The sequence below is a fragment of the Cricetulus griseus genome, chromosome 7 (assembly GCF_003668045.3).
Source record: "Cricetulus griseus strain 17A/GY chromosome 7, alternate assembly CriGri-PICRH-1.0, whole genome shotgun sequence".
Taxonomy (NCBI): Eukaryota; Metazoa; Chordata; class Mammalia; order Rodentia; family Cricetidae; genus Cricetulus; species Cricetulus griseus.
The window spans coordinates 110792304-110860741 of record NC_048600.1 but is presented as its reverse complement, the minus strand read 5'-3'; the positions used below and the strand labels follow the sequence as shown (position 1 = coordinate 110860741).

The window sequence follows — 68438 nt, the reverse complement described above, 5'->3', positions numbered from 1 at the left end:
GGACTCCAGCTGCCCTACTTAGGCCCTGCCAGCCTGGTGTGAGGGATGGTTCCTTGGTTATGGGAACTTCTCAGCTCCTTCCTCAGGAACAAAAAGGATGAAGAAAACATTTCAACCCTCAAAGTGCCATCTTGGGCAAGTGTCATAATTATATCCAGTGACAGGCTTCAGTTCCTCCATTGTAAAAGAAAAAGGAGCTCTGCTTGGTTCAGGTGTGCTTCTCAGCAGCCTGAGATGTCCTGCATGACCCACAGATATGTCAAAACTCAACCCATCCAATCTCACCAGCCCCCTCCTCAAACCAGCCCCCTCTCCTCAATTCTCCCCCTTGGGACTCACTGCCTCAACTCTGGCTGCCCTCCTGTGCCCAGTCAGGACCTCAGCATCTCCTAGAGATGAGTGAACACAACCCATCACAGCAAGCTGTAGCCTGGATCCCTCAGGGTCCTTCCACCGAAGGAAAGCATGTAAATATTGCGTGTGCTCAAGGTCCCGTCTTACCCTTCATCTCCAGCCTCACTTCACCACAGCTTTCTCCTACTCACAGGTACTCTGGCCCTGCCTGTACCCCAGGACGGGCTGTTCTGCTGGCCCCCAGGCCTGCTTTGTCCTCTTCCCCCTCTTCTATGCGTGTGAACAGCCATTTGAATGACTTCCCTTGTTAAAGGCAGTAAGCCTCTGAGGCCACTTTGGACTTGGCTTCACCCAGCCTGCAGAGCAGAAGAGTGCATTCAGTACCTCCCTATGAGGCGCAGCTCTAGTTTCTCATTCCCTCTCAGAGGAATGGTACCATTCACAGCTGAGGTAAATGGAGAGCAGAACAGAACGTCATCAGTCAGAAGAGGACTGACACACTTATGTAAGACTGGTTTCGACCCAGCACTTGGGAGGCAGAGGCAGGTGGATCTGTGAGTTCGAGGCCAGGCTTGTCTACAGAGTGAGTTCCAGGACAGTCAGAGCTGATACACAGAGAAAACTTGTTGCTGCCAGTCATAGGGGAATAGGGGAGGACCCCGGAAACCCAGTAAACGTGTGACCAGGGTGGGTCAACAGAGGCTGCTCTCCTCCTGGCGGGCCAGCCCAGGTGGAAAGGCTGGAAACTCTCAAATGGAGGGAGCAGCAGCTGTGGCCTGCCACGCCTTCCCCTCCACTTCCTGCTGCACAAACACATGTCTATGAAGGCTCGGGTTCAGAGGCCAGCCTTGCTGGGTGTTGCTAACTCACCATGTTGGGCTCCCAGAGAGACTCGCACATCCCATACATTTGTTCAGAGCAGGTACCACTGACTACAAAGTCATCAGTCACCATGGGGCAGCCGATGAGGTCTAGAGAGCAAATGAAGGGCTTAAAGGTCTTCGGGTCCAACCCAGCAATGACAGGCTCTGTATAGTAGGGACCAAACCTGTGGCCAGGGTGAGAGAGAGTCCAGAGTTCAAGAGAACTGGTTTTCACACACTCATCTGTTCAGACAAGGGAGGCTACTGAGGGAGGGGCTGGCCCTGTGCAGCCCATTCCCCTTCTCCCGGCAATGTTGTAAGGTATGTTCACCCCCTCTGACTTCTCTTCCTCCTGGCCCTCGATGCCCCCCTAGTATTCCGTTGGGAACTCTGCCTCTCATCTTCACTACCACCCGAAGTCCCACCATGATTGTACTCCCGATCTGAGCATTTACACCTCTGCGTCTATAGAAAAAGGATTTGAGACTGGGCCAGGGTGTGGCTCACTGGCAGAGAACATACCCAGCATACATGGAACCCAGTGTTGGAGCTCAACCCAATACTGCAGGAAAGTTTAAAAAACCAAAAGTAGCTGGGTTTGGTGGCACATATCTGGTCCTGGTACTCAAAAGAGGCAGGGGGATCGAGCTGGATACCAGCCTGGACTACTAACAAAACCCTCTGGGATCTTAATGAACAACTGCAAGTTGGGCATGGTGCCACACACCTTTGATACCAACATTTGGGAGGCAGGAGCACCTCTCTGAGTTTGAGGCCAGCCTGGTCTACAAAGTGATTTCTAGTTCAGCCAGGGCTACACAGAGATCCTGTCTCAAAAAGAAAACAGACAAAAAACAAACAAACAAACAAACCAAAAACAAAACAAAACAAAAAACCAAAACCAAACAAACAAAAAATACTGAATGGAGTCCCAGTAGAAACTACCTGTGTGTCCTCTCCTGGGTTTGTACTTTTTATTTATTTTTTAGGGGTTTTTTTGTTTTTGTTTTTGTTTTTGAGACAGGGTTTCTTTGGAACTCATCAAGCTGGTGTCAAACTCAGGGACTCCCCCGCTGCCTCTGCCTCCCTAAAGGCCTTTGTCACCACATCCCGCTGCAAACTTATTTCTTTTATTAAAATTTGAGTTTCTTAAGCATCCTGAGCATCAATTTTACAAGATATTTAAACTTGTATCATCCTGACATACGATGATCTTCAACTTTTTTTTAGATTTTATCTTTTTAAAAAATATTTTTTATTTAAATTAGAAACAATCTTATTTTACAATTTTTTAAAATCTTTATTTGATGTGTGAGTGTTTTTGCCTGCATGTATGTCTTGTCCACCACATGCATACAGTACCCACAGATGCCAGAAGAGGGCATCAGATCTCCTACAACTAGAGTCACAGACTGTTGTGAGCTAGTCTGGGGGTGCTGGGAATCAAACATGGGTCTACTACAAGAATTACAAGTGCTCAGCCAGTGGATGGTGGTGCACACCTTTAATCCCAGCATTCAGAAGGCAGAGGCAGGTGGATCTCTGTGAGTTCGAGGCCAGCCTGGTCTACAGAGTGAGTTCCAGGACAGCTACCACAGTGAAACAAAACAAACAACAATAACAAAAAAGGGCACTGTGCTGCAAGCGAGAATGAATGGGACAGCAGGCCTCAAGGCGGATAACCTCGAGGAGCCTAGTGTATATGAGTTCCAGGCCAGCCATGGCTACAGTCAGACTGTCTCAGACAGGACGGAATGAGGCGGGGAGGGAAGGTGAGTAAGGGGAGAAACTGTCCCCACAATAACACTCCACAGCATTCTGCCTAATAACTAAGCGTCTGAACCTCCCCCACCCCCAGCCACCCCACCGCCAGTCTTGCTTCACTCACCGTTTCTCATACAGGAGGTTGGCCACCATGCTCATGAGGGTGTAAGGCTTGATCTGCCGACCTTCCTTCAGCTCATACAGGTTCAGCCGAAACTTGAGGCGCTGGGCACTAGGGTAGGAGAAGCAGGGGGTGAATCATTGCTAAAAGTTCTCTAGTCTTCAACCTGTACAGTCAGGAGTAACACAGAGAGATACAGGATCTTTGTCCCTACCAGGGGACGCTGGAGCAGGTGCTGTACTCAGGGATGAGAAGGTGCCTACAAAGGACGACCTCGTGTCCCCCAGGGCCACCTCAGAGTTCCGGGTTAGTCCCAGCATACAATCAACCAATGCCACACCTACTGAACAAAGCAGGGCTTCCGAAGACACAGGATTGGAGGTCTTGCGGTGAACCTGACCTCATCTTATAAATGAGGGAGCCAAGGCCTAGAGAATGAGGACTCGCTGCCCACAGCAAGCAGACAAACCTACCTCAGCCTCCATAACGCTGGGATTATAAGCAGAAACCACCCTATCATCTTTTTTCCTTTCCTTAATGCTAGAGATTAAATATGCAGGGTTTTATGCTCGCTAAACATATACTCTGCCACCAAATTACAGCTCATTCCGCAGAGTAACTTTCATTCAAGTCAGTTCAATCTGATGCAGAACCTTCAGACACAGAGGACGGCCTCCATTACATTTAAAAAAATAAAAGCCAGGCGATGGTGGCTCACGCCTTTAGTCCCAACACTCGGGAGGCAGGAGGATCTCTGTGAGTTCCAGGCCAGCCTGGTCTACAAGAGCTAGTTCCAGGACAGCCTCCAAAGCCACAGAGAAACCCTGTCTCGAAAACCGGAAAAAATAAAATAAAAAGGCCTAGGGTGGGGGTTGCCTGGGGAGATGGCTCAGTGGGTAAGAGCACTGGTTGTTTTTCCAGAGGACCTGGGTTCAATTCCCAGCATCTACATTGGAACTAACACCCTTCTACAACTGCAGTTCTGGGGAATCCAACAACCTCTTCTGGCCTCCGGAGCCACAACATGCAGCTGGCGCACAAACATACAAGTGACAAAACACCCATACATATAGAATTAATAGTAATAATAATAAAAGGGTATGAGGACTTGGGCATGAGGATGGAATTCAACAAACAGCACATCACATGCTCAAGCATTTAAAATCCTGGTCTCAATTTCTAGTACCAAGAGGGAGAGCAGGGAGAGAAAGAGGCTTGACTCAACCTCAAGGCCACCAAGGCTAGTCAGCAACAACTCGCAAAGTCCCATCTTTGAAGACAGTAAGGTGGTCAATAGGCAAAAACACCTAATACCAAGCCTGACCAGAACCAACTCCTGCAAGGTGTCCCCTGACCTCTACACACACATGTGGCACCTGGGCACACAAGCACAATAAAATAATAAATGTAGGGGCTGGAGACATGGCTCAGCAGTTAAGAGCACTGACTGCTTTTCCAGAAGAACTAACTTCTATTTCCAGCAACCACATAACGCTTACAACCATCTACAACTCAGGTGTGTGTGGGGGTCCACCGCCCTCTTCTGGCCTCTGCAGGTACTGCACACTTATGGGGCACAGACATACATGTAGGCAAAACATCCATACAAGGAAAAAAGTAAATGTATTTTACTTTTTAAAAGTTCCACCCTTGGGCTGGAGAGATGGCCCAGGGGTTAAGAGCACTGACTGCTCTTCTAGAGGTCCTGAGTTCAATTCCCAGCAACCACATGGTGGCTCACAACCATCTGTAATGTGATCTGGTGCCCTTTTCTGGCATGCAGGCAGAAGACTGTATACATAATAAATAAATCTTAAAAAAAAAAAAAAAAGTTCCACCCTTGCTTTCTCCAACACTAATCACAGCAATCATAACCCCCTGTTAGGGCCATCATAAACCACGACCTGTCTGCTTCCCCTTTCAGATTCTCAATCTCTCAAATCACTTAAGTACTGTCAACTAGGTAAGTGGGCAGCTAAAACCTACCAGCTCAGCAGGGTTAGTTATCACTCTGTATGTCTGCTTTGTCAGCCACCTAATGCTTTAGGGGGTGCGCACACACAGCCTCTGGCTTTAGAGAGACCTGCACTGGGATCCTGGCCTGCACTGGGATCCTGGCTGGCATTCATTAATGTGCATCTTTTTTGTTTTTGTTTTTCGAGACAGGGTTTCTCTGTGGCTTTGGAGGCTGCCCTGGAACTCGCTCTTGTAGACCAGGCTGGTCTTGAACTCACAGAGATCCACCTGCCTCTGCCTCCTGAGTGCTGGGGTTAAAGGCCTGTGCCACCACCACCTGGTTTAATGTGCATCTTGAAGAAAAGGTTCTCTGAGACTCTCAGTGGGACAGCTAACCAGTAATATCAAGACCATGATTAATGGATTCCCTGACAAAGATGCTTCCCATAGAGTCCAGCACAGAGTAATGCTGGAAAACGTAGCTTGGGACTTATCTCTGTATTCTTTTGTTTTGTTTTTCTGAGACAAGGTTTCTCTGTGTAGCTTTGTAGACCATGCTGGCCTCGAACTCACAGAGATCCGCCTACCTCTGCCTCTGCTGGGATTAAAGGCGTGGGCCAACACCCCCTGCCTGGGACACATCTCTGTCCAGACATGATGGTGTTTAGCAGATGGCTCATATCAGGCTGCTCAAGACAACTTGATCAACGAAGATACTAGGGTGAAGGTGGAGCCCTGGGTGACTTACACCGTCTGGACGTCGGTAGCCAGTCCGGCCAGGCCTATGTAGAGTCTGTCACCCATGGGAAAGATCTTCTGGAAGTCCGTGGTCACCATCTGGGCCTGGATCCCGAAACGCCTGTCGGCAGCGATGGCTACACAATTTTTTCCCTTCATGGCCATGACGGCCCCTCCGTTATAGGACATAATAGACTGGAGACAGACAAATCAAGGGGCTCAGTTGGTGGAGCTAAGTGCTGCCATAACCTTCGCCCCGGTCTCCCGAGGCGCCTGGACGCCGGGCCGCCCGGAGCTCCAATCCTAAAATGGGCCCGGTGGGCACCCAGGAACCGCACTCATCCGCACGGCCCTGCCACGCTCCTCCTGCGGCCACCAGGCCCTCTCCGTCCCGTCCATGCTTTCAATTCCCAACCCAGACCTCACTCCCCACTCTCACCATGATTGCGCTCTGCTGGGACTCCGACCGCCACTGCGATTCCTGCAAACCGGCTCTGGCTTTCTCGGGGCCAACGCGCTCGCCGAGTCTCCCTACTGGCTGGTGGGCCGTCTCTGCCTGACCAGTTCAGCTTTCTATTGGATAATCGTCCCGTCAGTCACAAACTTGCATAGTTTGGTTGAGAACCAAAACCGAGGTATGGAAAGCGGAAAGTGAAAAGTCACTGTGAGTGCGGAAGAGCCTGCGGCCCGGGGCATGTTGGGATCTTGGCGGACCTGGACTCCCGCGCCCCGCCCCCGGGGGGGCGGAGCTGGCACCACGTGGGCCGGGGACGCGGCCTGGTAGGATTCGGCTGTATTGGGCGGCTTACTGGGGCGCTGTAGGAGTTGGGCATTTTACTCAAGCTAGCTGACTTGATGTATTCATTCACAAATCCCTACAACTACTGTGTTCCGGGCGCTTTTCGGAGCTACGAATACCCACTGGCGCCGAGTATACCTAGGGCGCTCATCCACTGCAGAAAGGGAAGACGACCGAGGTTTCGTGGCTGCGATGGTTCAGCCGCAGAGGGGAATTTTTTGGTTGGTTTTTTTTTTTTTTTTTTTTTTTTTTTGCGGGGGGTACAGATTGTTCACCTTTTGGAGTCCCTGGTCCCCGTCCCTGCAGGTCAGCTGACATAGCCCTTAGTCTCTCTTCACTCGACAAAGGAATGTTCTGTGTCCTTCCACATCTAAGTCACTAACCGAGGATAACCCGGGCCAACCGCTCCGGGGCAACCCAGGTGGGACGTGCGTGTCCCTCGCCTTTCCTTCCCGAGCTAGCTCACCTTGGTTCTTCGGGATCGGATTTCTTTCGCTGGAAAAGCTTCTGCGACTGCCTGCGTAATCGCTGCTCTTGCGCCATATCGCGGTCGCTTCTATTGACTCGGCTCTCTGTCTCGCAAACAACTGTCACCGTCTCTGTGGCGCAATCGGTTAGCGCGTTCGGCTGTTAACCGAAAGGTTGGTGGTTCGAGCCCACCCAGGGACGGTCTAAGGCTATTTTTTCTTTTAAATCACCAAAGCCAAATTCTGTACCGAGAGTCATTTATATTTAGAAATTCATTGACAGGATTTCTCCCTAAAGTCTCGCTACTTCCACTGGTCACTCTTGCCCTCCATCTGGACTACAGGAAAGCCAAAGACAGGTTTCTGTCTCGCTGCCATGTTTCACAATGCATTTTTCCTAGCATTAAAAATGAATGTGCTGTGGAGGCTGGACAGCCTTCCATTGTCTGTGTCAGTGGACGATATAAACTTGAAATAGGACATCTGTTCCGGAGGACAGAGGCAGGAAAGAAACCTCGGGGACAAAGTGAGGGGAAGAACCTGGCTGTGATCGGCAGAGAAAGGCATACAACAGGGGGATCAGAGCAGAGGAAAGGAGGCGGATGAGGAAATAGATGGACAAAGGGTATTGTTTGCAGGAGGGAGAAGTATAAAGGACACAGAGGTAAAGCTGCACTTAAAAGCAATGGTCGTTGTCTCCATATTAAAAGGGATCACATCTTTGCATAACAATAGTATGCACTGGAGACTGTCCTTGCCTCGATGTCCCTCCCAGGTTCCTGCCCTTTGGGAACCTCTGATTTATGACCCTCCCTATGAGTAGCTACCAGCTAGAGGACAGGGTAGAATACACACAGACAAAGTGAAGGGAAGCAAGGTTCTTCAAAGTTTGCAGAGGTGCATTGGCTGAGGTGGGCAGGACGCCTCTACCTTCCTTAAAGAGAACGTGCAAGGGACTCTTTCAATCCGTTCTCTAGATATTTGGCTCAAAGGAAGTCTCTTCTGGACTTCCTCTCCCACGTTTGCACACCCATATGAACAAGCCTAAAAGACCACCTGGCACTTCAAAAGATGGATAGAGACGGGTCTTTTCAGGCTTCCCCTCACTGGTCCTGCCCTAAGTCAAAGCCCAGCGTACCTGCTCTGCCTAAAGCAATGCTTGACTTTGGCATATGTCAGGTGCTTCTAAGGTTAATAGAATAAAGACCACAAGACCAGAGAACTTCAGATGTGGGAAGGGTTGAGTCAGGGGTTCTTCTGATAAACCAGGGAAGCTAAAAATGTCCCAATATAGATGATTTATTGGAGTTTTAGTGGGGTCTTCGGCACGCTCCTACTCTCCAGCAGTTTACTCCGGACTGGAACTTAATAGCTGTTTGGGGAGTAAATGGATACCCATTTAATAAGCAAGGTAGCCAGGGGCAGCCAGACCTTCCTGGGTGCTGGTGTTTGATGGAATCGAGATTTCCGAAGCCCCTTCAGTTTTCTCTTGTTCGGAGACTTCCAGTGGAAAGGAAAAGGCAGAGACGAGGGTCCCTGTTGCGGTACCCTTCGTGTTGAGCGCCTGTGTTCGCTGTAACAGAGTTCCAGATGCCGGGACACATTGGCCCTGATGACAGTGGGCGTGTCTAACCCGAGCCCCCTTTCCACAGTAACCTGTGAGCTCGGGGTGCCCGATGTAGGGTCTGGGAAGCAGGTGACCGATTTTCCCGGGGCCTCTCCCGCTCCGTCTAGGCAGAAATTTCTCCTACCTTCCTCTCCCGCTCCGTCTAGGCAGAAATTTCTCCTCCCTTCCTCTCCACCATCGGCCAGCGCGGGCTGAGGGCTGAAACTGGTGGGGTCACTGGACGGCCAGCGTTCACAGGGCTCCTGGTGCTTAAGTCGGCCAGTGTGGAAAAGCACTCAGGCCCCCAACTTCGGGGCTGCTTTGGGCTTGGGGACAAGGAGAGGAGGTGGGCGCTCCGAAGCTGCAAGAATATTCGTTCCCTATTGGAGCCAACCCACCGTGCCGGAACTTAAAGGCCAGAGAATCCTGCTCTTTGAAGGGAAAGTCAGAGTGCCCACCCCCAATAAATCAGATGTAACGAATAAGCGAAATCAAGAGAACTAATGAGGCCCACGGTTCTCGTGGTAACGCAGAATCGATTCGTTTCCTCGGCGCCGTCTCCTCCAGCTCTCCTTCCTCCCCTGTCTGGGGCCGGGGCCGCAGGGGACCCGAGAGCAAGCGCTGGGTGGAGCCGGGGGTGACCGTAGGAGTCGGCTCGCACCGTCCGCCTTCGCGCTCGCCCGCTCCTCCGCGGTGGCGAGGGAGGCGCACCGGCGGCGAAAAGGCGCCCGTCCTCTCTCGGCTCGCCGCTTCCTACTGCACCCGGGCCTCTCGAATTCGGCTAGTTATTGTGTCTCTGGCTCAGCGCCTGAGTTCGTGTCTCGGGCTGCTCTCCCCGCCCCGAATTGCGTTCCATTCTTCTCCGCCCGAGCACGCCGAGCGCGCCAGCCTCGACCACAGCCAAGCCCCGCGGCCACCGTGCACTCCCTGCGAGGTGCGGCGTCCCCGAATCGGCGGGGAGGGGGGGGTGCACGCTCCGGGTCACACACGCACTTGGGATTCTCAAGGGAATGTCAGCTGGAGTGAGTAAACCTCGTTCGGACGCGTGGCCCGCGGCGCCGTGTCCCCCGCCCAAGCGCCCTTTGGTGGCGGCGAGGCATCGGGTGCTGCGAGACCCATTTCCGCCCAGTCTGCATCTCACCATTTTCCAAGCTCCCCAGCTAGAGTAGGAATCGCAGGGTTGGTGGGAGAGGGGGGGGGACACACTTATTTTAGGAGGAGGAGGAGGTATCATGACTGGAGGTAACACAACCGATTTTCCCTCCGGGTTCAAGGGATCTGCTTGGCAAAGAGGGGTCCTCGGGTTTGGGGGAAGCCCGGGGCACGGCGGTGGAGAGCAGCTGAGCTAGGCTCTCCCCCTCCTCTTTCCCTCTCTGCAAACATCCTGAAGGAATGAGGTCACGTGGGTGAGTAGTGGGCGGGGCCTACTCTTGTCTGGAGGAAAAAAGCCATTTTGTCGGTGTCCCCCCCCTCCACGGCCCTCCCCTCCCCTCTGGTCCCTCCCCTCCCCACTCTCCCTCCCACCCCAAGCTGCTCTTACAAACTCCTTTCTTACCATAGGTTTCTCCCCTCCCGCCGACCGAGCGAGCGACAGGGCTGTGGCCCCCCTCCCCTCCCTTCCCTCCCTCCCTCCCATCCCCCCTCCCCGAGACCCACCGGACCCCGAAGCCAGGTAAGCGGACGCCGACTCGCGCCTCCTCCTCGCTATACCTCGTAAGCGTCTGGGGCTGGCGACCGGGGCCGGTCCACCTTTCCCCGCAGACCCCAGTGGGAGCCGGGAGCCCGGGCCTGGCCTGCCGATCGCGCCCCCTTCCCGCCCCGCCAGCCGCTGTCCAATCTCGCCCGGTCCGCCTTTCTTTCTCCGGTTCCCGGTCTCTTTTTTTTTTTTTTTTCCTTTCCTCCCTTCCAAGATGGCCGAAGTGGATTCCCCCTCTTAACGATTTGGCGTCTCCCTCGACCACCTCTTCTTTGTGCAGCAGCCCCCTGCTAGGACCCTGCTGGCGAGGTATCGAGGGGGAGGGTCCGGGCGGCCACGAGGGCTTTGGGGACACACGCTAGGGTGGGTCTCACCCCCCCAACCCAGTGTCTTCACCAGCCGGAACCGACTGTGGCTCTGGCCGATCGCCCCCTTCGAGTCGGGCAAGGGTCGCCCCTCGAGTGAGCGGTGAGCGTGGGGGAGAGAGGCGCGAGGACCCGAGGCCCGGAGCAAGGGGACTTGGCTTTCTGGCGGCTGCGAGGCCGGGGGAGGGCGCCCTAGCCGCTGGGGTCCGGATCTCGGGCACCTCCCCCAGAGGTCCCTTTCCCCAGTCCCGGTGCGAGGCGCCCCGCCCCCTCCCTGAACCACCTCGGCAGAGCTTTCCCTCCGTCCCTCCCGGGGCCCCACCAAAGTTTGGCTCTAGGGAAGGAGGGAGTGGCTACTCGGTCACTGGGGTGCCTGATCCTTTGACCTGGGCTCCGGGGGAAGCACGGGTGGAGGGGGTAGAAGGGGAGAGAAGAGAGATTTAGCATGCTATTCCCTTTCACCAGTAGTGGCCAAAAGGTCTGACGAGCTGGCCCTTCTCCCATGGTGGTGGTGGGGGGTGGCGAATGGAAGCGGCTACTCTTTCTTCCCTGAGCCCTGGCGCAGCTAGCTCTGAATGCTGGGGGACTCTGGGCCTGTAGACGCCCCGCGCCCTTCCTGTCCCCCAGGGGCGTCTAGACAAGCCCCTTCTCTCCCTCCCCCACCCCCCGGATCTACCCAAAATTGCTCTGCTTGGCTTGAGGGAGGAGGAGGGTGTGCATGTGTGAATTTAAATGTTTAAGTATATACAGGTGTTACCTCCAGTTTTCCCTGCGTCTTTTGTTTCATAGCCCCCAGCCTTGCTCGCGCCATTCCCCCATGCTGCCTCAGTCTCTCTTGGGCTCCCTGTCCCTGAGGGAGGGGTTTCTCTTAGCCAGCTCTCACAGTCCTGGGCCTCCCGCTCTGTACTTCTTGCAGTTGTACTGTTCCTGAAACTCATGACACCCCCCCCCCACACACACACACACACATCCCTAACCCTGCGCCAAGGTGTTATTACTGTAACCGGAGGAGCATAAAGCCAGCTCTGTTGCAGCGTTTTAGTGGAGAGGCTTTCCCAGGGGTTCCCCTGGTTTAAGGTTGGGGCTTGTGCGCTTAGAACTGTGTTTGGAATGAGGCAGGAAACAGCCTACACGATACAGTCCGGCTGTCGCCTGAGTCTGTTCAAGTTGAAGTATTGGGATGTGCGCAGGGAGGAGGGAAAATGACTCCTTGAGATCTTGGTTGATGGAGCTGTTGCCATGGGAACGGAGAGAGCCTGAAGTGGAAGAGGTTACATATTGTACAGGTCAGATGTCAACTGTAGCCCTCCAACCTCTGGCCCCAGAGTGGAGTTGGGGGCTGAACCGCCTTTGTTGCTGGAAGACTTGAATTATAATTTACCCTGAGAAGACCAAGGGTTCATAGAAGGTTAATGTTGGTGGCTCCGGTTTCAGGCTGGATGTGATGCGGAGGGTGGGGATGGTTTCTACATCTGTGGAGTGGGAGCCAGTCTAGCTTTGTGTGTGGTGCTGTGTGTCTGGCCAAGAGTCTGTGTGCCTCCTGTGTGACCACCCTTGTCTAGCTGTGGATGCTGTAAATGTGAGAGACAAGGGGGTGTGTCTAGCTCTGGATATGTGTGTTCTTGCAGTGTTGCCCTGTGTGTAGTCTTTGTTTTTTTATTAATTTCTTTCCTTTTTAAATTTTTGTCTTTTGGGAGCTGAGTGGTGGGTAGAGGAGCTTCCAGCCTTTTTCCAGTGTCAAAGGTTAGGAAAAGAGAGATTTCACCATGTCCTAGTGCAGACTACTGTGGCCCATGTGTAAACACGTGAGGGGCGCATAGTTGGGTCTCTGAAGCTGGAAGGGAGCCAATGCTACAAATCATGTCTATACACTGTGCTCTGGCTCGCTCGTTCCATGGTGCCTCAGTTTCCCCCATCTATACTGTGGAAATGGTGTAGGCATTAGCTTTTGCCTCCCTTTCAGCAGGCCCACTGTAAGGGCTTCCTGCCCTCCCCCCTTCTACCCTCTGGCTCAGCTCTTCAGCTGAGTAAGGAGCACCTACTGGGTGCCAGCATTTGAAGAGCATTAGAACAGGAGGTAGGCAGAATTTGTCTGAGCATTGCCCCCGTCTCGCTGCGTGACCTTGGACAAGTCACATCTAAGTTTTTCATCTGTCAAATGAAAAGAGTGCAGATGATGCTTTCAAAGACCACATCCACCCCTGCTAGTCAAATTAGGGTGTGACCTTGAATGACCTCGCATGGCCTGGGGCTTGATTTGATTTGGTGCACAAGTAAGGTAGAGAGGGCTGTGGCTGGTGTCCCTGGGAGCATCAGGACCCTCTCTCTATGTTGTCAGAGGCCAACACCTACAGGAGAGAAGGAAGTCTGGCTCACTAGAGAGATGTGAGGTGTCTGTGGACAGGGGTCTGGGAGCATGGGGAGAGGCAGATGAGCTTCAATGGCAAGGGACTGGGTGCTGACCAAGCCCCTCTCCTGTCCTGTCTGGGGCCCCTGGGAGCCAGGAGCTAGGGACAGAGAGAGCAGAGAACAAGAAAGGCTTCAGGTAAAAACTGTGTGTGCGTGGGGCGGGGGGGTGTTGGAGGGATGTAGTTAGCCTCTTCCTTAGCTGCACTGAGACCAGTCCAAATGGCCTTCCCCCCTTTTCTGCTTCTTGGGACCTGTGTCTTTCACTTTTTCTTCTACGGGCCCTTTGTCTATCCTGACTGTCCCTTCCATAGTGGTGCACTGAGTCCTTTTCCCTCTTCCCCCAGCACCACAGCCCTCTGCAGAGGAGGAAGGAACACAGGTCCTGATCCTGGGCAGGGAAATGGGGAGGGGATGCGCTGGGGATGCCAGCTCCTGTTTACAGATACTCTTGGCACCTGCTGACAGGGCCCTGCAGGTAACCATGGCAATCAGGTGAGGAGCCAATCGGTGCCTCTCCCCACCCCCAGCACCAGCGGTGGCTTCCTGAGGCCCCTAGGGATGGGGAACTGGGAGGCTCTCTGCTCCCAGGGGAGACAAGGAGCTTTTCAGTCCATAGCATGCCCTTCCCTTACTACCTGAGCCCAGGAAGGGACCTGGGGGCTGCTTTTGTGTGAAACCTCAAAAGTGATAGGCTGAGTGGGGCTCCTGTGGCTTCTTAGGAACCGGCATCTATTTGCAAACTAAGTGAGATGTGACTGAAGGGGCTGAGGCAGTGTGAGGAGCCCCGGTGTGTGTGTGTGTGTGTTGCACGTGTGTAGCTAAGAGCCCCAGTGTGTGTGTGTGTTGCACGTGTGTAGCTAAAAGGGTAACGGACAACTTATCCTAGCAGCCTAGATTCCCTGGCTGAATCCTACTTGGATACAGTTTACTTCTGTTTCTGTGTGTGTCTCTGGACACAGACACACACAAGGCAAGTAGTCACATGAAGTACCTTTGGAAGCCCAGACAGCATGTACACACGGTGACTATTACCCGCGCTCAAAGAGACAGCCACTTGGAGTTTCTACTACCCTCTGGATGGTTGTAATAATATTTGGGCTTCTTGCCAGGGACTATGTTACCATGGAAACAACTAAACAGTAGAGTAGCCAGCAGCCTCTTTGAAATTGTAAAGGGGGACCCATGCAGGGAGGACCAGCTAGGGCCACCTATAGGGGCAGAATCTTTGCGGGCCAGGGGTGCCTCTGGCTGGCTTGTTCCCCTCTTTCTTTTCTGTCCCAAGTGTGGCCTTTTTGTCTCTCCATCTATCCCAGTCTCTGGCCAGGTGCCCTGGGGCCTTATTGGCTGGTTGGGTCCTGGCCAGGCTCATCCTGGGGTCTCTATAGAAACTGCTGATCCTGGCTGTGAATTTCTTGTCCAGTGTGGTGGCTTTAGAAATCTTTCTGGAAAAGAGAAAAGGTTGTATGTTATAAAGGAGCAGTTGGGGCTTGGCCAGCCTCTCAAGCCCAGCTCCTGGGCTTTTGCTGTGGGAGAGAAGGAGAGAGACAGTCTCCTTCAGCCCAGAGTCAGAGCCAGCTTTGAAATGACTTTGGCCTGCTAGGGCCTGGCCAAGTGCATTGGGGAGCTGGGGACAGAGAATGCTGTCTGCCTAGTTTTGGCAGGTGTCTAGGAGAGCCTGTGGTTTGTTGGTGGATAGCCTGTGAACAGGTGGCAGAAGTCACCAGGTTGGAACATGATGGGATCCCAGTAGCAATGAAGCAATTCTGTGTTCATAAAAGTGGGCTTCTGGACCATGTGCACAGTAGAGAGCACTCAGTGTGGTATTGGGGGTGGGGCACCATGGGGTGGCTCTCACCACGGGGCAGCAAAGGTCTTTTGGGCAGGCTCTTGGACTACACATAGAGTACAGCCAGGCTGGGCCTGGAGTTCCTTCATAACTTACGACATAGTGAAAACCAGCGTCAGGGTTCCTGGTCGGAAGGCCAAAGGGTCAGCACATGGTAGATTGCAAGGGGCTATCTGTATCCAGGGACATCAGAGGAGTGAGTGTTCTGAGGCCTAAGTGGGACACAGCAAAAAGGACAAGTGATGGGCCTGGGTCCTAGTATCTCTCAAGAAGGCCTCTCTGTGATGAATCTCTCTCTTCAATGGAGCGGTGATAATTTATTCTTCACTTTGGTCTGTGAATTGGGTTGTCTGGATGATTTCTCATACCTGTTAGTACTCAGTAAATATTTGACCACTTGAATGGATATGGTTGGAATCAGGAATATTGTTAAAATTTTTTTGTTACATTGTGTGTGTGTGTGTGTGTGTGTGTGTGTGTGTGTGTGTGTGTACAAGTAGTCAAAAGACAACTTGCAGCCATTGTTTTTTTCTTTCCTTCCACCATGTGGGTCATTAGGCTTGGCTGCAAGCACCTTTACCTGTGAGCTCTCTCACAGGCCCATGGGTCCCAGGAAGATCTTTTTAGGGGGTGAGGGGGAAATTCTGAGACAGGGGTTCTCTGTGTAGCTTTTGGAGCCTGTCCTGAAACTCACTCTGTGTACCAGGCTGGCCTGGAACTCAGAGATCTGCTGCTTCTGCCTCCCCCATCTCCCAGGAAGATTTTAGTAAAGCACTGTTTCCTTCCATTTTCCTGCCCTCCCACATCCATCTTCAAGAGTTGGTTAGTGTTTCTTATGGTCTGACTTCAGTTTTTCCTGCTTCTGAGATGGTACACAACCTTGTTTGTCAAAGCTGCAGAAGCCTCCTGAGCCCCCAACACCCAGTGAACACTCAGAGGGAGGCCCAGAAACAGCCAGCCTCAAATATGCGCCTGGTTCCACATCTAAGACAGAAGAAAAAAGGGTGGTGTGCTCACGAAAGCTATTGACAGAGGCAGTGGGGAAATGGCTGAGGGTGGCTGGGTTTCTGATCCCATTTCTATTTCCCAGGGTGACGCTTCCCAAGTCTCCTCAGTCCTGACCCCTGGCATCATGCATCGGACCACACGGATTAAAATCACGGAGCTGAACCCTCACCTCATGTGTGCCCTCTGTGGGGGTTATTTCATTGATGCCACCACCATTGTGGAGTGCTTGCATTCCTGTGAGTTTAGTACAGGGTGCTTGGGGACACTGGTTGGGGAAACTGGAACAGCCTTTGCTGTCCTAGAGAGCAGACCCTGGGTCACTAGGAAACTGCCAAGAAGGGACAAAGTGGGGGTAGTCCTGGGCCCAGAAGTTCATTCCAGGATAGCATCAGAAACCTCTGCTTTCTTTGGTATCTCTGGCTTAAGTTTGACCCCTGAAGATTTGGGGTCACTCATTTGCCCTGTCAGATTGGTTACAAGAGATCCAGGACTGATGGGGTATCTTACCAGGCTGGCTCAGAGGAGCCTGGGACTTGGTGCACTTTGTATGTTAGGCAGAACACCATCCTGTCTCACACAGGGAGAGACACTGGGCCTAAGGGTAGACAAGGTGCAAGAGGCCGGATGTGTGAATGTGCACTGCCATATTGGGTCTTTGAGCTAATCCTGTGCTCCTGGGTCTTGTGGGAAAGGAAGGGCGAATATAAGCACAGGCCTGGGCAAGAAAGGGTTCTCACTGTCATCTCTGTCCACACCCCAAGTCTGCAAAACCTGCATCGTGCGCTACTTGGAGACCAACAAATACTGCCCCATGTGTGACGTCCAGGTCCATAAAACCCGACCACTACTGAGCATCAGGTGGGCTTGTGTCCCCTTACCCTGCCTCCCAGGGGCTTCCAGCTTGAAATGCCAGACCGAAAACCAGCATGTCTGGGTGCTGGGCTTAAAGGGGGTACAATGTTGATCCCTGGCGGGAGAGGTAAAGGTACCATGGCTGCTCACATCCTGTACATTCTTTCCCAGGTCAGACAAAACCCTTCAGGACATTGTCTACAAGTTGGTGCCTGGGCTTTTTAAAGGTATCCCGAGCCCCTGTGTTGTCCTGCTCACCTCCCCCATTTCCCAGCTGTTGCCTGCTCATGCCTGTCGCCTTCCTCTAGATGAGATGAAACGGCGGCGGGACTTCTATGCAGCATACCCCCTGACGGAGGGTGAGTGTGTTCATTTTCAAGCATGCTCTGGTTCCCAAAGTAACCTGAGTGCCTAGGGCTGCCCCACCTGTGAGGGTTGAATGTGCCAGCTTTGGTCCTCCTGTCTCTCCACCAGATCTCCTTGCTAGACAGTGTTGTCCAGAGGGGTGGGGCTCAGCCTCTGAGCCATCTACTCCCACCCCCTAGGTCCTCAGTCCCTTGCTCTATCTTTGACCAATCCCTCTGAGCTGTCTCCCTCTACAGTTCCCAACGGCTCCAACGAGGACCGAGGCGAGGTCCTAGAGCAAGAGAAGGGAGCCCTGGGCGATGATGAGATTGTCAGTCTTTCCATTGAGTTCTACGAAGGAGTCAGGCAAGTTCACCCTAAGCCCCCCAAGACCCCGTCAGATATGTGTGTTTGGTCCAGAAACTCCGAAATCTTTCACTTCTTTCCCCCAGGGACCGAGAGGAGAAGAAGAGCCTCATGGAGAATGGGGATGGGGACAAGGAGAAGGTGAGTGTTGGGGGCCTTCCCAGGAGTGAGCTGTAACCTGAGAGAGACTGCCACAGGATAGACCTTCTCACTGGGACCTCCTCCCCAACAGACAGGGGTGCGCTTCCTGCGATGCCCAGCAGCCATGACTGTCATGCACCTCGCAAAGTTCCTCCGCAACAAAATGGATGTACCCAGCAAGTACAAGGTGAATAAATGCCTGCGCCACGCAGACATCAAGGGTCCATCAGTGTGTTTGGTTGGGGGGCATCCAAGCCATCACATAACTGGACCTGCTGGAACAGGTAGGCTAGCTCAACTGTTTAGGATAAGACACTCTAATTGTTGTAGTTGGTGTGCAAAAGGCCTGAGACCAGGGAGGTGTGTGTACAAAAAATGTCAGGCCTCCAAGAAGGCCAGGGAGCCTGGTAGATGTAGACTGGTAAACCCTGTTGAACACAGCAACACAGGATTCCTTGTGGGTGTCTGGTTCTGTTGACCCTGCTTCTTTGACAGGCTCCTAGCTGCTGCTCGTGTAAAGGTGTCACTTAGCCTATACTTGGGGTAGGGAGACAGGCCTTGCTGCTTTCACCAGTTAGGTCAGATGCAAGAATGGGGGTATCAAAACTGCTTCTGAGGTTCCTTTGAGGCACAGGCAAGGGCCTGGGGCAAGGGGTTCCCTTGGCCTTGCTGGCTCTCTAGGGGACCTAGAAAGAAGCTTCCCCCTCCTCCTCATCCGCAGATTGGGGAATTTTGGACAATTCTGGAAGGGAAGTCACATCTACAGTAAGGAGGGGCCTCCTGCAGACTGCGTTTAATTTCGCTCACATCCAACCCCCAAGACTTCCGGCCATGGCAGCCAGGGGCGCAACTGCCAAGTCTCATGGTGTCATTCCTTCCCTCCAGGTGGAGATCCTCTATGAAGATGAGCCCCTGAAGGAATATTACACCCTCATGGACATTGCCTACATCTACCCCTGGCGGCGGGTGAGCCTGTGAAGCAGGTGGTAGAAGGTGGGGGCAGTCCCAGGGAGGAGGTCCTACCAGCATTAGTCTGTGGCCACAGTGACATGATACACCCTCTTACGTCAGGCAGTTCATCCCTTGTCTCTGGAACCCCGCCTGGCCCTAGTGGTTCATCATACCAGGTCAGCTCTAGGCCATTTCTTTTTCTGAGATAGGGTCTCCTTGGCTGACCTCAGACTTGGTATGAGGGCCAGTCTGGCCTTGAATTCACAGCAGTCCTCCTGCCTCAGCCCCCTGGGTGCTGAGATTACTGGCATCCCTACTACATGTCTCTTGCTGATGTCCTCCCCTGGCTGTTACCAGGCAGGTTTGGGGTCACGGCACCACTGTGGTGTATGATGCCTTCTGTGTCCTATGGTTTTACACCCCCAAGTCCGTCTCTTACACTCATTCTTCACTGGGTCTGTGTCTCTGTATTTTCTGTCTGGCTTCATATGACTCTGCATTCTGCAGGCCCTCTCCTTGTCAAGGCTCGGACCTTCCCTTTGCATCTGGCTGGGTGCAGGGATGGGTGGTCCCTAGTTGGTCTTTCTGCTGACACTTTGTTTTCTTATTGCTGGCCTCTTCCCTTTCACCACAGAATGGGCCTCTCCCCCTCAAGTACCGTGTCCAGCCAGCCTGCAAGCGGCTCACCCTGCCCACAGTGCCCACTCCCTCAGAGGGCACCAACACCAGCGGGGCATCAGAGTGTGAGTCAGTCAGCGACAAGGCTCCCAGTCCTGCCACCCTGCCAGCCACATCCTCCTCCTTGCCCAGCCCCGCGACCCCCTCCCATGGCTCTCCCATCTCCCACGGCCCCCCAGCCATCCACCCCACCTCCCCAACTCCACCTTCGACTGCCAGTGGGGCCAACTCCGCTACCAACGGGGGCACTTCGAACTGCCTGCAAACGCCATCCTCCACCAGCAGGGGGCGCAAGATGACTGTTAACGGAGCTCCTTGCCCCCCTTAACTGGAGGAAAGGGACCCTCTCCCTCAGCAGCCACCTCTCCCCGCCCTTCTACTTTTTCTGGGCCCCTTTTTCCACCTTTGACTCTCCCTGGTTCCTCCCATCTTCACAGTGGGAGGTGGGTTTTATAAATAAATATCTATCTATATATAAATATATATATGTACATAGGAAAAACCAAATATACATACTTATTTTCTATGGACCAACCAGATTAATTTAAATGCCACAGGAAAAAAACTGTATGTGTGTGTATGTGTTTGTATGGGTGGGAGTGTTTGTGTCTAGGGGGTCTTCTGTAGTTTGCTCTGCTCTTCTGGGATTACCTGGTGGTCTTAAGGGGACATTGGAAGTATTAAAGCCCTCCCCTGTGTTCCTTCTGCTTCCCAGGGCAGAGGGCACGTTGGATCTCTTAGCTGACTAGATATGGGGTCCATCTCCGCTGTTCCCACACACACATCTATAACACCCCCCTACCCCCACCCCCCCACCCCCGCCTTGTTGAATGTCTAGAGAATTGCTATGACAGTGCCTTTTACAAGTGCAGTTTGTCCTCTGGCTATGAGGATCAAGTGGCCACGGAGAAGGCATCTCCCTCACCTCCTTGGACAGTGGGAACCTTGTGCAAAGACTAGATGGTTCTACGTTTTTTTACCCCCCTCCCCTTCCTTCCTTCCTTCCTTTTTTCCCCTGTGTGTGGCCTTTGCGTCATTTACCTTTATGGAAGAGAAGATTCAGGCTATAGGGAGACCCCAGCCCTACGAAGTTTATGTGGGACTTTCCTCCTGCCCCACCCTGCCCCAGAAACCCACGCTAGCAAGACTGGAGGTAATACTCACTGGAGACCTAGAGTGGAGGGTTGAGGTGGGTAACCCCAGACAAGCACAGACTCCAGTTCTGCACAGGCCAACAACTCTCCAGTCCACTTCCCCACCCCTAACAGGCCAAACAGAGACAGGACAGAGGCATCTAGAAGCACAAGAGAAATAAAGTGGACCCCACTCTACCTAGTGGACCACCTATTGGGGCAGACCTTACCTACCTGGTTTTCCTCATGTGTACATAGATGGGGGAGGGAAGACCAGAGTATTGACTCGGGTAAGTGAGATCCTGAGCCTGTGGGTCTGTTTGCACCGTGTCCTGAGTCTGAGGTCCTGTGACTGTACCCTCCTGTCCTGGGTCATTTGTATCTCTTGGTTTTGTAATAAATGCTGCATACTCTCTTGAGCCTGTGGTTCTTTGGGGCAGGGGGAGGAGGAGGGTGAATGAAGATGCTCCCTAGCCCCACCATGCTGACTGGAGTGGATCAGAACTGCCCCACTTTGGCCACCAGATACCCTCTGCTTCCACAGATGAAACTCTAGCAGGAGGTAGTGTGAGCCTTGCCAGTGACCACAGGGACACTTAGAGGGTGGGCCTCATTGTTTAATGACAGCTTTACCAGGTATTGAACCAGGCTTGGTTCACAACACACTGAACAGCAGGAGGTCACAGGTTCTTCAGGAACAGTTACTAAAAAGCAGTGGTGGTCCTTGGATGCCCCCTTCCATGCCTTCACAGAGGGGAAGCCTGCAGAAGGCCGGGAGCCAGAGTACCCCTCAGAGTGGGGATCCCACTTCTGCTTTCTGTACTTGCTCACTCTTGTGGGTACCATCACAATAAGGAGGACGCTTGGTGGCCTTGCAGGTACATAGGGCCACTGTGCGGGTCTCTTGGGCCTTGAACTTGAGTGGGGAAAGGCCAGTGCGCTGGAAGAAGTGGGAGCCATCACAGAAGGGCTGGTGGGAGAAAAAGAAGTCAGTGGGGAGGGAGGAGAGTTGGCCACAATTGTTTCCCCCAGCCCTGCAATGTGGGGGTCACAGGAAGGCTAACATGCAGAAATAATGGTCACTGAACAGTGCTATAAGTATTTCTCATTGTTCGCCTTTGGGAAACTCAGATAGCCAGGACAATTTGCCAGGGGAACTGGGCCTCGGGTAGAGGCAATGTTAATGCAAACAAAATTAGAGTTTTTTGTTGTTGTTGTTCGGCTTTTACATTTTTAAAATTTGGCGTGCGTGCGTGCATGTGCATGCAGGCACATGCTTGTGCGTGTGCACACACGGAAGTCATAGAGCAACTGTGGGGAGTTGGTTTTCTCTTTTTACCCTGGGGATCACACAAATCAGCAAGGTGTGACAAGTGCCTCTAGCCATTGAGCATTTTACCAGCCCCATTCTTTTGTTCTTAGATAATTCTCATGTAATCCAGGCCTACCCTGAACAGGCTATATTGCCTGAGGATGACCTTTGAACTCTTATCCTCCTGCCTCCCCCTTCCAAATGCTAGGACTACAGATGTGTGTCATCATACCCTGTTTATTCTGTGCCGGGGACAGACTCCAAGGCTTCCATGCACAATAGACAAACGTTCTATCAACTGAGCTATATCCCCAACTTGGTTTGTTTGTTTGTTTGTTTATTTGTTGTTTTTCGAGACAGGGTTTCTCTGTGTAGCTTTGGAGCTTATCCTGGCACTCGCTCTGGAGACCAGGCTGGCCTCCAACTCACAGAGATCTGCCTGCCTCTGCCTCCTGAGTGCTGGGATTAAAGGAGTGTGCCACCAACGCCCGGGCCCCATCCTGTTTTGTGTAGTTTTATTTTTTAATTGCTAAGTGAATCCCCACTGACTCATGAAAGTGACATTCTTCTCAATGTTCCCCTGGGGGTCAATCTTGCTTGGTTCTGTCTGTGACAACCTGCCCACCTGGAGTAGCATTATTAATGTATGCACCATCTCACTCTCAAGATGCCTTCAAAACAGACAATGATAAAGACTGAGGCCAAAAAAAGAGAGAGGCTTTGGTAGGGGCAGAATGGAGGAGAGACAGAGCAGTACCATGCCTAAAGGGCAAGGAGCTGGCATGTGCACCTACCCCACCCAGTTCTCTGGCTGGCATGCCCTTGAAACTGCCCCACCCTCTGAAATATCTGTTCAAAGGCCACAGCAAATCTTTGGCAAAGTAAGCCTTAGGATGTGGGTTTCTCATAGCAGTCACAGCATGGGGAACAGTGCACAGTTCTCCAGAAAAAGAGAGTGAGGCTCCTGCTACAGTGCAAGATGGCAGGCAAACAGAAGTCACATCCAAGGTAAAAAGAGCCTGAGAAGAGTCCTGGGGAGGGACACTGGGGAAGACAGGGCAAAATCTTCCCAGGAATGAGGTCCAAAGCCTGGCACATGGGCAGAGATACTACCTATGAGGAGGAGGGAGCGGGGAAAGACAAGTCCCTGGTACCCTGGAGCCCTGGAGCTGGAGCCCAGAAGTGCACAGGGGAAGAAGGTCTGCAAAGAGAGGAGATTGAAGCCAGTTACAGCAAGGGCAGTTACTGGAGAGACACACCATGAACAGGTCTTTTGGTATCAAACACACGCGCACGCGCACACACACCCACCATTGTATCCCAGGTATATACAGAAAGATGGGAAATATGGACGGACCCCAAGCAAGAGACAGGGTGGGGATGGGATGAATGTGTTGCATCTCCCATCCAAGTACTAACCAGGCCTAACCCTGCTTAGCTTCTGAGTGAGGTCAGGCTTGTTCAGCGTGGTACAACTATAGAATTGTGTCCATTTAAGTGAAAGGAAACAGGAACAACTCACTTGCTTCTTGCTTCGGCCACATACACACCATCTGTAGGTTTTCCCGGCAATAAGCTCCAACTTGATGGGTGTTTTCTGTGCCACCACGGGTTTGGCTGGGTCCCTGGGGAACCATCGAGCCTATGGCCAGGGAAGATAAGAAGAGGCTTGGGGTCATCCCAAGCCTTGGAAGTTCTATAAGTTTGCATGATCTCGGCTACTTTTTCAAACCCTCAAGCGGCTGTCCTTGCCTCAGTCTAGAAGCCTGGCTCCTTGCCTTCTGCCCTCTGGTCCACCAAACCTTCCCTAGAGCCTGCTGAGAGCAGGGGTGTCCCTTGTCGCTGTCTTCGATGTAGTTCTAAGATCTAGGGAATTGAGGGAATGTGTGTGTTGAAGGAAGAAGGCATTGGGCGTACTCACCAGCCAAGAGGAGATTTCCCGCCTCTGGCACAGCTTCAACAAGGCAGGCAGGCAGAAGTGATTTGGAAACAGAAAAATAAAATCAGTGGAGAAGGGAGGACGCCGGAAACCCATCTGGGAAGGAAAAGACCACAGGCTAAGGGGGCGTGGGAGCGACAAAAGGGTTGGAAAAAGGGTCGCAGTAGAGGAAGGAATCTTGGCGTCCACTCGTTGATCCCTCAGGAAAAAGGACTACCCCAGGGGAAACGCGGCCGAGGGGCGGAGTCTGGCCTGGCCGGGGAGGCGGGGCTGGACGTCCCGGGGGTCACCAGAGAGAGCACGCTCACCGAGGCGCCGCGCATGACCACAGCGTGCAGGCTCGTCCCCACGCCGCGCATCGCCGCTCTGCGCATCGCCGCGTCCGGGTCGCCACCCCCTCCCGGAAGACGCCACCCGGCCCGGGGCTGAGAGGAGCAGGCCGAGCAGCCCTAGAGCCGGCAGGTGCCGCCCTGGCCCTGCCGAGTCGAAGGCAGTGTGTTTCAAAGCACATGCAGTGCGGGGATGTGTGACCCAGCAGGGCTCGGGTGTCTGCATCTTCGCCTGCACCGCATATTCTGTGCATTCCGGTTTGAACCATTCCTCCAAGTACTTAAAAATAGGGTCACTGACCAGACCTGCCCGGTCCTCCACCCACAAGCCCCCACAGTTGTTAACCCATCTCCCGCCCTTCAGTGAAGCCAAACAAAGCAAAGTCTGAGGTTTTTTTTAGTAAAACATTCTTTTATTAAAAGAACAAGTGCTGTTTACGAACTGCCCTTCGTACAAATAACATCCGTTATACAAAGATACAAGACCCAGGCTATGCACAATTCCAGGCTTGGAGGTCGCAAGGGAACACTGCCGCTTGGGCTGAGGATATAAAGGTTTCAGAAAGAATGAAAAATGAGCCCCTGGGTTTGCAATCTGTGGCTTCCCTTCCTCGCTCCCCTAGGAAGGGTCTGCTACATGGAAACAGGCTGGGATGGAAGGAAGGGAGCCAGAGTTCGGTCTTCAGTGCCAAGTGAACTGGAAAAAGTGAACACAGGAGAGTGGGGGCAGCCCCCAACTCTTCAGTAGGTCAAGACAAGGTGGTCTGGTGGAAATTCTAAACACAACTGCAATCCAGGAGGAAGTGGCTGGAGGGATCAGAGGGGCTCCCTGACTCCACCTTCCTCCAAGACCCTGGCGAAGTTACCTCCATCCTGGGCACCTCTCCCCAAGAACCAGCTGCCTGCTATTCCCTTTGGCCCACTGCACTTTTAAAAGATGATGGCGGAAAGTAGCAGGGGGAGCCTGTGTCTTCAACAACCTGTCCGCATTGCCAGTTTGGGAAAGGGAAATGTAAGTGTTAGCCTTTCTTTGGGCTCCCCTCATTTGCCTAGGCCCTTCCTAGGAGTCTAGGGTGGGCACTTCCTGGGTCTCAACATAGGAAAGGGAAAGGTTCATCGGCCTCAAGATCAGGGTACCTAGGGGCAGCAGTAGACCCAGGAGCCTGAGGGGAAAACCCACAAGCTGGGATGAGGGAGAAGGTATGGGGAGATACAATTTATTTTTTTAAAGGCAACCCTTAAAGTGTCATTGTCTATGGAGAGGATTCGTCAGCTCAGAGCTAAGACAGTCAGTGCTACATAGATTACCTTCCCACCATGGGCACAACCCTACACTCACAACCACACCATCATACACACACACCACACACACAGGGACAGCCAGCCAAACAGCTGCAGCTAAAAGGCTGGCAATGGAACAGGAATGACCAGGCTAGGTACTGTGGCTTATGACCGCTGTCACCAAGTACCTGTCCCTCCTAGGCTTAGAGCAGTCACCTGTAAAGCCAGCTCCAATGACCCGTAAATAGAGCTGAGTCCCTTCTAGCACTGAAATCCACTAGCTGTAGCCCCCCTCCCCTTGGTGGGCACAGACTCAGCTCGCACTACTCACTCATCTCTTCTCACTGAGGGCGGTGACATTAAGATCCACTCATGCGTTCTCAGACTCCACTTCCGCTCTGCAAACCACATCCTTCCCCTCCCCCAGACAGAGATGGCCCCAAATCTGCATCCTTCCCCTCACTCCACCAAAGCTCTTTATCAAAAAATGGACCAAAGCCAGACATGGTGGCACACACCTTTAATCCCAGCACACAGGAGGCAGAGGCAGGCAGAGCTCTGTGATTTTGAGGCCAGCCTGGTCTACATAGCAAGTTCCAGGATAACCAGAGCTACATAATAGAGTAGGCCTTGTCTGGGGGGGAGGGAAGGACCAAGACTGGAAGATGTGAGGTCATCATGGCCATTCTGCAGTATTCTGTCCCCTTTCGAGGATCACAATTTCCCCTGAAGTGTCACAGCTTCCCTTGTGTCCCACCATAAGAAGCAACACCACCAAGAAGTGGTGGCAGTGCATGCCTTTAATCCCAGCTCTCAGGAGGCAGAGGCAGGCAGATCTCTGAGTTCCAAGCCAGCCTGGTCTACAGAGAGTTCCAGGACAGCCAGGGTTACACAGAGAAACCTTGTTTCAAAAAAAAACAAAAACAAAAAACAAAACAAAAACTAAAAAAGAGCAGCACCAATTCATGCAAGGCCCAAGAGCTCTCAGCAAATCTAACCTGACTACCTGCTAGCTAGTGCATCCTGGCCCAAAGTAGGAAAAAGAGCTCCGGAAAGTTGAGACCAGAGTTCCAGAGATCAGAGTGACTGGAGCCAGGAAGCAGCTGGTCCAGGGTACCTACAGCTCCTGTTCCACATGTGATGACTCTCCAGACATCTCAGCAGAGGCTGCTTGGCTCTGAATTTGGCTGGGGCAACGGGGTGGGCATGGATGAGCAAGTCATCTAAGAATCTAGAGAATCACTGGCTTTAAAACAAGGAGTTAAAGAGCTGAAAAGATGAAAACGACGTCTTTCTGATATTAAACAGTTAGAAAAGTGAGTATTTCTGACATCATCCCAACTGTCCCTAAAAAAAAAAAAATCCTTCCTAGTGCCAAAGAATTTGCCGCTGAGGATTCCCAACCCACCCTAATATCTTACAAAGTCTTATCAACGGGAATATTAATAGTATTTTCCATATCAGAAAAAAAAGTTGAGCAGCACAGGCAAAAATATATCTGCACTATGTTTCTGTCATTGCCAAAAATATACACATCTTTTTTATTAAAAAAAAAAAAAAAAAAAACCAAAAAATCCCAATAACAAAACCTAAACAGAAACACACCAAAATGCATACATGCAAGAGACCCACAGACGTGAACATTAGGAAGAACTGGAACTGACCCTCAGTCCCAGCCAGTGCAACCAAAAGGAACACAGGCCTCCATGGCTGCACTTCCATGTCCCACTCAACAGCCTTGGGCAGACTGACTCTGCCACCTACTACTACACCCTGGCAAATAGCTGGTGGGTGAAAGGGACAGTTGTTAGCTTAAGTGGCTCTATAGCTGGTGAAAGTGGACTTAAGAGGCAGGCTAGCTACCTCTGAGGAGGAGACTTTCGCTAAGTGGCATTTTACCCCTCCCCTAGTCTCTTGTGCCAGGAAAGACCAAACTACTTGGGGGAGGAGGCCGTGAGGGGGCCCTGAAATGGAGTGGGGTCCAGAGGAGGGAAGGTAGGATAGTACCCTGATTCAGAGCCCCAAGCCCCCAGGAATGCTCCAATACTGGAGTACTGTATTTTTTTTTTTTTTTTTTTTTTTTTTTTTAAAAATATTTTATTTATTATGTATACAACATTCTGCTTCCATGTATATCTGCACACCAGAAGAGGGCACCAGATCTCATAACGGATGGTTGTGAGCCACCATGTGGTTGCTGGGAATTGAACTCAGGACCTCTGGAAGAGCAGTCAGTGCTCTTAACCTCTGAGCCATCTCCCTAGCCCTGGAGTACTGTATTTTAAGTTAACCATTCATGCCCTGGAAAAGGACCAGAGCTGGTTGGGGGATAGAGGCTACAAGAGCTAGAACTCCTGCTCTGGTCCTGGCCACCAGCCTGTCCTTACCTTTGGCTGCCCCAGATCCAGAGAAAGAGGTGACACATAGACAGGTTAAACAGACTGACCATTCAACACACACACACACACACACACACACACACACACACACACACACACACACACTCTCTCACACACTCACGCACATACGCTCTCTCATGCTCTGTGGAGTCAGGCAGCTCCCTCTCCCCACCCTCGGCACTCCTCAAGCCAATAGTGCAAAAAGGGGCAGGACACCAAGGACAAGGGGACTTCCCCCTGCCCAGCCCCATCATGGGGCCCCAATAGGTGCTATCCTGCCCTTCCTCAGCCCCCCACATCTGTAGGCTTTTCCAAGCTCAGCTTGTGACCCTTAGTGGGAGGGATGATGAGAAACAGTCAAAGGGATCCCTTCTACTGGGAAGAAACTGAAGGTCACCTGGGACCAGCCCTTTTTCCATAAGGAATTTCCACACAGGGATAGGTCCAGGGGCCCACCCTTCACCTTCCCCATTCAAGTGCTGACTAGTTTATGTGGTAGGTCCAACCAACTCTCCACTTCCTATGCCATGACCTACTTTGCTCTTTGGGGGGCCCCTAGGCATCTGCAGAGGATGGGGGCTCCTAGGCAGGCTTGGAGCCTGTCTTCCCCTGATCCTCTCTCCTGAAACAGCCAGTGCAGTGAGGGAATTGGCCAGGTGGAAAGGCTCCCTCCAGTCCCTCTCCACAGCACCTGGAACTCTAGGCACACACTCTCTGGGCATCAGCACAGGCTCTGCGCCTGGCTCTGAAGAGTCTGGGCCCAGGTACCCATTCCAGGCAAGGCCCCTCAAGCCACGTAGGGGTCAGGAGGGGCAGGGGCAGGTTAGCCTTTTTCCTGGCTGGCTGAGGCTCCTTTGTCAGTGGCCTGGAAAGACAAGAAGGGAGGCTTTGAGTGCTGGAAGCATCTGGCCCTAACACCCAGTTAGGATGGAAAAGGCTGCTGGAGGACTAGAGTATGAAGTAGCCAGGCCTCTGCCTAGCCTGCAGTGTGTGAAGTGAGGAAGTGCCTAGCTTGTACACAAAACTGGCTTCTTGGACTCAGCGTAGTCCTCCAAGGAAAGAAGGCTTTTTCTTCTGTCGTTGGCCCACCCAGAAGATCATCTTTTTCCAACTGCCATATGCAAAAAAGAAATGTCCTTTTCTAATTGCTCCTCCCGTTGGAAAGCTGTTTTCTTTTTAAAAAAGAATTTTTAAAAAAATCACATTTGTGTGTGTGTGTGTGTGTGCATGCATGTGTACATTAGTGTGTATGTGCATGCATGTGTACATTAGTGTGTGTGTATGCATGTATGTGTACATTAATGTGTGTGTATGTGTACATTAGTGTGTGTGTGTGCATGCATGTGTACATTAGTGTGTGTGCATGCATGTGTACATTAGTGTGTATGTGCATGCATGTGTACCTTAGTGTGTGTGTGCATGCATGTGTACATTAATGTGTGTGTATGTGTACATTAGTGTGTGTGTGCATGCATGTGTACATTAATGTGTGTGTATGTGTACATTTAATGTGTGTGTGTGCATGCATGTGTACATTAATGTGTGTGTGTGTGTGTACATTAATATGTGTGTATGTGTACATTAGTGTGTGTGTATGCATGTATGTGTACATTAATGTGTGTGTATGTGTACATTAGTGTGTGTGTGTGCATGCATGTGTACATTAATGTGTGTGTGTGTATGTGTACATTAGTGTGTGTGTGCATGCATGTGTACATTAATGTGTGTGTGTGTGTGTACATTAGTGTGTGTGTGCATGCATGTGTACATTAATGTGTGTGTGTACATTAGTGTGTGTGTGCATGCATGTGTACATTAGTGTATGTGTGTGTGTGTGTATGTGTACATTAGTGTGTGGGCAGCAGAGAATAGATTTCTGGAATCAGTTCTCTCCCTCCACTACATGAGTCCCTGAGATCAAATTCCGATGGCTGGACTCGGTGACAAGCTGGAAGGCTGTTTTCTCTTAGTGGCCCTTTTATTACTGGTGTCTGCTCACAGGGGCCTTTCTTGTCTCTGAAGAAAGAACCCAATGGGGGCTGAGGTCTTGCTGCAGATGCAGCAGGCTATCTGGTTGACCTAGGGGTTGCTGCCTCCCACTACAGATGTATCTGATGACATCACTGTAACCATCTCCTCTGCTTGTCCCTTACAAGGGATACAGGAAGCTCAGGGCCCTTACTTACCCCTCCTTTAGGGCCACTCCCACTGGCATCCGCCCCGGGCAAGCTGAGAAAGGGGTTGGTCTGGGCAGTGAGGACTGGAGGTCCGCCGGCTGCCGCTACTGCTGCAGCCGCAGCTGCTGCAGCCATGAGACTTGTATTGCTGCCTAGTGAAGGGGCCACCAGGGCTCCAGCAGGCAGCAGGGGTGGAGCTGATGCTGTGGGCAGCAGGCCAGGGGTGCCCGCGGACAGCAGTGGGGTGGAGTTTCCAGCCAGTAGACTGGCCATGGGCAGCTGGGAGCCCCCAGCCATCTGCAGCCGCTGCAACTCCCGTTTCTGCTGAATCTGCTGGATCATCTGGTAGACCACAGTCTGGTGCTCCTAAAAGACAACAGACTGATCATTGGCAGTGGGCCCCTGCTGTCACTCCCCAAGGCAGCCTGCCTTGCCAGACCAGGGCCCCTCATAATGGAACCATAGGCCCCACGACAGAAAGACCAAGATTCTGTTTCTACTTTCACACTCTATACCTCCATCTCCCTATTTGGACAAGAAAATGACTACATGTGGCCAGGTTAGCATCTGCCAACTGAGTACCTGGGTAAGTGCAGATTGTAAACATCTGTATCCCTGCCCACTGTGTCAGGTCCTCAGTCCCAGGACAACCACAATGCCACTCCTAATGGAAAGCACTAAATCGGGACAACAATCTCCAAGCACTTCCCTTCTTTTTCTCTTTCCAAAAACTGGTGGTGGAGAAGACACCCACGTAACAACTCACAACAGTCTGTAACTCCAGTTCCAGGGATCCAATACCCTCAAACAGACATACATGCAAGCAAAAACACCAATGCACATGAAATAAAAATAAATAAAATTAAATTAAAAAAAAAAAACTGGTGGTACTCTGGAAGCAATAGGCAGAGGCAGGAGAATCTATGTTGAGTTCAAGGCCAGCCTAGTCTGCATATTGAGTGCCAGGCCAATTAGGGCTAGTGAGACACTGCCTCAATAGCTACTCTACCAAGGGACCCAGGTTTAAGTCCCAGCAGCTACAAGGTAGCTTTCAACAATACATAAACAATCTGGTTCAGTTGGGCAGGGCATTGGTGGCCCATGCCTTTAGTCCCAGCATTCGGGAGGCAGAGGCAGGCAGATCCCCATGAGTTTGAGACCAGCCTGGTCTACAAGAGGCTGTTCTAGGACAGCCTCCAAAGCCAGAGAAATCCTGGGGGGGGCGGGGGGGGAGGGGGACGACAAAACAAAACAATCTAGTTCCAGGATCTAATGCCCTCTTCTGGCCTCTGTGGGCACTGCACACATATGGTACACAGGCATGCACATAAAATAAAAATAAAATGGAAAGGGGAGGAGTGGGCAAAAAATTGCTTTGTTTTTAAGGTAGGGGCCCATTTAGCACAGGCTGGCCTCAGACTTGGTATGGTGTTGATAAGGACCTTGAACTCCCTATTTTCCTGCCTCTATCTACCAAGGTGCTGAGATTATAGCCATAAAACACCATACCCAACTATTTTTTTCTGTAACTTTAAAATGCATTTTTATTCAGTGTCTCGAAAATCAAAATAAAGTCAGGCATACTGGCACATGCTTTTAATCCCAGCATTCGGAAGACAGAGGCAGTTGGGTCTTTGTGGGTTCAAGGCCAGCCTAGTCTACAAAGCAAGTTACAGGACAGCCAGGAGACTGTTACACAGAGAAACCCTGTCTTGAAAGAAAAAAACTAGCTGTCTGAAAACAAACAAACAAAAAAATTTGTCAAAGAAACTGTTCTTGCCAGGCATTGGTGGCGCACACCTTTACTCCCAGCACTCGGGAGGCAGAGGCAGGCATCCTCTGTGAGTTCAAGACCAGCCTGGTCTACAAGAGCTAGTTCCAAAATAGCCTCCAAAGCCACAGAGAAATCCTGCCTTGAAAAACCAAAAAGAAAAAAAAAAGAAAAAAGAAAAAAAAAACTTTGTTCTTATTTCTGTTCTCATACAGTAAATTGCTTCTCTTGTTCAACAGAGAATCGGTTAAATTGCTTCTCTTGTTCAACAGTTTTTTGTTTTTGTTTTGTTTTTGTTTTTTCTAGACAGGGTTTCTCTGTAGCTTTGGAGACTATCCTGGCACTCGCTCTGGAGACCAGGCTGGCATTGAACTCACAGAGATCCACCTGCCTCTGCCTCCCCAGTGCTGGGATTAAAGGTGTGCACCACCAACGCCCGGATGGTCAACAGTTTTTTAAATTACATTTATTCTGTGTGTTAGTTAGGGGTTGCAATTGGTGGCCAGGGAATGTATTCTCTCCCACTGTGTGGGTTCCAAAGGTGGAACTCTCAGGCTGGACAGCAAGGCCCTTTACCTGTGAAGCCATCTTTTGACTTTTTACTATTCGAGGCTTTTAGCTTTGTTTGTTCTTTCTTGGTTGTTTTATTTCTTTAAGGCATGAGTCCTACTCTAAAGTCCTGGGCAGACTCAAACTCATTATGTAGCCCAGACCCATCTTGAACTCATGGTTATTCTCTGGCCTCAGCCTCCGAAATGCTTAGACTACTGTCATATACCACACCCAGCAAATGTCGTCTATTTGCCTTGCTGGGGGGTATAGACGAGGACCCAATGGATGCTGTGCACCTAAACCATACTCCAGCTTTGTTCCCTCACTTTTAAAAGATAAAACCACTTGTCTCTAAAGAAGAAAGGACACAACATATAAGACAAATCCAAGATTTCGGTTAAGAGAATGTCACCTGTTCATATACTTTCCCCAAGATCCTGGAATTCCCCCGAAAACTCTGGGGCAGGGACTGCAAAGCTCAGTTACTGGACCTGCCACTCTCTTAAAACTCTCTCACTGCAATGTGACTCAGGGCCTCACAGAAACCTCTGCTCAGTGCCCAGGAAGCCCTGAAAACAGCCTTGCCTTCCAACTGGCCACAAGCCCGAGAGGTTCAATGCCACCAGACTGGAGCCCCTTCTTGGATAGTTGTGTTCATGGGGGTAGGCTCTTGGGGTAGAGATAGTGGGGGTGGGGGTAGCAAGGGAGAGGGCACTCACTGGGGTCAGCTGTGGAGAGGCTAGGAGCTGCTGTAACTGCTGTAGCTGCTGCTCTTGCTGCTGAAGGAGGTGCCTCTGCTGCTCTGTTAGGCTGAGGCAGGGATGACACAGATGAGGAGGTGAGATACATAAACCCCACACCCAGCAGCTCCCACACTCCCTCAGGCCCAGACAGATGGACAACCTGTCCAGAAGACTAACAGTAGGGACATGGTTAAGATCTTGTCCTCTGAACTACTCCTATCCAGATACACCCAGGAGTAAAATTCTGAGGAATCCCTGAAGTCAACAGACTGCCAGGACTATAAATCCGATAGGGCCAGAGGGCATTCTCTTCCTTTGGGGGAACAAGGATGTTGGGTGGAGCACCCCTCCTACATCCCACCTCCCATACCCTTCCCTAGGGTTGAGGTATCCCTCACCTGTTGAGACAACCTGGCAGCTGAAGTGTGGGGGCCCCGCCAGCCTGGCTCAAGCCCGAAGGGTTGGGAGCAGCAGCCCCATTCAATCCCCCCAGAAGCCCATTGAGAGGCAGGCTACCGCTGCCTGCCAGCCCACCTAACAGGCCCTCAGCCATGGGCATGGCCCCCAGCCCCGCTGCGGGTGCCCGGCCCAGCCCATTCTGTGGCTGGGGTGGGAGCTGGGCAGGGGCCCCAGGCAGGGCCAAGGGCAGAGTGGCAGGGCTCTGCTGGAGCAAGGGCAGCGGTGGGGGTGTGCTGTGGAAGGAGAGCGATGAGCTGCTGCGGCTCGGGCAGCCTGAGTGTGGGTCCTGGGGAAGAAGGGGGAAGGGACAAGTCAGAGGGCCAGCAGGACCTTTCTGGACCCCAGCCCAGTACCCAACAGCATTCTCCTGGAGCAAAGACCCTAAACCTCCAGGCAACCTGGCCCAACACCCTTTGCTGTTGTGGCTTAATAACGAACAGTGGTAATGGCACTCATTTTTCAAGGGACCAGGTCCCCAGGGGTTAGTAATTGACCTGCACTACCCTGTTATTTCCACTTTGTAACTCTCACTGGAGTGAGAGGCTGCTCAGGTTCAAACCCCATTCCCACACCTCAGTGCCTTGGGCAGCCTTGGGTTCACCTCTCTGCCTTGGTTTATGTATTCATGCACTATAGGTGATACTAATAGCCACTCCACAGGGTCACTGTGAAGACTGAAGAAACTCACGCTTTTAAGTTACAGGGCAAGCTTGCAACTAGTGTTATTTTTATGATTATGACTGCCCTAAGTCACAGTTAGTAAGTGGCAGAGAAGAAGCAAGCACCCGGTTTGTTTGATTCCAATAATAACCACAACATAACAATAGCAACTGCTATTCCAACCGCCACCAATTACACAGGGATTAGTTTGTATAAGACACTGTAATAAACCCTTCACAAATGCTTCTCAACACTCCTTCCCCATGACGGCCTTCTCTCATGCTCCTTTAGCCCTTAATTGAGCTCATCTTTCTATTTCTCCTTTGCAATTTGTTTTCTCAGGCTCAGCCCATCTTCAGGAGGCCTGAGTCTACTTTATTCACTGACTGTTTAATCAGTGCCCCCTATTAAGGAGGCACCCTTACATATTACTTATTTAAAATAATGAATAAGAAGATAACCCATTCAACCGATCCCTTCAGTGGGCAGCTTCCAACAGATGCTGGGTAATAATAACTAGACTAAAAGTACCCTCTCCATTTCCTCCTCCCTGTCCCCTCCTTGCAGTGCCCACCTCGGAAGACGTGGACAGAGAATTGTCCAGGCCAAGGCTGTTCTTCCCTGGCGGGCTCTTGCTGGTGCTCAAGGAGTCACTGCTGCCCACTAATGGAGGGGATAAGAGAAATGCAATGGGCTAGTTCAAGCCACCAGGCAGGTGTTCCTCTCCCCAGCCTGGACTGGATCTCTCACCTTGAGGAAGCAGCCCATAGGGCCCTGGGACAGGGCCATTAGTGGCAGGCAGGCCAGCAGGCAGAGCAGGGAAGGGCACGGAGAGCTGCACATTGAGGATCTGGAGTCGCTCCTTCTTGGCTGTCAGGCTCAGGATCTGCTCCTGAAGCCGCTGGTTTTCCTTCTGCAGGGCATGCAGGGCCTTCAGCATCTCCACAACTTGAGAGAGGAGGAGGAGGAGCCTGAGGTTAGTACATCATGAAGCAAGGAGGCAGGACCAGTGGGAGGGACCGAGTGAGAGAAGGTGGGAGGGAAAAGGTGACCCACTCGCAGTAGGGTGGATCTGGGGGATACAGCGGTCTGAGGACACTTCGGGAAGGCCCGGATGGTTAAGATCTGTGCCATGAGGAACAAAGGTAGAGAGAACATAAAGAATGCCCAGGGCACCACTTAGGCAAGGCTAAAGATGAGTCCTGGGGCCATTGGCAAGGCCAGTAAAAAGGCTTGAAGCCCTGGGGAAAAGGGGAAGGAGTGGCTGAGGCAGGCCTCCCACCCCTGTGCACCCCTGCTCACTGTTGACACCAGCCTCTCCATCGCCCTGCTTCTCCAGCAGCTGCTCCATATTAGTTGTCCCCGGGGCTGTGGAGTCTAACTGGCCACCCCCACAGGGTGCCGGCGTTGTCTGGTCGAAAAGCGCAGGGAGGCTACTGATGGGAGACCTGCGTCCAGAGATGGGCTCAGGCTCAGCTAGCACCCTGATTTCAGCACCCACACATCCCCACCCCACCCCACCCACCAGGAGGTCCCCAACCCAGTTCCCACCCAGTCTTCCCTCCTCCAAAGTGCACCCTCCCTCACATGGAAGAGAGACTCTCCTGGGGGGAGGTCCCGTGACACCGGAAGCTGCAGTCTTCTAAGTCTGGCTCTTGGAAAGAGAAGGGGTGGCAAGGATCAGGGGGGAGGAGGGGCATCTGCCTCAGGGCCCTCCCTGGAAAGTGGGCGCTGCTCCTAGAACCTCAACACAGGCCCCCTTCTTCTGTACCCCCCAATCCTAGCCTGGTAGCTCATGCTGGCAAGGATCTCAGTGTGGCAACCCCATCCCAGGAAAGCTCTTCCCTTTCTACAGGGCTCCTGCTGTCTGCTCCTAGACCTTCCAGTTACAAAATCTGAGGTCAAGACAAACCTGGATCAACTGAACCAGACATTGGCTGTGTGACCTTGATATGGTAACCAGCCTCTCTACAACGATTCTTCCCAGGATTAAAATAAGGTCATAAAAGCGAAGGGCTTAGCTGGAGGGCTCAGCATGCACAAAGCAAGCCCTTCATCATTGTATCATCATAATTAGCTTTGGCTTTTATATTCATAAACTCAGATGAGAAAACTGTTGGCCACAGGACACACACACACACTCTTGTGTGCTCTGTTTTTTGTTTGTTTGTTTTTCGAGGCAGGGTTTCTCTGTGGAGGCTGTCCTGGAACTAGCTCTTACAGACCAGGCTGGTGTGCTCTGGATTATATTAAACACACCGATCTTACCCAAATGGGTTCTGATGGGTCCTGAAACTAAAGTCAGATTTGGTTTCTTTGACAAGCTTACCTGCCCTGGCAGCCTACAGTTAAGCCCCACCCCCAGGCTGACAGGCCCAGTGTCTTTCTCTATTCAGCTCTCAGAGCTGAGCAGACTCCAGGTAGAAGGTGGGAGAGCTTACCTCCCACCCCCTTAACTCCTAAATACCTGGAGAGCAGAAAGCCCAGCTGGCAGGACCTCTGTGACCCCACCCCCCCACTACAACTACACAAGAGTGGGCCAGAGGAGGGCGGTAAGTGCATAGGGCTGGCCCCGGATTGTCTGAGCTGGCTTTATCATTCTCTGCCTGCTGCTCTGAGCAGGCCACTTCTCTTCCGTGGGAGGGAGCAGCACTACTGAGCCTGGTCCTGCACTGCGCCCCTGGTTGGTAGTGTGTGAACGACTTTGTTTAGACAGAGTAGGCAATGACCAGAGGGAGGGGCTCTCGTGATTTCTACAGAAGACAGGGAAAGTGAGCAGGGGCCAGCATACCTGTGTGGCTATTCTCGGCTTGGGTGAGGAGGGGGTTAACAGTGCCCATGGGGGTTCCAAAGATGTGGGAAGAAGGGAGACTGAAGGTAGAGCCAGCCAGAGAAAACACCTGTTGGGAGGGACAGAGAAGCCTCGCTGTGCTTTTGATCTACCACAGTGGACTGTGTGGTAGGAAACAAGGCACACCGGAGAAGAGAGGACCACAGAGAAGTGCTGTCTCCCACCTGCCCAGGAAAGGAGCCAGGAACAGGGTCTCACCTGAGTGGTGGAGATGGAAGCAGAAGAGGATGGGAGGGTGCTGGTGAATGGGGAACGGCTGAGGCGAGGCAAAACTGAGGTCCCTGGGGGCCCCAGCAGGCTGGAAGAGAGTGGGGTGCTACAGACAGCCCGCAGCATCCCTCCACCATGGGAGATGGGGTCTTTATTACTGGTGTAGATACCTGAAGGTACAAAGATACAGAGGAAACCCCAAGGTCACCTATCCAGACTCCTCTTCAGTGAAGGCAGCCCATCTTCAGGGAACAACACATCATGCCTGGGACTGTGGCCATTCAGTCTACTACCCTGCCTTAGGCTGGGCAATTCTTAGCTTTTCTTATTCCTCTACCTGAACACTGGAAGTCCTGCTGATGTCTACCCCAAACTCTTCATGCAGAAGACATCAAATGGAATGTCTTAGAGGTAATGCCGCCTCCATTCTGCCTGTTGGAGCAGTTTCTCCCTAGCTACATTTCTCTAACAACTCTTACATCTATGCACCTGCCCTCTCACAGGACTGGCTAGATACTGAGATGTTCTTTAACTACAGGGGTCACTAACCTGCCCCCAGCAGAGGGGATTCCAGGCTCAGACTGGGCAAGCTTCCTGAAGGCCCAAAAGTCCGGGAGGCCAGACCCCCAAGGCCAGAGCTGACCAGGGAACCTCCAGAGAATGGTGAGGCAGCAGTGGCAGTAAAACCAGCCAGCTGAGCCCCAGGAAGGGAGGCAGTTGGGCCTGTGACACCCTCTTTGCCTCGGTTGCCCTTAGGACGGCCTGGCCCATGTCGGCTCCTCTTGCTGGCTTTGTGCTTCTTCTCCTTCAGGCCCGTCTCAGGGGCCTCCTCAGCAGGTCCAAGGGTGGCACTCAGTGCAGGCATCCGCTTATGGGTACCTGCTGAGGCCCCGGCCCCTGAAACATGGGGAGACTTATAGTCCCCAGGTGAGGGGGCTCGGGCCCGGCTGGAGCTGGAGGTGGCGGTGGAGAAGCGCATAATGGGCCCAAAGCCAGAGAAGACCACCTTCTGTTCAAAGAGGTCAGCCTTCGGGGGCTCAGGGGCTGTGGGCGAGGGAGGGGCTGGCGGAGTGGGGGCTGTGGGCTTGGAGTACTTGTCTTCCTCAGGCTGCTCCAGCTTGGGGAATGCTGCGAAGTCAGGAGAGCTTTGCAAGGATGAGCCTGCAACAAAGGAGGGGAATTACTGCTGGACCACCTCCCTCTCTCCCTACCAGCATAAGGGAGAACACTAGGTAGGAAATGAAGCCTTTATGTGTCCTAGGTTACCAGTCCCTGCTGGAAACAAAACAGGAGGAAAGCAACTTCCACCTTTAAGCAAATTACTATTACATTAGCACTGGCTGGGGACAGGTTCTCCCTCTTTAGCACAGGTTAGCCTCAAATTCAGGCAATCCTGCAGCTCCCAAAAGCTGGGATTACAGGCCTCTGCCTAGAACTAAAGGCCCGTTTGACACAAAAGCAGGGAACATTACTGCGGGGGCTACAGGTTGGCCCTGTAAGGAAAAGAGTAGTTCTGAGTAGGGAAAGGTGGGCCCTAGAGAGATGGCTCAACAGTTAAGTACACTAATGACTCTTCCAGAAGACCTGAGTTTGATCCCCAGCATTCACACGACAGCCCACAACCATCTATAATGATATCCAACACAACTATCTATAATAGGATCTGACACGACAGTCTATAAGGATCCAATGCCCTCTTCTGGTGTGCAGACAAAGCACCCATATACATAAATAAATCTCAAAAAAAAAAAAAAAAAAAAAAAGAGGGAAGGGTAGGGAGCCCAGCTAGGAAATGAACCACTGGCAATGATGGGGGTAGGGGTGGGGTTCCCTGTCTTGTTACCCCACATCAGTTTGTAAAAAACAAATGGGAGATGTAAACATCAGGCAAGGCCCTTGCCACAACAGCACAGGTCAAGAGGCTCCCGCTCCCAGCCTCCTTCAGGACACCCATACTCACCTGCAGGCTGAAAAGACCCCCCAGAGGAGGAGGAAGAAGAGGAAGAGGAGGAGGAAGAGGAGGAGGTGGAGGTAAAACTGCTCACACCTTTCCCACTGCTCAGTTTCTTCCCCTTATGACTCAGGCTATGGCTGGAAGACTTCTTCCCCTTGGAGTCCCTGCTGCTTTCAGAGGTCTCCTGAGTGCTGGCCTCATGGTGGGAGGAAGAAGTAGCTGAGGAGACCTAAGGGAGAGACCAAAGAGGTCATCACCAGCTGCATGGTCCAGCTCAGCCTGACTTGTGAGTGAGGGCAAAGGCACAGCACCTGGGCTCCACTGCAAGTCTCCCGGGAAGGCTTTCCAGGCAGGGAGCCTGTCAGAGGTGACTGAACAGGGAGACAGGAGGTAGCTGAGGAATTCTAGGGAATGTCCTGAACCCAAGGACTCTGTCTTTGCCCCAGGACCCAAGAGAGAGCTCAGTCCACATTCCGCACTGGCTCGCTCATCTAAGGTTCATTAGTAAATACCTCTGGCCTAAAGGCAGGCGCTGTTACCACTCACAGCCACAGGCCAGGCAGTGGTAGCGCACGCCTTTAACCTTTAACCTTTAATCCCAGCACTCAGGAGGCAGAGGCAGGCGGATCTCTGTGAGTTCGAGACCAGCCTGGTCTACAAGAGCTAGTTCCAGGACAGCCTCTAAAGCCACAGAGAAACCCTGTCTCGAAAAACCAAAAAAGAAAAACAAACAAACAAACACTCACAGTCACCTGGCTTTGGTCCTTCTCTGACCACTGCAAACTCTTGCTGGATACCCAGGCCTGCACACCAACCCTCCACAGGGCAGCCTGTCTTTGCTCCTCCAACATCCAGCTAGAAGTCCCCATTCTAGGAAGCCTCCCTACACACCTAGGTGAGTGACATTCCGTCTTACTCTCAGGCCACTGCAAACCATGCCTGTGTGTCAGAGGTTGCTATGCTGGCCTGAAGGGAAGTACACTGTCCTATGTCTGGGAGGTGGGATGACCTGGGAGGGTAGGGTGCTGGGAAGCACTGGAGAAGCACAACTGTGAGCCCAGAAGGCTCTGCCCTCCTTGCCAGGCTATCTATGGCCTCTGGACCTGGGAGTCCAGAGCAGCTCCATGCCAGAGACAGAGCAGGGATTCAGCAAATAAGGAGTCTGATGGTGGTGGCTGTTACTAGTACCTAGCAAAGACAGTTCTAGGTGCTGGCTAAGAACACAGCCCATCAACCAGACCACTTTGGTTTAACACTTGATCACTAGCTGTGTGCTTTTAGACAAATTATGTAACTTCTCTGTTGGCTCAGCTTCACTGAGGAAGTGGAAGTGGCAAGGCACCTACTACACTGGGTTATTTTGAGGAATAAATTAAGCCCTCCCCGTGTGCCCCTACTCTCTCCTGGTTCCAAAGACAGTCTGGCCTCTCTGTAGTTGTGCTTCATGTACCTGGGAGGGTGATTTTCTTTAGGGTGGATATCAGGTATTCAAACTGTGCTCAAGGAACAAATGAGGGGGGAAGTGAGAGCCACCCTGTGCTGCTACCCTTCCCTGGGCGGAGCCCTCGTCTCTGTCTTCCTTTGTTCTTTCCAGCAGCTGGAGTTCTGAAGGAAGCCAGATGTGGTTCGGAAAGCCACGGAAGAGAAGAGCTGGGGGAAGGGGGCTTAAATGTTGGGATGGGTTGTGGGGGGATAGGCAAAACTCTACAGAACGTCCAAGGGTTGGTAGCGGACCCCACAGGTCTTTCTAACTGCCTGAAGGCTCCTGGAAAGGTCGGACCAGCTTTCCCAGGTGAGCCCAGGGAAGCAAAGCAGGAGGGGAGTTACTGGGGCAGTTGCCACAGCAACATCACCCTGGAAACCTGATACCTGAGCCTCCTGCTAAGATGCCCAGTGCCCTGCCAACCATGTGAGGGATCAGAGGTGGCTAGCAGTAATGGGACAAGAGTGAGTGCTTTCTCCAGGCCCCCAGGGGACTCCCAGGGGTCTGTTCGGGCTTGAATTAGCCCTCACTGGCCTAGGGTAGGGCCTGCCTGTTGCTCATTCAGAGGCTACCCATTTCTAGAGACAAGCCTGCTGAAAAGGGTGGAGTGACTAGGGATTTCAGGGTATTGCCAGAAGCCTGCTCCCACCCCCACTCCCACCCTGCATCAAGTGGGATCTAGATGTCCTCCCAGTGGTAGGAGTTCTCAGCCTATCCCGCAGGGCTGGGCCCCAGAGCATGAAAAACAAGCCTGAGGGCTACACATCTGCTCTCCGGAAGACAAGATTCCAACGCTGAGCCTCTGCTTGGACAAAGGTGCCCAGGCGGCAACTAGCAGGCAGGGAGGCACCCCCACCTCACCCTTATGATGTGTCAGGGCTTGCTGGGCTGAGGTGACAGCTGTGAGAGGATGCCCAAGCAGGCTCCTGCTCACCCCCAGACTAGCACCCCAGCACCCTGAGAATGAGCAGTGGTACCTTATCAGCAGTGGGGACCACAGGTGGGGTGAGGATGCTGGGAGGGGACTCAGGCCGCTTCTTGTGCTTCTGTTTAAGGCGTTCTTTATCCTTTCGACTCTGGAAAGGAAAAGGTGAACAGGTATTGACAGGTTGTTTGAAGGAGGTTAACCATGACATGTGGGTATGGGGGACTGAGCCCCTCTTAAGAGTGGGGCTCAGTGAGTTCTCTCCCTCTACAGAGGGATGGAAGACTCCAGCTGGACAGGAGTGGCTCAGGCAAGATCCTCTGAGAGCCAAGAGCCCCTCCCCCATCCTCCCTCCTGCTAAAAATAGCCTGTCCCATTATCGTGCCAGTGACAGAGCCAGAGCGCCACACACGAGCAGGCACTCACAAGGGTGTCCCCCTGGTACACTGAACAAAAGCGGGCACTTCTTGGCTGGGGCACGAGGGGATAGGCTAGAGATGTGTGCAAACATCTAGGGTCATAAAATCTGGGGACAGTGTCAGGTCATGAGGAAAACAGAGACTACACAGACACAGAAGCCAGGTGCCAACCTCTGCTCTGAACCTCAAGTGTACTTCCTTAGCTCCCTCAGCGGCCTCAGAGGAAGGCCTAGGCACCTGGTGGGAGTCTCTAAAAGAGCTACGTGAGACAGGGCAGGCTGTCACCTTCTTCTGGCCCTTCTCATGGTGGGTAGGGTGCTTCTCCTGCTGGGTGGATGGTGAGGCCGACCGACTTCTCCTGCCAGTAAGGAAGCTGCTGCTGCTGCCGCCGCCTCCCCCTGTGCCACCTCCACCACTGCTGCCACCGCCGCCGCCTCCACTGCCACCGCCTCCTCCTGTTCCTCCTCCTCCCCCGCTGGAGTGACGGGATGTCTTCTGGGGTAGGGATGGAAAGGAATTGCCAAACCTTTTTTATTAGCTTAAGGAAGGTCCCTGAAGGTCACCAGTCTTCTGTGACAGTCTTCTGGTCAACCTAGAAATCCTACACCTTCCCCAGTTGTCTTTTGTTTGTTTGTTTTGTTTTGTTTTATGAGACAGGGTTTCTCTGTGTAGCTCTGGCTGTCCTGCAACTCAGCTCTGGAGACCAGGATGGTCTTGAACTCAGAGATCCGCCTGCCTCTGTCTCCTGAATGCTGGGATTAAAGGCGAGCACCACTGTCTTAACAATGTACAGATTCAACCACTGAGGCATGGACCAGCGAGCCCCCAACAAGGTACAGTGAGGTTGGGGGTGGACCTGGACCTAGACCTGGACCTAGACCTGGACCTGGGCCTCTTGCTACACTAAGAGTGCTCTCTTAGCAGTCTCAGGCAGGCTGAACCACACAGCCCATTTCCAGCTCCTTCCCTTAGAAAAAGGGTACGCAGAGGAGAGTCTGGGAGCCCTTGCTCCTTGGGAACTCCATCTCTCTAGCCATCATATCCTCCTCCCTTGATCCTGCTTTTCTGCTTTGTCCAGCAGTGTAGGTCCAAGCAGAAGACCTGCTGCCCTGAACTGGGGACTGTTGGTAATGAACACCAAACTATCCCCCTGGGATTGTCCTCCTTGTGCCTGGCCTGATGGCTTTACCCATCCCAGGCTGGCAGCTGCTCCCTAAAATCACCAACGACTCCCCAGTTGCCAAAGCCTAGGATTAATTTCAGGCCTCGCCAGCTTTGGGCTCTGCTCCTACTTCATCAAGCTCCAGATCTTTTCTCCCAAGTCTCTTTCACATCTGGACCAGTCTATTCTGGACACCCACAGAGGCAGCCTCAGCCTAGTACCCTCCATCTGCCCTTGCCATCCTGCCTGGGGCCTAATACCAAACCTGATCATCTCCACCTAGTGCCACCTGCAAATGCAACAAAGCTTCTGACCTTGCCCTAAGTGGCTATCAAACTCTAAAAGCACGGCAACCATGTAATTTATGAGCAAACCAGGGCACTGCTGAAAAGGGAAGGGGAACTATTAATCATTACACCAGTGCAACTGGCACAAAACAAGATGGTCTGGGGTGAACCAAGAAATGTACCCCCCTCCGAAGCTTGCTGCCTCCTTCCTAACAGCCCCAGGTATCCACCTCTCCCCACCCAGTGATTAGCCACAGCCTGGGTCTTATTTCACATTCGCCTTCTGCTTTTTGACCACTCTCATGTTTAGACAAGTCCACCTACAGTGATTCCAGCATCCAGCCCTGTCCCTCTGTCAGACACACATACACACACACACACACACACACACACACACACACACACACACACGTTCCTGCAGCTGTCTCTTGACCCAGCTTCATGGTTGCTGCCAGGGTAATCTGACTATAACACAAATCTGATCATGTTACTCTCTGGCTTAGGAGCTCTCCAAGCTGTGGCCTGGGGCACAGAGTCCTGGCTGCAGCCTTCCTCTGCAGATACATCCCTGCCTGGGGAATCTCCAAGTCTGTTCAGCCATGAGAGCCTGCCTCATCTCCCTGCCTCAAGATCACTCACTACCTGCCTGGTCCCATCAAAGACCCTTCCCTCCGGCCACAGAACAGGTTCCTCCTCACCTTAGGGCACTATCTACCCCTGGCATGGCTGGTTCCTGGAGGGGCTTTCTGATGAAAGTGTTGTCTCTGAACCCCACCCACCAGCTGTGAGACAAGCTATATTAATATTGGGGACTTAATTTACATATCTGTGAAATGGGGCTCATGCTGCACATTTGGGGCTGTGGGAGAACCACACAAGGTCAGCAGTCCTCACGAATGTGACAAAGACACTGATCCAGTAAGAGCTGTTATCCTACTTGTCCTTCTAGTTCTGTCTAAGTTAAAGATTCCCAGATTGACAGGCACGGGGGGAGTGGGGATTCTGTCTCCTAGCCTTGACTACCTGGGTTAGTTCTGATTTGCATCATACAGGCTGCAACTCATTCCCTGTCACAGGCAGAGCTCCTGAAGACAGGGACTAGGGCATGGGGGTCTCTTCAACCTTCCAGCACCAGGCCCAGGCATGTCCCACATCTGTGTGCCCGATAGCAGGCAGCACTCACCATCTTGCTGAAGTGGTATTTGCAGTAGCCACAGTACTTGACATTGTCCACCTCCAGAACTTCTTCTTCACACAGCAGGCCTGCCATCTGGGCACTGGGAAGAGGCAGGTCAGCAGGGTGTAGCCACAAACCACAGCTGCCCCCACCTCCCTCCTCCTGGACCCAAGTTCCAAGCATGGCATGGCCACAACCTCTCACAAGATAATAATCCCCCTCAATAGCCACCACAAACCCTGGAGCAGTTGGGGAATCTCACCAGGTGACATGAAAAGCCTGTCGACAACCGTGACGGTTACAGGTCATGCAGGCTCCTGAGGCAGCTTTGCTCTCCCGGCCCTGTTCCTCACAGATGTAACAGGTCTGTGGGGCACAGCACAATTGACCCCTCCTCCAGGGAACCCCCACCTTGCCTGCTAAGGGATTCTATGGCCTCCCCTCAATTCCATCCTGTACCCCACCCCACCCCCAGATCAGTGCTTTCCAACAGAGTTTTCCGCAGGAACAGAAACGTTGGTCTCTATATAATGCAAGTCAACAAGCACTAGTCACAAGGCCACCAAGCACCAGAAATGCAGCTGGTATGACAGAAGAAATGAATCCTGAATATTCCATTTAAAAGTTTATTTTTATTTTATATGAATGAGTATTTGGCTACATGTATGTATGTGTACCACACTGTGTTCCGGGTGCCCTCGGAAGCCAGAAGAGTGCACTGGATTGATTCCCTGGAACTGGAAGTAAACATGGTTGCACACTGGCATGTGAGTGCCAGAACTGGACCTGGACTGTGCGCAAGAGCAGCAAGTGCTCTTAACCACCAAGCCATCTCTCTCAATTTCCAATGCACATCCTCACACAGACAGCGCAATCCTTGGTAAGGTTTGAGAAGCTGGATCTATGTTAGCCTCGCTCCCTGATATGCCAGTCGCTCCACTTGGAGGACCTCTGCAAATGCTGTGTCTTTTTTCATGGAAGTCAGTTCTTTCTCAGGCCCCAGGTCTCAGCCTAAATGTCTCCTTCCTTAACCACCTGATACCCAAGCAAGCCTCACTGGGTGTCCTTTATCTCAATGCCTGTTGACACATCTGTCTTGACTAATGGCAAGCACTGGATGCCTGCTGCACCGTGTCTCGCACATAGTAGAAACTCAAGAAAATAAGCTCACTACTAACGAAAGGCTGTTCTCTGGCTGTGCTACTTTGAGGAAGCTTACAGAGTTACAGAACACAGTCATACATCCACCTGTCTGTGCACAGAAGGTAAGTATGCGCCCATCTCCTGAGTTCCCCCAAGAGACCTAGAGAGCATATGGTGGCAGCCCAGGACGGCAGGCCAGGAAGGGGACGAGTACGGGGCCACTGACCTTGTTGAAGCGATCATGAGGCACATACTGCAGCACAATGGGCTCCATGGTGAGCACGTTGGCAAACTGCACCTCCGGGATGTAGAGGGCACACACCACGTGGGCCCAGCCTGGGGCAGTGTGGGGATTAGCCTCAGCAGGATGACCCGAGCAAGACCCCACCGCCCCCAACATGAAGCTGTGGACTGTACCCTGCCTCCACAACCTTCCTGTACCAACCAGAGCAGGGATAGCCAGCCTCCACCCCACACCTGCTCAGGGGTACTGGCTGACCTCAGCAGGTGTTCAGGGTCCCCTCACCTCCATTGTCAGTCCTCTTCAATGCCCCATCTTTGTGTGGGCACAGCTCACACCTCTGCCAATGCAAGGAGCACACGGGTTGGGGGACTCTGCTGCCCTGGTCCCTCCCTGAACTCACATCCAAAAGGACCCAAAGATGACATAAGATCTGGGCAGGGTGGTGGGTGAGGGTGTGCAGGAAAGAGGCTTGGCCATGAGCTCATAAATGCTGCAGACTAAGGAGGACCTGAGGTTCACTATTGTAGCCCCTCTACTTCTGTAGCCTTGACAAGCTTTCATAATAATAAAAGTTACACACACAACAAAAGCACAAATACACGCAAAAATCAAAGCCCCCATGCCGGAGGTGGGGCAGAGCTGAGTTATGAACAGAGGGAGAGATGGGGTTGATGATGGGGGTCAGGAAACAGGAAATCCTGGGTGGCAAAGTTTAGTCCTGCCCCAGCCTCAGGGTACCCTAGCTCAACCTGCAGGAGATGCTCAGGTACGGGGGGAGAGAAAAGGGAGAGAATAGAACTCACCACCCTGGCTGCTCGCTCCTGAGATTCACATTTCCTGCAGAACCAGGGTCCCGTTGGCACCTGGACGATGCCATAGCAAGCTAAGGGTGGGGGAGGAGAGTCACTGAGCAAAGCTCTCAGCCACTGTTTTTTTCCCCCAGAGTAACTGGGGCGGGGAGAGATTCATCGGACTAAAACCAGCCCAGTAGGGGGGGCTGATCCCCAGACCCCGGGTCACTCTGAAACGGGACCACAAGAAATGTTCAACTGCGTAGAGCCAGCCTTCCATCACACAACCAAGCATTCCAAACAGGCAAAAAGTCTGACAGTCCTTGACCTTAAACTTACAGCGACCCTCCATCTTCATCCCCCTACACCCCCCCTTTTTTTCCCTGGACCTGTTTCCCGTCCTCTGCCCTGACCAGTCAGTCCCTCAGGCATCAGAACGAGAAATAGTCATGATTGTAACACGTTTTGTTGTTATGGGAGGGGGGGGCACTTCTTAAAGGGCCAGTAAGGGATGAGGCAAGGAAGTCGGGGGTCTAAGAACCTCTTTTTCTGCCTCTATCACAGGTCCAGGTCAAAAGTCAAAGCTGAGCAGGTGCGGTGCAGGTAACCAGAGGTGACTGGCGGGAAGAGCCCGCAGCCACAGCATTAAGGGTTGTCTCAGGAAGGGGGGGCCCGGTTGCCTGCGCCAGACAGGCGGAGATGCCAGCCTGCGCCCTCGGCAAGATTCCTTAAGGAGTTAACTCCCGAACCATGTGCTGCTCGGAGAAACTCCAAACCTCCCTCTCCCCTCCTTTCCGTCCCCCTGTAGCACCGCTCTCCCAGCCTCAGCTCTTCCCGGGAGGATTTCAGGAGTCCCTTCTCCCGTGGGACCCTTCTCCTCCCTTCCTAATTCCGCTCCTCCCAGTATCCGGAAGCAAGGAGGGATGACCCCCCCTTGACCTCTTCCTCCCGTAGCGGGAACCAAAATAAACCGGGCGGGAGGGGGGAATACCTCACAGGTAAACATTCCCGGGACAGCCCCGACACCGGCGGTGCAGGGCTCAGGGAGTTCACTCCTTGCTCCCTGGACTCTCCCCAAAACTCCTCCAACTTGGGGTGGGGGGCGCGGGACTGGAACAATAGGCAAGAAAACAATGCCTGACCCGGTCCTGGAGGACCAGGCTGGGGGTTGGGGGGGGAGCCCACGCCGCCCTTCGCTTCAGGTGGGTGGGGGAGGGGCAGCGCCCCAGGAGGGCTCCGGAGGGCGCGGCCGAGGGCACCCGGTGTGCGCGCCGCCCCCGGGTCCCGCAGTCTCCCCCCCCTCCGCCGGCCGCCCCCCCCCCGCCTTACCTTGGTGGACGGCACGCTGCACGCGTGCCCATCGCAGTAGACCAGCGGGTTTCGGCCCAGCCCCTCTCGTCCGAACAACGCAGCAGCCTCCTACCATCTCCTTCATACTCCCATGAGCTCCCTCCGGGGCTGGGGCTGGGGGCCGGCCGGCGGGGGTCGGGGGTCAGGGGGGAGGAGGGAGCGGGGGCCGCGCGCCTCCTCGCCCCCCTCCTCCGCCGCCGCCCGCCGCCGCTTCTTTTCTTTGCCTCCTCCTTCCTCCTCCTCGGCGTCCTCCTCCTCCTCTCGCTCGCTCTGTCTGGCGCCCCCCCCCGCCGTGCTCTCGCCCTCATGCCCCGACGGGCCCCCCCCAACAATGAGACTCGCGCGCCGCGCTCCTCTTCCGCCGTTCGCCGGCTACCAGGGCCGCCCGGCCGCCGTGCAACCCGGGCCCGGCGGGGGAGGCGCCGAGTGGCACATCGCGGGCGCTCGCCCGCCCCCGCCGCCCGCCCGCCCGCTCACGCGCCGCCCCCCGGCCCCCCTGCCCGGCCGCGGCAGCCATGGCCGCGCGCCTCCGCTCGCTCGCTCGCTCGCTCCCGGCCCGCCCGCCCGCCCGCCGCCGGTAAAGTCTTAGGTTCAGGGAACAAAGCCTGGCTTGGTAGGGAGCTTTTCAACGCTCGTGCGCTCCGTGCAGATTTTCCGTCTTTTCTTTTCCCTTTTATGACTCTAGGTGGATAGTTCCCGAGCCCTCTCCTCTGCACGTCCTCGGTGGCACACTTTGGGTCTCTGATCACCCACTCCCCGCCCCCCTTCTCTGTGCGTTCTGAAACCCTAGGGAAAATCTGGGGAGAGAGAATAACCAGAGGCTCTAAAAGGATCTGGGCGATGTGAACCATTCGCCCATGCTTGTTCTTGGAGGGGGGGGGGGTGTCTCTTTGGATGGCAGCTCATGGTCACTGTCCCTGGAGGCCACTCTGGGGGGTAGACAGTGCCACATGTAAACTTTTACTTACTCTACAAATAATGGTTTTTTTTTTTTGTTAGCGTGAGAGCCTGTAGCTCTGGCTGGCTTCGAACTTAATGTGTAGTTAAGGATGACCTTGAACTCCTTATTCTGCCTAGCACCGGAGTGCTAGAGTAAAGGCAGTGCGCCACCACGCCCTGCACAAATATTTGTTGGCTAGGCTAGCATCGGTTAGCCTAGCAGCCCAGAGTAGATATTCCTGCCCTCCGGGAGCTTCCCTTTGAAGTCATTACTCTCAAGGTTTCTAGACACCTTTGGGGTACCACAGTTTCATCTGAGCCTCACCATCTGATTTCTCAAAGACCTAACTCCACCTCCAGCCTCAAGGCGTGCCTAAAGATTTCACGCGAGTTAAGAGATCGCTACCTTGGAGGCCCTAGCAAACAGAATCACGCCTGACTTCTGGGCGTGCACACAAACCACAACAGCGCTCACAACCGCACGACGAAGGATTAAAGTCCCCGAAATTGGGTCTGGGGTTTAGGGGAGGACGACCCAAGACTCACCACCCCCCCAGACTGCTATAAGCCCAAAGACAAGACATGATCCCCCTTTTTTCTTTACAAGGGGGAGAAGGCGCCTTCCCTGGGACCAAAGGTCAAATACCCCCTCAGCGGGAGGGTGGGTGGCTGAGGGGAGACCGCAGCCCTGGGGGCTTCATCCACACTTCAAAGACCTCTAGGCCGGGAACGCTTCCTGGGGGGGAGGGGCAGGAGGATCGGCGAGGAGAAGGCGGGCTGGGGGACTGAGGGTGGAGGGGGCCGCTCCCCCTTCGGCGCACTGCCCCCCGGCCGACTCTTCCGCCGGGCCCGCCTCCTTTTCACTAGCACCTGTTCAACCGGAACATCAAGGGGCCAGGGCCCGCTGCTCCCCCTCCGAGTCTCTTTAGTACCTTTCTACCCGGAAGGGGGGGGGTGAGTCCCCGCCCAGGAGGGGGGAGCAGGGCGGGGGAGAACTTGTCCTTGACCTGGTCGGTGGCGTCAGGGATTTACTCCCTTAATCCTAGCGAGGCGGGAGTTTGGGGAGGTCTGTGAAACTGAGTTCTGGACTGGAGCCCCCAAATCTGCTCACTCTTGGACCCTGGGAATCCCGGAGGCTGCCGGGACCAAGAGGCTGTCTCGAGAAGTGGACTTGGGGTTGGTCTATCTTGTGGCTTCTGAATCAGGACACGTCGAGGGCCGAGATCTTGGCTAGGACTGTTTTTACTCAGATTGTGAACTTCGCTCATACGAAAAGTTACGACTCAGAGTTCTCGAGAAACCTTACTTGAAGTTTTTAGCGAATTACTACTACTGCAGGAAAACCGTGAAAATGTCTGCCCTACCTTTGCGACAGTTTTAAAATATCTATTTACCTCCGGAACCCTTACTGTCCAAGCGGTCAGAGTTCCAGGTTTCGCCGGACGGGGGGCAACATGACGACGACCCCCTTGGTCCCTGTGCCCAGGAATTAGTGACCTGGGGACAGGGAACGGATGCCTGTCTTGAGTCAGGCCCGAGTCCAACTTGTCCCCAAATCTTTTATGATGGACGTTTGATGCACGTTTAGCGTTTTAGGAACGTAATTTGATTGAATTCTTCCCCTCGACCATGTAAGGTGGGTGGAAACGTCCTCCGTTTTATGGAGGGACTGCGACACCGTTAAGAAACTTACTCAGAGCGCATAGCTTGAGCGCTAGAACCAAGGTTTGAGCCCAGTCTTGTCTTCTGCTAGGACTAAGACTCTGAGCTGAGCTGCCCGCCTCTTCCCCGCGCGATCTATTGTGAGGTTCCCCTCGGGTCCCGGGGAACCCTCTGCAGGCTTGGCTGGGCTCGCCGCCGGTACCGGGGGCGGAGCTGTCAGGCTCATTTTCCAGCTCCCAACCTTTTCCTGAGCGTCCTCCGCAAAAACCAAGCAGGAGCAGGTCTCGACCAACAAGTGGTTCAAGTTCATAGTGCTCTCCGTAGTATGACTTATCACTGATTTGAGGTGTCACGCATATTCTGGCCATACAGCTTTCAACTCTTGGGCTCCGCAGTTCCCTCCAATAAGCGGGGCGTTACCCTGCGGCGTGGACCGGGAATGCCTTCGTAAAGACCAAATACACACAGTAGGCACTCAAACCCTGCGATCCCTCTCTACACCCGCCCGCGAAGCGCGCCGGTGCAGGCAGCGCGTCCCACTCCCGCCTCCCGCATCGCCGCCCGCCTTGCACGTCCCGCCGCAAAGGGACTGGGCAGAGAGGGCGAAACAGAAAATTATTTCCGCCCTCTCGGCCCGCCCCACCCGCCCCGCCCCGCCCTGCCGTCCCCGGAGCCAGAAGGGGATTGTGGGGCCGCCTTGGCCGCCGCCGGAGCCGAGCGGGGCGGAAGCGCGCGCCGTGCTGCTGCTGCTGCTCGGGCCCGACCGCGCCGGCCCCCGCACCTCCCGGCCCAGGCTGCTGGCTGCGGTCGGGGCGGTCCCGGGCCCAGGCGCCTGCCGCGGGGCGCGCTTCCGCGAAGTCTGGTTCGCTGGTTCCCGGAACGGAGCGGGGGAGGCAGAAGAGTGTGGCGGTTTCGGGTTTTTGCCCTACCCTACATTTGCTTTCGTCGGTCCCCGGGGCCGGGGGTACGACCTCTCCTCTGGGCTCGTAGACAGACCTGGGCTGGAAGAACGGACTGCGCGGGTGCCCACGGGCGGGTTTGCTTTTTCTTTCCGCGTCCTTTGCGAACTGTTTTCAGCCCCCCAAAGCAAAGCTGCTGACCTTGGGGGGCACGTGGAGAGGGCAAGTGTCTTTCCGGAGGTAACCCGGCCAGTGAGTGAGAGGATTCTAGTGATCGGCTAGACCGACCCGGCATGGGGTAGAGAGAACGCGGGTGAGGAGAAGGGTGCGTTGCAGTTAGTCTCAGGTGCCAGCCCCAGCCCTGCCGGTTACTGGCTATGACCGGTTAGAATACATCGCTGGGATCTTCAGTTTCTCCAAAATAGGCTGCACCAGCCCAAGAATTGAAACGGGCAGGTTGCCTATTGCTTTCAGGGTGCAAGGACGGGTGTTTTCCCACCAAAGGTTATGACTGCCCGTGACTTATCTAGTGGGGGAAGGGAGATGAGACAGCACGTTCGTTCCTAAATCACAAGCCCTGTGCAAGATGCGGCTCAGAGGCCCATCTGAAGAGGAACCGTGGGAGTCGGGGGCTTTCCCAGGCCTTAGGCTGTCCAGAGTCATCGCTGTTGCAGTGGCCCTGAACATGTGCTTTTCACACATGTTCACAAGGAGACACAGCGCTTAGGGTTCATAAGCAAATAGATGCAAATAGCTTTGGCTTGCCAAACTGTAAAATGCAGATGATTAGATTCCCTTTTCTCCAGCCTGCGGTCCTAGCAGGTGCGCAGGTGCTTTAAGAACCGAGTGAGCTTCAGCAGTACCCGTGGCCAGGACTGCAGCGACTTCCTCTAGGGAGTTAGGATGAGTGGGAAGGGGAAAAGTTCGTGGGGTAAGAGTCATCCGCTTCAGAGTTTTTTGGAATCTAGTCCCAGCCCCCAGTATAGCTTTGTGCACAGCAGTTACCATCTGACAATTGGTTGGGTGGTTTCATCTTGGAAATCCCCTTGGACTTACACTGTAGTTTGGTTACTGTGTTCCCAGCCTGGGGATGACTGACTTGATGACCTGGTAGGTTTTCCTCTGTGCTACCAGTCTTTCCTGAAGTCTCACGTTCATCCCTCTTGTTATAGTTACAGTCAGACAGAAGTTGAGAACGTTCAAATATTTCAGTGAATCCTGGGCTGGTGGGAGTGACAACAATGTAGAGAAATCCCTCATTCCACCAGGTGGTCGGGCAATGGGAGTGTTGTGAAGAGCTCTCAAACTGTAGTGTTTATGAGGTCAGGGAAGGCATGAGCTGGGGCCCAGTTGGTGAACAATGGTTCATAGGCAAATGGAGGCAGAAGAAATTCCAGGCAAGAACCCAGCTCACCCAGAGTTAAAGACAGGAGCTCCAAAACCAGTGTGCTGAAGTTAAGTTTTGTAATACCGTATCTTAGCAAGTGTAGCTGGAGAAAGGGTAGGAGGAATTGGCAATAGGGCAACAAACAGATTAAGAGACCTTCCGTGTCTAGTCAAAATGTCCGGGTTTAAACCTAGGGGTTAAAGACACTGCTTAGGGTTCATAAGCAAATAGATGCAAATAGATTTGGTTTGCCAAACTGTAAAATGCAGATGATCAGGTCCCCTTCTAATTGTGCAGTCCAGGAATAGAACCCAAGGCCTTGGCCTTTTAGGTAAGATGTGGTTGGCCATATATGCTCACTCTGCTTCTCTCAGACTTTGCTTAGGGTTGGGTGGAGTCTAGAAGTTGGAAGGTAGTAATGAACAGTAGTTCTCAAACTTAAAGTTCATGTGAACTCCCAGGGATTTTTTTATTCAAATGCAGGGTTTTTTGTTTTGGGGTTTTTGTTTTTTTGTTTTTTGGGGTTTTTTTTGACACGGGATTTCTCTGTAGCTTTGGTGCCTATCCTGGAACTTGCTTTGTAGACCAGGCTGGCCTCGAACTCACATAGATCCCCCTGTCTCTGCCTCCTGAGTGCTGGAATTAATGGCATGCCCCACCACCACTCAGCTCAAATGAAGATTTAAAAAATTTATATATTGTATGAGTGCTCTGTTTACGTGTATGAGGATGTATCTGTGGAGTCCACAAGAGCCCAGAATAAAGGGAAGTCAGGTATTTATTGGGGAATCACTCCCAAATGACAATGCAAGGTAGAGAACCATCAAGGATGCTCCCATCTGCCTTCCAACCATAACCCAAGAGACCCAGCCCACAGGTAGCTTCTGGGCCCCACCCTAAAGGGGCCAGTACCTCAAAGACTGAAAGAATTCCCGAAACTCATATATGTTTGCATGACAGATGAGGGCATCAGATCCCATTACAGATGGTTGTGAGCCACCATATGGATGCTGGGAATTGAACTCAAGACCTCTAAAAGAGCAGCCAGTGCACTCAACCACTGATCTCTTCAGTCCCTAAAATGCAGATTTTTATACTTTTATTTGGTGTTTTGCCTGAATGTATGTCTTGTGAGGCTGTTGGGTCTCAGAGTTACAAACAGTTGTGAGCTGCCATATGGATGCTGGGAATTGAACCTGGGTCCTCTAGAAGAGCAGTCAGTGCTCCTAACCACTGGGCCATCTCTCCAGTCCCAGGATTTTTCATTTTTTATTTTCAGAGCTGAGGACTGAACCCAGGTCCTTGGACTTGCTAGGCAAGCGCTCTACCACTGAGCTAAATCCCAAGGATTTTAATTTTTTAAAAATTATTGCCGGGGGTTGGTGGCACACGCCTTTAATCCCAGCACTCGGGAGGCAGAGGCAGGCGGATCTCAGTGAGTTCGAGGCCATCCTGGTCTACAGAGCGAGTGCCAGGATAGGCTCCAAAGCTACACAGAGAAACCGTCTCGAAAAAAATTATTATTATTGCCAGGCGGTGGTGGCACAGCCCTTTAGTCCCAGCACTCAGGAGGCAGAGACAGGTGGATCTCTGAGTTCAAGGCCACCCTGGTCTACAGAGTTCCAGGACAGCCTCCAAAGCTACAGAGAAACCCTGTCTCGAAAAAAAAATTTTTTTTTCCAGCATCCATATGGCAGAGTTTCTCTAGCTCAGGCTGGCCGCAAACTCACAGTAATCCCCTTGCCCCAGTTTCCTAAGTGCTAGAATGATAGGCCTATACCACCATGGCCAGCCTAAGCTCTAGCATGTTCAATAAACCCTTGTGTGCCTGAACACAAGGGGCACACTTGAATAGTGCTGGGGACTGGAGTGAGGCTGGGGCAGGTGTGGAGGGGTCCAGGTGAAAGTTGAGTGTTCAGCTGACTGTGGCAGCAAGGGAAGGAGACAGGGCTGGCTGGAAAGAAGGTCAGGCGGAAAGGGTAACCTGGAACTACAGGCAAGGCAGAGGCCATGGCTCCAAGGTAAACTCAACAAACAGGAGTGGAGCAGGGTGACAGAGCCGTGGTCACGCCCACTCAGGGTGCCTCTGGTACAGGAGGCGACAGCTCTCAGCATATACTCAGCTGTTTCAGTCTAACTCTGTGGAAGACCTTAGCTAGAAAGACCCCAGGTTGGGTGGCCAAGCAGGCTGTCACCAGAAGCAGAAGAGTTCATGCCATGGAAGACAGAGGTGGTGGTGGTCACAGGCCATCAGGAAGAAGGGGGAAGGATTCTAGGAAGAGCAGGACCTGGTGACCTCAGGCTGGAAAATTCCAGGCCCTGATACTAGAGGCTGACAGACTGAGAGGTAGGACAGTGAGAATCTATATAAGTTAGGCTGGGTGGTGCACGCTTGTAACCACAGCACTGGGGAGGCTGATGCAGGAGGATCGCTATGACTTTGAGTTCAAGGCCAACCTGGGCTAGAGTGAGACCCTGCCTCAGAAATGGGGGGGGGGATTAGTGGGTACCCCTTACTAAGTGGATGGGAAATTGGAAAGCGAAGATCTTGAAGTCAGGGATAGACACCCATAGATAGAAGTGGGTCTAGGAACTGTGCCAGGTCCACAGGCTTAGAATAACCCAGCGACTTGAACAGCCAGAGATAGAAAATTCAAGACCCACTGAGCAACCTAGTAGCTCAGAAGCCACAAGGGGTGGTACACACTTGGGATCCCAGCACTTTGCAAGTTCCAGACAGCCAGTGCTACATGGTAAAACTCTGTTTCACGTAGTAATTCAAGTGGCAGAGGAGCTGCTATGATCAGGAAGCTTGTGTACCCAGGTTGATCTTGTCCAGTGCACTCCAGGTGTGCTGACCCCTCTGATTTCCCCAAATGTGGGAAACTTGACTACATAATTTGTGGAATTGGGGGACAGCTGTGTTCCCACTCTCCCGTATTTAAAAGAAAAGTGGACTGGAGCTCATTGTCAAACATATGCAGTAGTGCATGCACCCAAGTTCCTGGGTTCAATACCTAGTCCTGTGAGGTGAGGGCAGGTCCTAGGGTAGAGAGGATTGCCACACAGGCAAGCACACCTCGGAGAATGATACAGGTAGAGCCAGTGCAGAGGACGCCAGTGATGATCTAAAGAGATGCTCTGAGCTCAGCTATGGCCTGAAGGTGACCGGGGGCCACCGTCTCAGACTGAGAGCAGCACAGGTTGAGGGGGTACAAATGTCTCTTGTGAGCTTCTGATTGTTGTTCTGTGACACTTTGTTGACTGATGGTCTCTCGGATCCCAAGGCAGTGATGTTGGGCCTAAGTGCTTGACTCCATGAGTGAATGAGCATCTGAGGGAAGGAAAGAGATCTTCTTGTGGGACGGGAGGGGGTGGAGAGGGAATTCATGGCATGAAATTAAATTAATTCCATTCTTTTCCAGGGGTGGATTTCAAGACAGGGTTTCCCTGGTTAGCCCTGGCTGACCTGGAATGTACTCTGTAAACCAGGCTGGCCTGGAACTCACAGAGATGGGCCTTCCTCTGCTTCCCAAGTGCTAGGGTTAAAGGAGTGTGCCACTATCCCAGACTACGGCAGTGGAATTAAAAGGAGATAATTAGCCAGGAAGTGGTGATGCAAACTTTAAATCCCAGCACTTGGGAGGCAGAGGCAGGTGGATCTCTGTAAATTCAAGGCCAGCCTGCTCTACAGTGCTAGTTCCAGGACGACCCAGGGAAACCCTGTCTCAAAAAATGAAAAAAAGAAAAGGAGATAATTTATTGACAGTTGGTGATCCTAGAGTGGGGGGTCACTCCCAGGTTTCCACCTTAACTGGAAATGCAAGGAAGGAGTGGTGGAGGGACAGAATTGGCAGAGTTGATAGTTCCAGTTGGCACTTGCTGACTTTGAGACCTCGTGCGCTATTCCAGAAGAGGGTCATACATGTGTGTTTCCTTGAAATTGTTGAAAGGTTCTGAGGCACCTCTAACATTCTACCTCCTCTCACATACCCTTAAATAGCATCTTCATGGGTGTCTTTGGACAGTTTGGGAGTAGTGGTGCCTGAAGTCCTGGAGGGGATTCAGTCATGTAGGGAAACTGGGCAGTGTAGAGAGAAGACCCAAAGGGTCATGGCTTTTAAGAAGGGCAGAGGGAGGGGAATTCAAGGTATATCCAGAGAAGGAGGAAGGACCCCAGAGGAAATGGATTCTGGAAATCCAGGACTGAGAAGTGGTCCCACAGCACAGTTGAAAGTTTCAAGTGTGTCATAATAACAGTGCATAAGGGAAGACAGACAAGACTTCACAGGGCACTGTGTGACCTAGAGGGAGACAGGGAGATGGAGCTCAGAGGAAGTGTGGTGGCAATTTGGGGGGCTTGGGTAGAGTTCAGCTTCTCAAAAGAAGGGAGGAAGCCAAATAGGGGAATGAAAGACTTTCTGGGCTTAGTAGCATGGTGTGTGTGTGTGTGTGTGTATGTGTGTGTGTGTGTGTGTGTGTAGAGGCCAAAAGTCAACCTCAGGAGCTATCGACCAGACAAGGTCTCCTTTACACACACACATACACACTTATTTTTGTATGTAGATAGATACAAGAACTGCACAGGGCAAGTTTACTGGGGGCAAAGAACAACGAAAAGGAGTCAGAGTTCTACTATGTGGGTTCTAGAGATCAAACTCAGGTAGTCAGGCTTGCACAGCCAGCCTGACACAGGGCCTGGCACTCAGCAGCTAGGCTAGGCCGTCCAGCCAGTCTCAGTCTTCTCAGCACTGGGGGTGCAAGTGCCTGCCGCCAGGCCCAGCTTTGTTGTTGTTTAAAAATTTTTTTTTTTTTAACTATGGGCAGTCTGTGCATGTACATTTGAATGCCTAAGGAGTTGTGAGCCACTGTCCAGTCCAGCAGGCTTGGGATGAGTGAGGATTGAAGAAAGAAACAGACAAGAAACAGGAGATAGAGTTGGGGAGGGGGGCATCCAGTGAATATTGTGCTCCGCCCCAAGTTTATTACTCAAAGTTCTTATAGACCCCAACCAAAGGGGGGAAAGGCAAAAGATTTCTTTACCACGATACAAAGAACAAACATAATTACCTCCTTAATACCCAAAACATCAAGTAACCACACCCTAAACCACACCCTAATCCTGTTGTTTAGGCAAGACATCCAGTAGCCACCCCTTAGGTCAAACATCCTGTTGTTTAACCTTGAAGGAACAGGAATGGGTTTGAACTCTCTGACCTCAAGATGGAAGGGAACTACTTCTATGGGTCTCCATAGGCCACCTGATGTGGGTACCAGGAACTCTCATCGGTACTCATCCTCTGGAAGAGAACCCAGTACTCTTTCCAGGCCCTCCCTGCTCCCCCCACCCCCCAGAGTTCTGGGGATCATACCAAACTCCAGGCTTCAGGCTTGGCTGGCATTCACCTATCAACTCTCTCCTCAGCACAAACATTCTAAAGTTGTCTGCGTTTTGAGGCAGGGTCTTGCTGTGTAGACCTGGCTAGCTTGAAGCTCCAAATGTAAACCACGCTGGGTGAAACTTGCTGCCATCCTCCTGCCTCTGCCACCTGCATTCTGCCTGGAATTGTAGGTGACCATTGCTGTGCCTAGTTCTCCACTTAATTTGTTTGTTTGTTTTTTTAAAGATTTTATTTATTTATTATGTATACAACATTCTGCTTCCATGTATTTCTGCACACCAGAAGAGGGCACCAGATCTCATAACGGATGGTTGTGAGCCACCATGTGGTTGCTGGGAATTGAACTCAGGACATCTGGAAGAGCAGTCGGTGCCCTTAACCTCTGAGCCATCTCTCCAGTCCCTTAATTTGTTTTTTGAGACAAGAGTTTGTCTGTGTTGTCCTGGCTGTCCTGGAACTCCCTGTGTAGACCAGGCCGGCCTCAAACTCAAACCGGTAGACAGAGGGATCTACCTGCCTCTGTCTCACAAGTGCTGGGACTAAAGGCGTGCACCACCACTGCCCTACAAGCTCTCTGCTTCTTAAAATCAGATCTAATCTGATACAATTTACATGTACTAGAACATACTTGGTTTATTGGCAGTGGTATGGCCCAAACCAGGGCCTCTTGAACTGGATTGGTTCTCTGCCACTGAGCCACAACCTCACTCCCTTGAAATTCACCGACTTAAATTGTATTTGTGTCCTGCTGCCGCTGAACCCCAGTCTTGACACACTAGGCAGGACCTCTGCCACTGAGCCACACTTCCCATGTCCCAAAAATGGATATACAGTACATTCTAAGCACTACAGGTATTGGACATGGTGATGTAGGCTGCAATCACAGAACTCAGGAGGTAGAAGCAAGAGGACACACAGGTTCATGGCCATCAAAAGCTACTCAGCAAGATACTGCTTTAAAAAAGTAAATAAGGGGCTGGAGAGATGGCTCAGAGGTTAAGAGCACCGGCTGCTCTTCCAGAGGTCCTGAGTTCAATTCCCAGCAACTACATGGTGGCTCACAACCATTCGTTATGAGATCTGGTGCCCTCTTCTGGTGTGCAGATATACATGGAAGCAGAATGTTGTATACATAATAAATAAAATCTTAAAAATAAATAAATAAATAAATAAATAAATAAATAAATAAGCAACAAAGACGCCAGACATAGCTATAAGTCTAGTCCTTGGGCTGAGGAAGGGAGATCTCTATGGATAAAGCCAGTCTGGGCTTCGAAGTGAGGTCTTGTCTTTCTGGTGCAGTTCTGTAGTCCATCATTTGGGAGGGAGAAGGAGGAGGATCAATTCCAAGCTGCATGAGATTCTGTCTCAAAATGAGCTGGTTAAATGGCTCAGTGGGGAAAGGCTCTTGCTACAAGCCTGAGGAGCTGAGTTTAATCTTCAGGACCCACATGTTAGAATAAAAGAACCAACACCCACAAGTTATCTTCTGACCACCAAGTGCACAAGCGCATACATACACATATGTAAGTCAGTAGTTACAATCAAAATGAGATGGCTCAGTGGTTAAGAGTGCTTGCTGCCATTGCAGAGGACCTGCGTTCGCTTCCCAGCACCCACATTGTGGCTCACAACCATCTGTCATGCCACTTCCAGGAGTCCAGTTCCCAAGATTTATTTTTATTTGTGTGTGTGTGTGTGTGTGTGTGTGTGTGTGAATGTATGCCATATGTGATATGCGCACAAAACCCTGTCATATTCAGAAGGAGACCTGAGTCCTACAGCGGCCTGAAAGGACTCTTGTAACCCCCTGCCCCAATCTTTCTGGTGTCTCTTCAACTTCGTCTTCTCTGGACTACTGCAGGGCTGGCTTCCTGGCTGTCTCTCAACATGTCCCTGCCTTCCAAGACCTTCCTGCTCTATTTAACACTGTACCAAGCCTGGTATAGTGATGCTTATAATGCTAACACTTGGGAGACTGAGGTAGGAGAATTCCAAGTGTTAGGCCAGCCTGGGCTATAGTGTGACGCCCTCTTTCTCTAAGGTTTTTGTTTGTTTGAGATGGAGGTCTCACATAGCCAAGGCTAGCTTTGGATTCACTTTGTAGCTGAAGATGACTTTGGATTTCTTCCGATCCACCTGCCTCCACCTTCCCAGTGCTAGAATTACAGACATATCCTATCATGCTTGGTTTTATGCAGTGCTGGGTGTTGAACCCAGGACTTCTGTATGCTAGGCAAGCAGTGTACCAACTGAACTACATCCTCTGCCCATGAAAACAAGTTGAACTATACGGAATTCCTGCACCCTCATTTTCTGTAACCTCCATTGTTCATGGATCTACAGCTATTCCTGTCCTTTCTTTTCCTGTGGAAGGAGAGGATCTTGGGAGATTGTGTGACTATGTCAGCAACCCCAGACTGCCTGGCAGGGACTAGATTCTCAATAAGTGTTTAGAGAGGACTGGGGAGATGGAATTCCCAGTCTCTATCTTCATGCCCTGGGCAGCCTAGAGGTGAACATGTGGCCCAAGCCGTGCAGTTTTTTTCTACTTTCACTCTCACTCAGGGGCTGCTTCTCTGGCTTTGCTGGTAGTTCCATTCAACAGGTGATATCCTTGGGCCTCTTCCTGCTGAGACTCCAGTGTGCTTCCTGGCCCCCAAGCTCTGCCTTCAAGTGACTTTTCTCAGTTCTCTGTGCTTAGAAACCTGTCTCCAGTAACTTTTAAAGACTTGTGTGTATGAGTATTTTGCACACATATATTTAAATGGACCACATGCATGCCTGGTACCTGCAGAGGCCAGAAGATATCAAATCCTCAGAATCTGTAGTTACAGAAGGTTGTAAGCTGTCATGTGGGTGCTAGGAACTGAACCCATGTCCTCTGCAAGAAGAGCTAGTGCTCTCTCGACTGTGAGCCATCTCTCCAACCCCTTTGTTCTTCTGATTTGCTGACAGTTGTACACATGTAAATCATGACTCATTTTTCTCCCCTATTCCCTTCTTACCCACCTCTCTCCCACTGAAACCATTCTTTCAAATCCTTCTAAGTCTCACTCTGAACAGTCCCATCAGTCCTCCATCAAGCTGTCCCTTAAGCTGTCAGTGAGTGGCACTTCCTCCTGTGCTTAGCCTCCTCTTCAGACTTCCCCTTCCCCTCCCAACAGCAAGCAGAACCACACACACACACACACCCTTCTGCAGGTGCTACCTCAGTTCACAGCCTCCCAAGGCAGAGCCCTGGGAGTCATCCCCAGTTCCCAATCTTCCTCTGTCCGAATCAGCCCCCCAAGCCCCACAGAATCCCCCTTGTATGTGCTGCCTGGATGCAGAAGAGTCCCTTTTCCTCCTAAGTGCCACCCTCACTCAGCCTGAGAGTCCTTGACGTTTGTTTCTATTGCTTCTCTCCCAAGGTCTGTCTCCTGTCCTCTTTGGGACAGAACTCTGGGTCATAGTTCTTTTGGACCCTGACTGTCAAGTTCCACTGCTGTGAAGAGACACCATGACCAAGGCAACTCTCATCAAAGAAAGCATTTCATTGGGGGCTTGCTTACAGTTTCAGAGGTTCAGTCTGTTATAAGCATGGTAGTGGAGCATAGCAGCCTACAGGCAGGAGCTGGACCAGTAGTAGCTGAGAGCTACATCCCGGTCCATAGGTGGGTGGATAGCTAGATAGACAGACACAGATTGGACCTGGCATGGTCTTCTGAAGCCTCAAAGCCAACCCCAGTGACACACTTCCTCCTACAAGGCCACACCTCCTAATTCTTAAAATCTTTTCAAACAGTTTCACTAAGCATTCAAATACATAAGTTTTTGTTTTGTTCAGTTTGTTTTGAGACAGGGTTTCTCTGTGTAGCCCTGGCTGCCCTGGAACTCTCTATAGACCAGACTGTCCTTGAGCTCAGAGATCCACCTGCCTCTACTGAGTGCTGGGATTAAAGGTGTGCACCTCCACCTCCCAGCTCAAATACATTAGTTTATGGGGGCCATTATTATTATTATTATTGGTTTTTCAAGACAGGGTTTTCTGTAGACCAGGGTGGCCTCAAGCTCACAGAGATTCAATGCCCAATTGGGGGGAGGGGCATTCTTATTCAAACCACTTCATTCATTTGCTGAGTTCACAGAGCTGTTTCCAGGCACTTATCTTCAGAGAGGGGTCCACGTCCTAACACTCCCTCACCCCCCCAGCTGACTCCAGCTGCAGTGCAGACAAATCCCTCTCCTTGCCCTAACCTCAGTCTCTGGCCAACTTCCACCACTGAGTGGGAAGACAATAGCGCCAGGTTCACAGGGTCCCTTCCATGACTCCTCAGAATGAATGGGACAATGTCCTTGCTTTGAATGAAACACCAATGAAGGATAACTTAAGCTAATTGTCCAAACATGCCAGAAGCCAAATTACAGACATTGCCCTGTCATAAACACCACGGCTTGGGAACATCTGGACAGCTGCAAGGGAACAAACTCATAATTTTCTCTTCCATCCAGCCTTGACTCTTTCCCACCCAAGACGTGGGCCTCTGCCTCAGCCAGGCCCCCCTTCCTAGTCAATGCCTGGCTACTGGACCTGCCATGGAGTGGAGTCTCCTCTGGTGCTCACCGCCCCCTCCCGTCTTAGCAGAGTGACTGAGCAAGTCAGAGAGCCTTCAATGTCCTCCTCATCTATAAAATAAAACTAGTGGAGGTGTAACTTGGATGGCTCATGCCAAACTCCCACATGGAGCAGGATTCAAACTGATCGCCTGGCAAATGGCGGGCCCCTTTAAAGCCATCCTGTGTGGCACAACTTCTTCCACCCACCGCTTCCAAATCTGACCTGCAGCTTCTATACTTAGAATTCTCTGTCCTAGCCTAGTGGTGGTGACCTCCTAAGTGCTGGGACCACCACAGCAGGCATGGAGAAATTTAAAAATGATGTTTTATACTTTAAAAATTAAAAACCCAACCAATTGATAACATAAAAACTGTATGCTTAAATACATTTAAAATAACTTAGCTCAGGGCTGGAGACTTGGTTTAGTGGTTCAGAGCATGGGCTGCAGTAAGTGTGGTGGTGCACACCTTTAATCCCAGCACTCAGGTGGCAGAGGCAGGCGGATCAGCCTGGTCTCCAGGTTGAGTTCCAAGACAGGCAGAGCTACACAGAGAAACTCTGCCTAAGAAAGAAAGAAAGAAAGAAAGAAAGAAAGAAAGAAAGAAAGAAAGAAAGAAAGAAAGAAAGAAAACAATCCTGTGAGAATTACAAATTTCTTTTTTGTTCCTTGTTTTTGAGATAATGTCTTGCTTTGTAGCTCTAGCTAGCCTTGGACAATCGTGCCCAGGCCTACTACAGACTCATAGCAGTTCTTCCCAAAGTGCTAAGATTACACATACGTGCTACCATTACCCAGAGAGCACAGTCCAGACTTCATAAAGTCACACCTAGCCGGGCTTGCTTTCTCAAGCCTGTAATCCCAGAACCTAGTAGGCAGGAAGATTGCATAGATTATTTGCTGGTGTGCACTAGTGTTTGGCCTGCACATATGTCTTCATGAGGGTGTCAGACCCCTTGAAACAGATGGTTGTGAGCTGCTATTAAAGGGACCAGCTCCCCGTTTTGGCAGCCATAACAGCCTAACACATGCTTGCCTGACCTTGCCTTGGTCACTAGGAGGTCAGATGCCTGCCTCGTGGCAAGGAACCAATCAGAAGTTAGCTGGTGGTGCTATGCTTTACAGCTCTGGGTGTGCTTTACAGACAAGTGCACAGCAATGATGTGCAGAGCATAGCAACCACCCTGGGAGGGCCTATGGGCCATAACAACCAGTTGACCAACACAGAGCAAACCCTCCAAGCCTGGAGGCACACCAATCTTTAGCCTGTGGGTACCCCTGGACACTCCCCTTATGCTGCCCTATAAGATCTCTGTCCCATGATTTCTCTGGGTCGAGCTAATGAGGTTAGCTCATTAAACAGCTGCAATAAAGCCTCTTGTTGTTTGCATCAAGCCTTTGCCTGCGCCTAGTGATTGGGGTCACCGCAGTCCTGGGCTGAGATCCTGGGGGCCTGAGCCTTCGGGGGTCTTTCACCATGTGGGTGCTAGGAATCGAACTCAGGACCTCTGGAAGAGTAGCCAATGCTCTTAGCCACTGGAGTCATCTCTCCAGCCCACCAGTAGAAGTTCTAGATGAGGGGTCGGTAGTCCTCAGCCAAGCCAGTGACCGCACTCACAGGAGGACCTGGGTATCGAGAACACCCAGGCACACACAGCACAGAACCACGAGCTGTTTTTTGTGAGCATAATCAACCTGAGTCTTATCAAGCCTTATCTGTGTAGTGAATTTCCAGCTCACAGGAGAAACACCACCATGAGGAAGCAATTGGAGAAATCTGGAAGGTGGGACACAATGTCTGCAATTTACTCAGAATATTTTAACAATTCAACAAGTGAATGGCAGGGGAAGTTGTTCTAGATTTAAAGGATGTTTCTAAAACAACCAAATGTGATATGTGTCCCTTATTTAGATCCTGCTTAGAAATGAATGCAAAAAAAGAAAGAAAGAAAGAAAAGAAAAAGAAAAATCATGTTGTAGGGAAAAGTAGATAAGTTTGAAGACATGGGGACTGGAGAGATGGCTCAGAGGTTAAGAGCACTGGTTGCTCTTCCAGAGGTCCTGAGTTCAATTTCCAGCAACCACATGGTAGCTCACAACCATCCATAATGAGATCCGGTGCCCTCTTCTGGCCTGCAGGAATACATGGAGGCAGAACACTGTATACAATAACAAATAAATAAATAAATAAATAAATAAATAAATAAATAAATAAATAAAAAAGAAGAAGACAGGACATTAGATGACACTAAGGAATTATTATTAGGACTATGGAGTATATCTTTTGAGTGAATTGCCACTCAAAAGAGATGGCTCAGAGGTTAAGAGCACTGACTGCTCTTCCAGAGGTCCTGAGTTCAATTCCCAGCAACCACATGGTGGCTCACAACCATCTGTTATGAGATCTGGTGCCCTCTTCTGGTGTGCAGATATACATGGAAGCAGAATGTTGTATACATAATAAATAAATAAAATCATCATCATCATCATCATCATCATCATCATAATAATAATAAATCTGATGATCGTGGGAGCATATATGACTTTAATCCCAATAGTCCCGAGGGGAGGCAGAGGCAAGGGGATCACTGAGTTTAGAACCAGCTTGACCTACATACTGAGTTCTTTTTGAGACATGATCTCTCTGTGTAACAGTCCTGGAACTGGCTCTGTAGACCAGGATGGCCTCGAACTCACAGAAATCTGCCTGCCTCTACCACCACCTGGCTCCTACATACTGAGTTCTAAGTCATCCAAGGCTATATATATAGTAAGACCCTCTCTCAAGAAGTCAAGAAAAGGTAAATATGTTAAAATGTTAATTAGTAAATCTAGGTGATGAGTATAAGTCAGTCCATTTTGCTATCTGCCTCTTTTTGGGTTCAAAAATAAACATATGAATTTGGGGGTGGTGGTTAGAAAGATGGCTTAGTTAAGAGCACTGGCTGCTCTTCCAGAGGACCCAGGTTGAATTCCTAGCACCCACATGGCATCTCACAACTGTCTGTACCTCCAGTTCCAGGGGACCTGACACCCTTATACAGGCATACACACAGACAAAACACAAATGCATATTTTAAAAAAAGAATTTTGCTGGGTGGTGCTGGCACATGCCTTTAATCCTAGCACTCAGAGGCAGGCATATCTCTGGTCTACAGAGCCAGTTCCAGGACAGGCTCCAAAGTTACACAGAGAAACCCTGTCCGGAAAAACAAAACATAAATAAAAAGTAAATAAATAAATTTTAAAGCTAGGCATAATGACCAAGCAAGTTCCAGGACAGTCAGGGCTACACAGAAAAACCTTGTCTTGAAAAAATAAAAGATTGGTTTATTTTTATCTACATGAGTGTTTTGTCTTTATGTATGTCTCTGTACCATGTGCAGGCACTGCCAGAAAAGGGGATTGTTGCAGTTAAAGATGGCTGTTAACTGTCATGTGGATGCTGGGAATTGAACCAGGGTCTTCTGAAAGAGCAGCCGGTACCCTTAGCCTCTGAGCCATGTCTCCAGTCCCTAAAGATACTCTAAAATTATTCTTTTCTTTTTTTTTTTTGGTGTTTTTGTTTTTTTCCGAGACAGGGTTTCTCTGTGGCTTTGGAGGCTGTCCTGGAAGTAGCTCTTGTAGACCAGGCTTTTCTCGAACTCACAGAGATCCACCTGCCTCTGCCTCCCAAGTGCTGGGACTAAAGGTGTGCGCCACCAATGCCCAACCTAAAATTATTCTTAAGTGTGTGGTCTATGACTGTGAGTGCAGGTGCCCAAGGAACCAGAGTTGTTAAATGCCCCTGGAATTGGAGTTACAGGCAATTGTGAGCCAGTGTTGGATCTGGGAAGAAAAACTGAAACCAAACTCTGGTCCTCTGGAAAAGCAGTAAGAGCTCTTAACCCCTGAGCCATCTCACCAGCCACTTGTTGGTATTTTTTGAGATAGAGTCTCATGGAGTCTAGGCTGACCTCATACTTGATAAGTAGCAGCAGCCCATGGCCTTGGCCACTAAACCATGTCTCCAACTCTGAGCTAAGATATTTTAAATGTATCTAAGTACACAGTTTTTATGTTATTAATTGGGTTGGTTTTTAGTTATTTTTTTTGTTTTTCGAGACGGGGTTTCTCTGTAGCTTTGGAGGCTGTCCTGGAACTAGCTCTTGTAGACCAGGCTGGTCTCGAACTCACAGAGATCCAATTGCCTCTGCCTCTGCCTCCCGAGTGCGGTGACTAAAGGTGTGCGCCACCACCTCCCAGCTGGTTTTTATTTTTATATTATAAAACTTTATTTTTTAATTTTTTCATGCTTGGTGTGATGATACACACCTTTAATCCCAGCATTTAGGAGGCAGAGACAGGTGGAATTCTGTGAGTATATGGCCTGCCTGGCCTATATAGTGAGTTCTTGTCTCAAGAGATAATGGGAGGGGGGAAGAACTCAAACAGTTTAGAGCATTTGCTGTTCTTCGAGAGGACTGGATTTGGTTCCTAGTACCACCTGTAATTCAAGCTCCCAGGAGGCAGTGCCCTCCCCTGGCCTCCGTGGGCACCTGCACCCACATGGAACACACACTTAAAATAATAAATAATCTCTTTAAAAGAAGTTGTTTTTTTCTTTTTTCTTTTTTAGATTTATTTATTTATCATGTATACAGTGCCTACCAGAAGAGGGCACCAGTTCCCATTACAGATGGTTGTGAGCCACCATGTGGTTGCTGGGAATTGAACTCAGGACCTCTGGAAGAACAGTCAGTGCTCTTAAACCCTGAGCCATCTCTCCAGCCTCTCTCTTTTTTTTTTTTTAAGATTTTTTATTTATTTATTATGTATACAACATTCTGCTTCCATGTATATCTGCACACCAGAAGAGGGCACCAGATCTCATAACGGATGGTTGTGAGCCACCATGTAGTTGCTGGGAATTGAACTCAGGACCTCTGGAAGAGCAGCCGGTGCTCTTAACCTCTGAGCCATCTCACCAGCCCAAGAAGTTTCTTAAAATACCTTCATGTGGCCTGGAGAAATAGCTCGGAGTAAGAGTACTTGCTGGTTGAGTGGTGGTGGCGCAGGCCTTTAATCCCAGCACTCAGGGGGCAGAGGCAGGCAGATCTCTATAGTCTATAGAGCTAGTTCCAGGACAGCCAGGACTACCCGTTGAGAAACAAAACAAAACAACACACACGCAAAAAAAAAAGGGCACTGGCTGCTATTCCAGAGGTCCTGAGTTCAATTCCCAGCAACCACATGGTGGATCACAACCATCTATAATAGGATCTAGTGCTCTCTTCTGGTAGACAGACATACATGCAGGTGGAACACTGTCTATAATACATATAAAATATATAATTCTTTTGTTTTTGTTTTTCAAGACAGAGTTTCTCTGTAGCTTTGGAGGCTGTCCTGGAACTCTCTCAAAAGACCAGGCTGGCCTCGAACTCACAGAGATTCACCTGTCTGTCTCCCAAGTGCTGGGATTAAAGGCATGTA

The 68438-nt window shown here is 51.7% G+C and overlaps 4 protein-coding genes and 2 non-coding genes across 7 annotated transcripts in view; 3 read left to right on the top strand and 3 right to left on the bottom strand.

Annotated features, from left to right (window-relative positions):
• Psmb3 (proteasome 20S subunit beta 3) overlaps window positions 1-6397 on the bottom strand; it is a 7681-nt gene extending 1284 nt beyond the window's left edge. Inside the window, exons 1-4 of the mRNA XM_027424078.2 lie at window positions 6236-6397; window positions 5807-5991; window positions 3106-3213; window positions 1225-1402 (exon numbers count right to left, since the gene is read on the bottom strand). Of these exons, the coding sequence (XP_027279879.1) occupies window positions 1225-1402; window positions 3106-3213; window positions 5807-5991; window positions 6236-6238 (474 nt within the window). The 5' untranslated portion in view covers window positions 6239-6397. The remainder of the gene's footprint in view (window positions 1-1224; window positions 1403-3105; window positions 3214-5806; window positions 5992-6235) is intronic.
• A 793-nt stretch (window positions 6398-7190) lies between these two features.
• Window positions 7191-7264, top strand: Trnan-guu. The gene has a single exon. It is a non-coding gene; the product is annotated as a tRNA-Asn (tRNA).
• Window positions 7265-10209: 2945 nt separating this feature from the next.
• On the top strand, window positions 10210-20877 carry Pcgf2 (polycomb group ring finger 2). Of its 2 annotated transcripts, none has more exons than XM_027424075.2 (10): window positions 10210-10340; window positions 16075-16228; window positions 16754-16850; window positions 17016-17071; window positions 17153-17203; window positions 17447-17555; window positions 17642-17696; window positions 17788-17883; window positions 18582-18662; window positions 19282-20877. In XM_027424075.2, exons 2-10 carry the CDS (start codon window positions 16117-16119, stop codon window positions 19651-19653), a joined length of 1029 nt encoding a protein of 342 aa, XP_027279876.1. In that variant the 5' UTR covers window positions 10210-10340; window positions 16075-16116; the 3' UTR covers window positions 19654-20877. The 2 variants fall into 2 exon arrangements, with proteins under 2 accessions (XP_027279876.1, XP_027279877.1); XM_027424076.2 differs by lacking the exon at window positions 10210-10340 and adding an exon at window positions 10539-10673.
• A 177-nt stretch (window positions 20878-21054) lies between these two features.
• Cisd3 (CDGSH iron sulfur domain 3) lies at window positions 21055-23949 on the bottom strand. Its single transcript, XM_027424082.2, has 3 exons — window positions 23692-23949; window positions 23293-23412; window positions 21055-21428 (listed from the first exon to the last, which is right to left on the bottom strand). Exons 1-3 carry the CDS (start codon window positions 23803-23805, stop codon window positions 21249-21251), a joined length of 414 nt encoding a protein of 137 aa, XP_027279883.1. The 5' UTR covers window positions 23806-23949; the 3' UTR covers window positions 21055-21248.
• A 3650-nt stretch (window positions 23950-27599) lies between these two features.
• Window positions 27600-48176, bottom strand: Mllt6 (MLLT6, PHD finger containing). Its single transcript, XM_027424054.2, is given in 23 exon segments — window positions 27600-28583; window positions 29905-30261; window positions 32938-33028; window positions 33360-33706; window positions 34655-34743; window positions 34831-35028; window positions 35383-35528; window positions 35668-35734; window positions 36872-36980; window positions 37130-37311; window positions 37691-38302; window positions 39102-39324; window positions 41556-41654; window positions 42208-42417; window positions 44555-44648; window positions 44811-44914; window positions 45918-46027; window positions 46218-46272; window positions 46739-46818; window positions 48056-48067; window positions 48070-48108; window positions 48111-48134; window positions 48137-48176. Coding segments are annotated over 23 exon segments (3315 nt in total). The 5' UTR covers window positions 48162-48176; the 3' UTR covers window positions 27600-28541.
• A 7561-nt stretch (window positions 48177-55737) lies between these two features.
• Window positions 55738-55903, top strand: LOC113836570. Its single transcript, XR_003486915.1, has one exon. It is a non-coding gene; the product is annotated as a U1 spliceosomal RNA (small nuclear RNA).
• The last annotated feature ends 12535 nt before the right edge of the window (window positions 55904-68438 follow it).

Coding starts and splice junctions, on each gene's coding strand:
- Pcgf2 (XM_027424075.2), top strand. CDS start 16,117: ATGCATCGGACCACACGGATTAAAATCACGGAGCTGAACCCTCACCTC. Junction 17,204..17,446: donor AGCATACCCCCTGACGGAGG/GTGAGTGTGTTC, acceptor CTCCCTCTACAG/TTCCCAACGGCTCCAACGAG. Junction 17,884..18,581: donor ATGTACCCAGCAAGTACAAG/GTGAATAAATGC, acceptor CCTTCCCTCCAG/GTGGAGATCCTCTATGAAGA.
- Cisd3 (XM_027424082.2), bottom strand. CDS start 23,805: ATGGGTTTCCGGCGTCCTCCCTTCTCCACTGATTTTATTTTTCTGTTT. Junction 23,413..23,691: donor GGGAAATCTCCTCTTGGCTG/GTGAGTACGCCC, acceptor CCCTGGCCATAG/GCTCGATGGTTCCCCAGGGA. Junction 21,429..23,292: donor GTGGCCGAAGCAAGAAGCAA/GTGAGTTGTTCC, acceptor TTCTCCCACCAG/CCCTTCTGTGATGGCTCCCA.